Below are 72089 nucleotides of genomic sequence, written 5' to 3' on the forward strand. Positions count from 1 at the left end.
AATTAACTGTTTACATAAGTTACACAAGGGAGACTATCTTTAAGTGTCAGGGGTAATCTTTTATTTCACCCATCATAAGCACATTTATCTGTTAAGTAATCAAATAGTTTTCACGTATAAAGACATTCTCTTCAACTCAATACTCAAAATCAGAAGACTTGGGGCCTGAGCGATAGTGCAATGGGTAGGGCATTTACTTTGCACTTGGCCAACCCTGATTCAATCCCCCGCATCCCATATACCTCACTCCTGCCCCAGCACCTTCAGGACTAATTCCTTAATGCACAGCCTAAGTGCAAAAACCAAAAACCAACAAACCAACAACAACAATAACAACTCACTTCTTACTTCCCCAGTCTTTGTCAGTAGAACATGTTCCAATCAAGAATAGAAAGTTTAGGGCCGGAGCGATAGTAGAGTGGGGAGAGTGTTTGCCTTGCATGTAGATAACCCGGGTTCGATCCTCGGCATCCCATATTGTACCCAGACCACCACCAGGAGTGATTCCTGAGTGTAAAGCCAAGAGTAACCCCTGAGCATCCCCGGGTGTGACCCGTAAAACAACCACAAAAAGAATAGCAAGTTTGGCTGGAGCAAAGCAACCAAGGCGGTTTTGAGAAATTCCTGGTTCCGGGAATGGCCAAGAGGGGACGCGCGGACACCACAAAACGGGAGTGAGCCTTTTCCTTCGGCACGGGAATGGCCAGCAGAAGGCGCGCGCACTGCCTTACTCCTCCAGGGCCTCGGATGCAGGAACAGGTGATGCTTTCTAGAGCAGTGGGAGGCAGAAGCCGGGAGAGATGCTTGCGCGGTTGTAACAGGCTCAGCCCAGTGCCTAGGAGGGGCCCTGAGTGGCATCTTGCACTTGGGGCTGTACCTGCGATTTCAGTCTTGACTTTCTCTGACATTATTTCAACGCGACGTTGATTTAATCTTTCCTGGCATAAATGCCTTTTTTACTTTAAAGATTCACGGGCTGTTTGGGTAGGGGAGGGTGCCAGGGGAAAAATATGGATTCAAACCCCTAAGAATTGGGCCACAAATACAATAAACACTGAAGACAAAGACCTTTAAGAAAAGAGTCAGATACTTGCTTGCCCCATCGCATTGGAGCCCAAGGCCAAGGTAAGGGCAAACGTTCTTCGGTTGCTCCTTTACTTTTTACTGAAATTTAGTGGCTACATTTTTCATTAGCCTCAAAGGAGTTGGAGACATTGAACACTGGACAGAGGTAATAAAGCTTGTTTAAATTTAAATATTTCTCTTATAACAAAAGCAGACTTTATGTTAAGATATTGCTTTCAGAAGGAAACAAACTAATTAATAGATTTTAATACGTGTTTGTTAGAAAAGCAAGCTCCTAGCTGCAAGAGAACAAATTGCAAGTTCCCATCAGGAAAGAGAGTGGGAGGTGAAGGAAAGGTCGAACAAGGACCATTTTTTTTATGCTGGTGGAGGGAAACTACATTTTTGGTTGGCATCTTGAAGTATGTAGAGATGTCTAATTACAATTACATACACTTGAAATGTATAAATTGTTACAAGCCAACGTTAATTAAATAAAAATTAAACTACATATTATGTTTGTGCTCTTGTTAGCTCATGTGCTTTACTCAAGAGATTTGTCATGTTTCATAATTTCTCAGTACAATCTCATACACAGTGTCTCAGTATGATTTTTACTGAAGACATTTCCAAGTCCTAATCTAAATCTGGGGAAGATTTATTAATCAATGTTTGTGAGTCAGTTCTAAAAGTAAAAGCATGGGGGCCGGAGCGATAGCACAGCGGGTAGGGCGTTTGCCTTGCATGCGGGCTGATCCGGGTTTGATCCCCGGCATCCCATATGGTCCCCCAAGCACTGCCAGGAGTAACCCCTGAGCATCACTGGGTATGACCCAAAAAGCAAAAAAAAATAATAATAAAATAAAAGTAAAAGCATGATGATGTTGCATGAATATTCTTTTGGTCAGAGGTGCAGAGACAGGACACACGGGAGGAATGTAGAGAGCACGGAGGGCCAAGGCATCGATCTGGCTCGAGGCAAAGAGCGATTGCCAAAGGCCATCTTTGATTCTATTTTTTATCAGTTACATCTTAATGATTTCATCACAGAGAAAGACTCTAACGACAGTACAAACAGCTATAGCATGAGCATTCATCAAAAGAACGTCAGGGTAGACATTGTCTTGTCAAAGCTATGTTGTCAAAGCTATGTTGTCATGATTAAAAACGTCAGAGGAAGATAAAGATCTGGACACATAAGCTCTGCATACTACTTCCCCCACATTCTTGTGGTTATTTACACATAGAGTAAAGAGAAGGCTCATACGGATACTTGGAGGTCAATCCAGGTTAAGGATGTGTAAGAGAGGGGGAAACTGCTGCCTTGTACTGCCAAGATATGGATGATCAGGTGGGTGTATGAGAGCATGCTGTACTTCTCCAGGTCATCCGAACTCACAAGCTTAGTTTTCCCACTAAATGTAAAAGTGGGGCCTTGGTTCTGCTTCCAAATTGCAGGGCAGCATCCAGAGGCTCATCCAAATGTCTTGGCTTGGAACCAACATCATATGTAATACCGGCAACTTTTTTAATTCGATTTTTTAAATTTGACTGAAACTCAAAGAGCCACTGAATTTCACTGGAACAGTCACAAAATTCAAGAAAAAGATATAAATCTCCCTGAGGGGAAGTCCCTCTGAGAATTTCAGAGTGACACAATATAAGGATCCTGTAACTCATGAATGAGTCCCCATGAATATCATATGACAGGGAAGAGGTTTTGCTTTTACACCGATAAGGAAAAATTTTGGTGCAATTCAAAAAGGTTCAAAGTGATCAACAGTACAGGTAAGTCCATCGACAGTTAACCTGACATACTGGGCTTACATTCCTAAACCCCCTTTACTGAGGGGTGTGTCCTGGCAGGACTAAGTGACACCTATTTATAATAATGGAACCTCTTGACTGCCCATCCCATATAACAATCATGGGACCCTAAAACCTGAGGAAGAAGGAACAATTTTTCCAGAATATGAGACAAGAATTGAGGGAACGCCTATTTGCATTGGAGCAGGGAACCACTGCCTGCAATTGACCAATCAAGTCTGGTTGATGTCATAATACAGAGCCTAGACAACACAGGCTGTTAATGTTCTCTGCTACAGGCTTTAAAGCCATCGGATTGGCTGCAAATGCATCTATCCCAGCCATACCTCTGTGTAAACTGGAGACTGTGAAAGATTTGTACCACTGGGTTTTTTGGAAAAATTATAGGGGATCAGTTGCTAATATTTACACTGATGATTCCATTAGAATTCTGGATTCGAGCCCTAAAAAATAATGCTATTCAGATGGATAAAAGAGGGATAAAAAGAAGCCTGACATGGCGATTCAAAGGTGATCTATATATGGATGCTGTATCATATGACACCATGTATTAGGAAAATGAAGGATTTGCCCTTCCAACACTGTTCCAGCTAGGATCTACAAAACAAATTCATTTTTGAGTACAATCGAAACAACATCTGCACATGTATGTTCATCGCAGCACTGTTTACAATAGCCAGAATCTGGAAAAAACCCGAATGCCCCAAAACGGATGACTGGTTGAGGAAACTTTGGTACATCTATACAATGGAATACTATGCAGCTGTTAGAAAAAAGGAAGTCAAGAATTTTGTAGTTAAGTGGATGGGCATGAAAAGTTTCATGCTGAGTGAAATGAGTCAGAAAGAGAGAGACAGACATAGAAAGACTGCACTCATCTATGGTATATAGAATATCAGAGTGGGAGACTAATACCCAAGAACCGTAGAAATAAGTACCAGGAGGTTGACCCCATGGCTTCGAGGCTGGCCTCACGTTCCGGGGAAAGGGCAACTTAGAGAAGCGATCACCAACTACATTGTAGTTGAAGGCCATGTGGGGGAAGGGAGTTGCGGGCTGAATGAGGGCTAGAGACTGAGCACAGCGGCCACTCAACACCTTTATTGCAAACCACAACAGCTAATTAGAGAGAGAAAACAGAAGGGAATGCCCTGCCACAGTGGCAGGGTGGGGTGGGGGGGAGATGGGATTGGGGAGGGTGGGAGGGACGCCGGGTTTACGGGTGGTGGAGAATGGGCACTGGTGAAGGGATGGGTTCCCGAACTCTGTATGAGGGAAGTATAAGCACAAAAGTGTATAAATCTGTAACTGTACCCTCACGGTGATTCTCTAATTAAAAATAAATAAATTATAAAAAAAATTCATTTTTGGAAAATTGGCTCCGCTCTATAAGAGCTTGCATCTTAGCAGGGTGGCCAAAGTAAGAATGGCACTATTGATGTGATGTATTTCAATAAAAATCTAACCCACCCTGTCTTAGCTTGTCTGTCTTTTCCTGATGTGATCTTGAAAGGAAAAATTAATTGGGATGTGAAGGAGTTATTTCCTGCAGACAGTGTTCCATGCATACTTGTATTAACCCTTCTATGAGACCCCTAGAAGGAGAGAGTTTATATTTCCTCAGAGCCCGAGTAGGTGTCTGGATGCCAGTGACTCTTCTCTGACCAGGGGAAGAGAATCCAACAGGAGCACTTCGCCAGCTACTTGTCCATCTTTCTCAATGAGCCAAGAGATTCCTGAGTCTGCTCATCACTGCCATTATGGGGATTATTTCAGTGACAAGCCTCACGCATGAAGGTACCAGGAGAGGAACCCAGGTGTGTGGGACCCGGGTCTGAGACCTCCAAGCCTGCTCGGATCGGGACTGGGCCTCTTCCGACCAGATTTCCCATTTTCCAGTAGCTAGGCAGTCACACCCAAGGACTGCCCAACCTCTTCCCTCTCCCTCCCCCTCCCCCCTGCATGCCCTGTAATCTCATCAATGGCCAACATCCAGAGACTTAAAAGCAAGCTCCCAGAACCCTCTGGGAGAACAGGCTACCAAGAGTTTCCTGTCCACATGGGAGAGCCTTGCAAACTCCCCGTGGCGTATTCATATGCCAAAACTAGTAACAATGCTGGGTCTCGTTCCCCTGACCCTGAAAGAGCCTCCAATGCGGCATCCTTGGGATGGATGATTAATGAGAGGTTTCTAAAATCTCAGGGCTAAGATGAATGGAGATGTTACTGAGACCGCTCTGAGAAATTCGATGATGATGATGATGATGTTGATGATGATGATGATGATGATGATGATGATGATGATGTTGATGATGATGATGATGATGATGATGATCGCAGTGACAGCAATGGCAGCCATGGCAGGTGTGGCCCTGAAGCAAGGAACACAGACCGCAGAATTCATCTAGAAGTGGCACGAGAATTCCAAGAAACTATGGACCGCTCAACGACAAATTGAGTCTGAATACAGGTCAAGTTACCTGATGTTACTCATACTGTTACTTTGTTTGGAGACCAGTTAGCCAGTCTCTGTAGCCAAGCAACTTTGATATGTGATTGGAGTACTACTTCATTCTGTTTAACTCCTGTACCATATAATGAGGCTGAGTTTCCTTGGAATAAGGTTAGGAAACACAACGCAGGGAAAATGAACTAGAGCGATAGCAGATCAGGTAGGGCGTTTGCCTTACATGCGGCCGGGTTTGACTCCTCCATTCCTCTCAAAGAGCCGGCAAGCTACCGAGAGTATCTCGCCAACAAGGCAGAGCCTGGCAAACTACCCGTGGCATATTTGATATGCCAAAAACAGAAAACAGTAGCAACAAGTCTCACAATGGAGACATTACTGGTACCTGCTTGAGCAAATCGATGAACAACGGGATGACAGTGCTACAGTGCTAAGGTTAGAAAATATCTTTTAGTGCATAAAAATATTACAGCTAAAAAAATTACAGCTAAGATTCTAAACTTGCAGAAAAAAATACACGGTACCTTTAAAGACCATCTTCCTAATCAGGGACCTCCAGAAATATGGTAAGGAATTTCTGATGGCCAAAGCTCCCTCAACCCTGTAATTAGCATCACGGGATTGACAGGCAGATCTGTAGGAATGGGTGTTCTGCTATTTGTACTGACCGTTGTGTGTTTGGTATTTTTTTGGAAGTTTAAGTAGTACAAAACTAGAACTCAGCATAAACAGGTGGCCCAATTTGCTATGATGGCTAAATTTGCCCTAAACAAAAAGGGGGAGATGTTAGTGCTAAGCCAGGACATTTGGATGAGCCTCTGGATGCTGCCCTGCAATTTGGAAGCAGAACCAAGGCCCCACTTTTACATTTAGTGTGCAAACTAAGCTTGTGAGTCCGGGTGACCTGGAGAAGTACAGCATGCTCTCATACACCCACCTGATCATCCATATCTTGGCAGTACAAGGCAGCAGTTTCCCCCTCTCTTACACATCCTTAACCTGGATTGACCTCCAAGTATCCGTATGAGCCTTCTCTTTGCTCTATATGTAAATAACCACAAGAATGTGGGGGAAGTAGTATGCAGAGCTTATGTGTCCAGATCTATATCTTCCTCTGACGTTTTTAATCATGACAACATAGCTTTGACAACATAGCTTTGACAAGACAATGTCTACCCTGACGTTCTTTTGACGAATGCTCATGCTATAACTGTTTGTACTGTCGTTAGAGAGTCTTTCTCTGTGATGAAGTCATTAGGATGTAACTGATAAAAAAATAGAATAAAAGATGGCCTCTGGCAGTTGCTCTTCACCTCGAGCCACATCGATGCCTTGGCCCTTCGTGCTCTCTACATTCCTCCTGTGTGTCTTGTCCCTGAGCCTCCAATTGAAATAATATTCATGCAACGTGATGTTCTATTTTTCTTTATTTGCTTTTTGGGTCACACCCAGCGATGCTCAGGGGTTACTCCTGGCTCTGCACTCAGGAATTAATCCTAGCGGTGCTTGGGGAACCATATGGAATGCCGGGGATCGAACCTGGGTTGGCCGCGTGCAAGGCAAATGCCCTACCTGCTGTGCTATCGCTCTGGCCCCTGATGTTCTGTTTTCATGTGTCAGTAGGCCACCTGTACATCTTCTTTGCAGAAGTGGTTATCAGGTCTTCAGTCTATATTTTTAAAATTGGGTTTTCATTGCTGATATTGTTACTCTTGAGTTGTTTGACTTCTTCCTATATATTGGCCATTAATATAGTTCTACCAGTGCTTTTACCAGTGACTGATGTATGAACTACAAATATCTTTTCCTATATATTGGACATTAATATAGTTCTACCAGTGCTTTTATATATATATTCTTAATAGGAAGAATATATATTATATATTATATATTATTAATATATTCTTAATATATAGGAAGAATATACATATTCTTCCAATATATAGGAAGAATATACATATTCTTCCTATATATTGGACATTAATATATTTCTACCAGTGCTTTTACCAGTGACTGATGTATGAACTGCAAATATCTGTTCCTAGTCAGTAAATTGCCTTTCCACATTTGGAGATCTTTTAATGTACAAAAGCTACAAAAGTTTGATGTAGTTCCATTTATTTATTTATTTTTGCTTTTCTCTTTGGCAGGCACTCTACCCCTCCCCTTCACCATAGTCTTCCTTTCCCTCGCTTATCCTTCCCACCCCGCTCCAGTGCCAAGTTCTGACTGAAGGCCAGTTCTCTTGCTCTTTGTTTTGATTGCTATTGGGCACTTGATATTCCCTTACAATTTTTCTTGATAACCATACATATGAGATAGATAGTTCTGAAACTGTTCCTCTCCTACTGACTAATTTCACTCAACTATACTCTCCGGGTCCATCCATATCACAGTCAATTGCATGACTTGATTTTTTCTTAAGACTGAGTTAAGACTATGGTATACACTATGTACGTGGGCCATAGTTTCTTTACCCAGTCATCAGTTTGTGGGCATGTGGGTTGTTTCCATATTTTGGCTATTGTACATAGGACTACAATGAACATAAGAGTACAGATGTATTTTTTGTGTTGTGTTTTGGGGCCGCTGGGGTATATTCCCAGGATTTCTGGGTCTATAGAAGCTTACTTCCTAGTTTTTTGAGAAATGTCCATATTGTCTTCAAAAAGGCTGGGCCAGTTGACATTCCCACCAGCCATGAATGAGGGCCCCTTTCTTGTCACATTCCCACCAACACTGGTTATTGTTCTCTGCCAGTTTCTGGTGGAGATGATATCTCACTGTTGTTTTTATTTGCATCATCCTGCTGATTAGCTATATAGTGCAATTTTCCATGTGCTTTTTTTCCCATCTTGTATTTCTTTGAAGAAGTTCCTGTTCATCTCTTCTCCCCATTTTTTGATAGGTTTGGGAGTTTTATTCTTATATATTTCTACCAGTTTTTTATATATCTTGAGTATTAGCCCTTTGTAATATGAGTGGTAGGTAAATCATTTCTCCCAATCTGCAGTCTATCTTTGTATTCTGGTCCTTGTTTCCAATGAGGTGCAGACGCATCTTAGTTTAATGTAATCCCATTTGTTTAACTTGCTTCTATTTGCTTGATAAGCGGTGCTCATTCTTAAAGAAGCCTCTGGCTTCAATGTCATAGAGAATTCTGCCTATATTTTTCTCTCTGTAACTTATGGATTCAGATATAATATCTGGGTCTTGAATCCATTCTTATTTGACTTTTGCGAATGGCCTTAGAAAGAGGTCTGGGTTCATTTTCTTGCATGTGACTGACCAGTTTTCTGAGCAACACTTGTTAAAGTGAATTTCCTTGTTCCACTTTCTATTTTTTGCTCTTGTCCAAAGATTAAGTAACCATATACCTGAGAGTCTGTCTCTGGATTTTCTATTCTATTCCATTGGTCTGAGGGTTTGTCTAATTTCAGACTGTTTAATCACTACTGCATGTGTAGTATGAATTGTGTTGGAAATGATCCCTCAACCTATTTTTTTCTCTAGGATTTCTTTCACTGGTCAGAGGTGGGGTTGGTGTATTGTTCCATATAAATTTCAGGATATTCTTTTATTTTTTGCAATTTTTCATTGGGTTTTTCACAGGAAATGCAGCAGTATTTATATCTATATTTTTATTCATCAGAAATAAGTTTAAAAATATATATAAGTACATTGTACTTATATGTGCAAATATATGTACTAATATGTGCAAATAGCTTTTTCATGGGACCTGAAGCATAGTAACTGCTTAATATTCATTTATCATCTATATAAATCTAAGTATCATGGGAGCAGAAACCTGTGTGTTTAGTGCTTTACTATTTCCTGTACACCCGAGTGAACTCCAACATGTGTTAAATAAATTTTCATCTAAGTGTGGGGAGTCCTGAGAGAGAGCAAAGGGTTCCTTGAGGCCAAAAATGGGAAGCAGAATGGTTTCATTGCTACTGCAGCATGTCACAATGCCCTTGCATTTTCTCAGAAATCTAAACTCTCCATCTTAGTAGGATGTTCTTTCAAAGTTGTTGATGCTCTTATTGTCAATCACATAACGCATCATGGTCTTAGAACTGGTATCTCATGTTCTTTTGCCTCCAGGAGTTTCTAGGACTGGAATATCAACATTTGTGCAACCAAAATTGTCCCAGACTCTCACCATTTCATTAAATTAAGTGGAGAGGGTTGGAAATCAAAGGTGCTGTGTAGAGATACACTGACACTGCCAGTTTGTCAAAGATGGAAAATTCTAACTTTTTAGTTTAAAATGAAAGGCTTTAATCTGTTACTTTCTCTATCAAATAGGCGCAATCCCAGACCAATGACACTGGTTGGGGGTGTTAAATAAATAGTAATGGTTTCTTCAATTAAGTGAGATGCAATATGTAGTTACTTAAGTGAATTAATTTATCTTCATGAACTAGACTTTGGACCAAACATGATGGCTGCTTGTTACTTGTATTACAAACCATAACACCAAAAAGGACAGAGAGAAAGAGAGAGAGAGAGAGAGAGAGAGAGAGAGAGAGAGAGAGGAGAGAAAGAGTAAGAGGGATTGTGCCTGCCACAGAGGCAGGAGGTGAGAAGGGGTGGGGGTGGGGGGAGAGGTACTGGGAACATTGGGGGTGGGGAATGGGTACTGGTGGAGGGGTGGGTACTTGAACATTGTTTGACTGAAACGCAATCATGAAAGTCTGTAAGTCTGAAAAAAAAATAAAGGAATTAATGTGCTACTAAAAAAAAGAAAAAAGATGTTGGGTCTGTGGTTAGATTTACTATGCTTCAATTTTTCTATCTATAAAATATATATAATGCCATAAATTGTAATGCAAAGTACCATGTACTTGGAATGTAACTGAACAAAATAAAACATGGCCAAGGGAAACTTTTGTGAAATTAGGAATTAAATTATAGTAAAATTACATCCAAGGTCGCATAATTAGAAATTGCCAAGGCATAATTTTGTCTGAATCCTGAAAATCTAACCACAGACCCAACATCTTTTCTCTTTTTTCTTTTTACCTCTCCCCCCACCCCCACCCTTTCTCACCTCCTGCCTCTGTGGCAGGCACAATTCCTCTTACAAAATGGTGCCTCTTTAATTTTTTTTTTTTTTGCTTTTTGAGTCACATCCGGTGGTGCACAGAGGTTACTCCTGGTTCATGCACTCAGGAATTACTCCTGGCAGTGCTTGGGGGACCATATGGGTGGGAATCGAACCCAGGTCAGCTGCATGCAAGGCAAATGCCCTACCTGCTATACTATGACTCCAACTCCCCTTTAGTATTTTTTGATGATTTTTAAATACATTGTCTATATCTCTTTTCAAATAGCCTTTTTAGATTTTTTTGTTTTCTTTAAGCTTTTTTTAAATTTTAGCTTAAAACTCTATAGACATCACTCCCCTCCTGTAATGATCATTGTGATGTCTCTTTTACCTATCTGAAGGTTACAAGACTTCCAGTGAGAGGCAACTCTTGAAATTTTTTCATGTTTCCATTTATAAAAGATAGCCTAGATTTTTAATGGGTAAAAGACCCAGTGATACTTCTTCTAGCTGATGAGCAATATCCTTCCTTTCTGCGGTGCAAAGTTTTAAGATAAAATCTTATCTAAATCTGACTGGCATATTCTAACACACACCTGGCACCATAGTCTTTCACCTGTTTCTCTTGGCATCGCTTTTAAAAGCAGGATACACCCATTGCTTCATCTTAACTAATTGTATAAAACACCTCCTCCTAAAAGTGAAGAAGGTTTTTTTTTTCAAGTTTTAAGAACCAATGAAAGGAAGCAAGAACTAAGTTTGCCTCAGAATAATAAATATACCTCCTTCCCAGAGGCAGGAGCTACTTAGTAAAGAGTGAGCATGTTTTAGAGGAAACAGAAGACAACTTCTCCACCATACTTCTAACATCCCAAGTCCTGTAGGGACTCTTCTTCAAGTTGGTAAGTTTTTTTTGTTCTCTTGCTTCACCTTCAGTGATTTGACTGTTGCTTGTACTCAAATGGGGGGGGGGAGGTAATGACCCTAATGAATTCGTTCTATCACTGCTACTCTGAATCACCTACTATCCCTGTCTTTTCTCCACCTTGTCCAGGAAATTTCCTGTCCGTACCAAATGAGAGGCCAGTTTCAACTTTTGTCTTGGATTTGGACTTCCAGAGTGGGATATGGAGCCTATTTCAAACAAAACAGAAAATTTGCTACTTGGACTTTCAAGTCTTCTGACCACAGGACCCTAGGCTATACAAGTCCCCAGCACTTCAATTTTGTGAAGGATGTGCTAGACAAGTGGTCCCAACTAGAAAAGGTAAAACTTGTCTGATAATATTGAAATGTTGAGAAAATCAGACTGGTAAAGTGTCTGTTTTATAACCAAAGAGTTTAAATCCCTGTCTATGTTTAGCATTAGAAAGTGAAAATTCATAACAAATTGACTAAGAAAACAAGTTTCACAGCCAGATTGATCTGTGTTCAAATCCTATCTCTGTCACTAAAATCATTTGAGCTTGAACAAATTACTCACCCTATAGACCCTTGATACTCTTTCTTATTTGCAAAAGAAAATGTTAAAGGCACCTGTCTCACAATATTGTTGAGAAGATTGGTTAAGATATATGTAAAGAACATAGCATAGGATTTGACATCTTGCTAGTACTCAAAAAATTTAGTTTTTTGTATGGGGGAAACATGAGCACAAAAATGTATAAATCTGTAACTGTACCCTCACAGTGATTCACTGATAAAAAAAATTTAGTTTTTATCATCACATGTATTATTATAATGTAACTTGTTTCTATTTAACAAAAATTTTCTGAGCACTCCTAACTCATGCAAAATTTTAGAGGCCAAACACAAAAGGTACTTGTTCAGTGCTTTTTTTTTTTTTCAAAATATAGTAAGAGTGCTAAGGAGTTGGAGGCAGGAGACAGAGAACAGAGATCTGCATCCAGATAACGAAATTAGAATGATTCAGTAAATAAGGTCATATTACTGGATACTAAACAATGGGAAGGATTTAAGCAATGAGATATGAAGAAACAAGTTCTAGATTTGAGAATGAGGACATGGCAGCAAGAAATTACAGAAGATACACAGGGATGATTGAGTAAAGGGCTATATAAATAGTAGTCATTTACTAGGAAAAAAGGAGAGGCAGCTGTCAAATTTTGAAAGGCCCAGCAAGTGGAGATACGATTTCAAAATTAATTGAATGCATCACGGGAGGTTTTTAAGTGACATGAACAGAGTTGTTGCATGAATCATGCAAAGTTGGTGGGGAATGAGACTCGGGAATAAAATGATACCTCTGATGATATGTCCTAGGATGACGTTAACGTCCTATGGTAGCTTGCAGAAAAAAATGATGTTACTAGCTGCAAAGCTCTTACCTGGCTCTAGAACCCAACAAAAACGTTGTTGACAAGCAAAGAGAAACTTGATGAAGTGCGGGTCGGGAAGTGTTATGACTTTTGCGTTGTTGCCATTGTTACTTCATGTGAAGTATGTTCTCTTCATTGTTCTCTTCATGTGAAGAGAAGCAGAATGAGAATATTTCAATGTGCTCTTCCTGTTATTATTGCTGTAATAAGGACGTTTAAAATTCTGGGTTCAATTCCTGGCTCTTCCAATAGTGCTCAGAACACAAGGAGTTATCCCTGAGCACAGGGGCAGGAATAAGCCCTGGGCACTGCTGGGTGTGGCCACCCGCCTACTCTTCTCCTCCCAAGCAAGAAAAGAATGGCTCAGGTTTAAAGGGAGAAATAAATGAAGTTAGAAAAGAGGAATGAAGGGAAAGATGGTAGAAAAGAAAGCAAGAGACAGAAGGAGAAAGAGGAAGAGAGGAAAGAGAGCATATAGGAGGACGGAAGGGATAGGAAAAAGGAGAAATTAATCCTCCTTCCCTCTTTCATGAAGAGAAGGATGAAGGAAAACTGCCCCTTCACATAGAGAGGAAAATTCATCCAGAATGGAGATGCTTTAGAAGCCCCAGCATCTTCCTCCCGTCACTAAACTATATTGGAAAAGACATAGATTCTTTCTCTAAAATTGCTCCAGTGAGGGGCTGGAGCAATAGTATAGCGGTTAGGGTGTTTGCCTTGCACGCGGCCAACCAGGTTCGATTCCCAGCATCCCATATGGTCCCCTGAGCACCTCCAGGGGTAATTCCTGAGTGCAGAGCCAGGAGTGACCCTGTGCATTGCCGGGTGCGACCCAAAAAGCAATAAATAAATAAATAAATAAAATTGCTCCAGTGAAAATTAAATTGCAAGGTATGTTTGGATGTAGGAATGGCAATTAAGTGGGGTAAAAGGGAGCACTCTCTCTTTACAATTAGGACAGTACCCTGAGAAGTTCTTTTGTTTTCACCAGGGTCTATGTAACCTTTCAAATGTTTTCTTTTTCGAGAGAGAGATTGTCTGTAGCATGAGGCTTCACATTACCTGAAACCCATTGTTACTGTCGGGCCAGTTTTTTAAACATTAAAATATTTGCAGCTAATTGAGGATGTTCTGTTACGGTGCCCCAAGCCTACTGGTCTTTCTTCATAGTCCAGCCATTCAAGGGTGACAGACCCTCACTCTAACAGATGGGAACCTCCAGTAACCAGTGTTCATGCTGACTAATAATGCATATTTTGAATGTCACCCTGCCTAGGATGGACTCAGAGAGCCTTCCCCTGCACTCTGGAAATTCGATATCAGAGAAGAAGAGGATAAATGGAGTTTTGAGAGAATGACTCGTTTCTCCCAGAAGACAGCTAGCATCCTCTCGGATATCTGTGCCCTCAGCTCTGGGGACAGATTGATGCTAATCCTTCCCCCCACACCAGAAACCTACTGGATTGGACTCGCCTGTATGCGGTTGGGTGAGGCTTGGGAGAAGGGCACCTGGGGTGGAGGCTGCTGCGGGATTCCAGTCCCACTTGCTCCCGGAGTGTTAAAGAAGCGTCCACCCGGGGCCTTCACTCATCACAAAGGCTCTAAATAGGCCTTTGTTTAATTCCCAGCTCCTCCACTTACTACTGTGGACACATAAAGCCTCTCTGAGCCTCAGTTTCCTTGTCTATAAAACATACACAGGAGTGCTCGTTTTATGTAGACTGATTTTTCAAAGATTGAATGAACTGCATACGGTGCTAATCTTTTGGGCTACGTAAAATCTTCACTGTCATTGTCAGCCCGTTGCTCATCAATTTGTTCGAGCGGGCACCAATAACATCTCCATTGTGAGACTTGTTAATTTTTTTTTTTTTGGCATATCGAATATGCCACGGGGAGCTTGCTAGGTCCTTTTTTTTTCTTTTTGGGTCACACTCAGTGATGCACAGGGGTTATTCCTGACTCATACACTCAGGAATTACTGCTGGCGGTGCTCGGGGGACCATATGGGATGCTGGGAATCGAACCCGGGTCGGCTGCATGCAAGGCAAACGCCCTACTCGCTGTGCTATTGCTCCAGCCCCGAGCTTGCTAGGCTCTTAAAGATGCAAAATTCCATGAGCTACTCGCCTTCTTCGGATTTCAGCTTCTCTATTTGAGAACTCCAAAGGGTCTTCTACATCCAGTCTTGGGGTCCTTGAATGAGCCCAAATCTGCTCCTGGATAAGGTTGGGATAGAGCTATTCCTGATGGCATCCAGCCAGGCCCTGAGACTCACTCCACCGACACAGAACCCACAAGAGTGAAATGTCTCTATCCTGAGCCCCTTCACATGGGGAGACATGGAAGGGAACAGTAAGGAGCCCAAGCCTTGTCAGTCCTCCGCAGGACAGTTTATTCAGTACCTGAATGTCTTCCCTCAGAACACAGGCATGCCTGTTGTTTGCCATTTGGAAGGCTCCTGTGAAAATTAAAGCATCACTCGCATAGGTCAAACTTCAAACTTACATCATTATGATTAGGTACTAAGGTCTAGTGTATAACCTTTGCCTGCTAACACTGCTGTTCATTAAGAGAACCCTCCAACGTGATTCAAAAAGCAGGTGTCCTTGATAATTCCAGGTGCAAGGGGCACAAAGAGGAGAGGAAGGGAATGAGCTCTCCCTCAGGTCTACCCAAGCTCCCAGAGTTTTCATGATTCCCAATAGACTATTAACCTGAGACAAATGATCCATGCCTGAGAGAGAACACTCAAGCCTGGCCACTAGATACCCAATACGAATGCACTGGGTGATTTCCACAGTTATGCCCATGTCCAGCATAGAGCTCACAGGTCACTGTCACTGTCATCCCGTTGCTCATCGATTTGCTCGAGCGGGCACCAGTAATGTCTCTCATTGTGAGACTTACTGTTACTGTTTTTGGCATATCCAATACGCCACGGGTAGCTTGCCAGGCTCTGCCGTGCGGGCGCGATACTCTCAGTAGCTTGCCAGGCTCTCCGAGAGGGGCAGAGGAATCGAACAGGGGTCGGCCGTGTGAAAAGCGAACGCCTTACCACTGTGCTATCACTCCAACCCAGAACTCACAGGTACCAGTTAAAAGTATGTGTATGTGGAGGGATGGGGGCAAAAATAAGGTGTTTGCATTTATGATAATTAAGGTAATTTATTGATGGGGCATGGATACACAAGAGCAAGCTAAGTGTCCAGAGAGATCCAATTATGTATTTTGATTCTGGAATATCATTTCACACTCAGAATGAGAGTGTGGGTTACTTTGTACATTATCAGAATATAATTGTTTGGAAACCTTAACATACATAGTTCTGTCCCAAATAGCAAATAAAGGAAATTTCAAACGGGCCATTAACACTTAGAAATATTTTCCAAAGACACAAAACTATTGAAAGGTAATACAAATAGATATGTAATCTTAGAGAAGGATTTTACATTTATGACCAATACCCAGACAATGAGGAAAATGAATGTTTTTACATTTCATAAACTTGATGCAATTCTGTTCGTCGAAGTGATCACCGAGTTGTATAAGGAGAATCTTATCTTACGGCTGATGTGGGGAAAAGTGACAGATCAGGATTTATACCACTGTCTCCATTTCTGTGAGGTTTTATTATGTGATTACTCCTGATGAGCCATTTTGGCAGCACTCAGAAAGCACAGAATCATTGTTCTAATAAATCATGAATGTTCTGCCAACTATTATGAAACACTTGATGACAAAACTCAATTGGTTTTGAAATTCATTTTGTCTCACAAGAAATTTCAACATTATATATGAACAAAAGAAAATGAAGAGCTTTTGTTCTTTATGTATAGCTTCAACTACTGTGGATTTTTGTATTTTTCTTAAAACACCACAAGTTATAGTAGAGGACCAATGCCCAAATAGGGAAACACATGTAGTCCATATGATTAGTGACTGATTCCCTCAAAAGCAAAGAAAATTAATTAACACAATTTGACATGGCCCTCAAATGCTCTATGGAGAGGAAGGCATTTGAACCATTTTATAGCAAACTGCAATGTTGTTATATGATCTGGGTTACAGTTTCCTAAAAATGTCCAACGCTAAGGGTTTCCTTGATCTCATGAGATAATTATCAGGCATCCTTAATAAGTAACTTCTACTTTGTCCCTCCACTTTCATATATGATTCAATGAACTCCTGTTGCTGTTCCAGATCTAGTTCCCTGTAACTTTTTAATTTTGAAACTGAATTTTCATATCATATAATCCACCACTTAGAGTGTGCAATTCAATGGCTTTCAATATAGCCACAAAGTTGTGCAATTCTCACCTCCATCTAATACTGAAAGATTTTTATCCTCCTGAGAGGAATCCCTATGATTGTTAGCTGCGTACTCCCCACTCCAGCTCCTGGCATCAACTAATTCACTTATTTAAAAACAATTTATTGAATCACTCTGAGATAGACCCTTACAAAACTGTTCATGATTAGGTTTTAGGCATACGGTGTTCTAACAGCCATCCCTCTGCCACCGTACATTTCCGAGTACTGGTGTCCCCAGTTTCCCTCCCATCACCTGAATTCCGCCCCCTTCCCTGCCCCATTCTCTCTCTCTCTCTCTCTCTCTCTCTCTCTCTCTCTCTCTCTCTCTCTCTCTCTCTCTCTCTCTCTCTCTCTCCCCCCTCACCTCTTTTGGGCATTGTATTGTGCTTTGCAATATAGATACTGAAAGGTAATCATGTTTGTTCCTTTACCTACTTTTAGCACTTAGTTCTTTCCACTGTGATCATTTCCAACTCATTTCCAACTATTATTATCATACTGTTCTCTTCTCCATCTTAACTACCCTCTGCCCCAGACACACTTGTGGTAAATTCCAACCATTCACCAGTCCGTTAGCCCCTGTGTGCCCTGGCTTTGGATATTCGTCTTCTACTATATATTTTTATATATCACAGATGAATGTAGTCATTCAATATCTGCTCCTTTTCTTCTGACTCATTTCTTTTTTTTAAATTTATTTATTTTTAATTAGAGAATCACCGTGAGGGTACAGTTACAGATTTATACACTTTTGTGCTTATACTTCCCTCATACAAAGTTCGAGAACCCATCCCTTCACCAGTGCCCATTCTCCACCACCCGTAAACCCAGCGTCCCTCCCACCCTCCCCAATCCCATCTCCCCCCCACCCCACCCTGCCACTGTGGCAGGGCATTCCCTTCTGTTCTCTCTATTTAGCTTCTACGGCCCGCAATAAAGGTGTTGAGTGGCCACTGTGCTAAGTCTCTAGCCCTCATTCAGCCCGCAACACCCTTCCCCCGCATGGCCTTCGACTACATTATAGTTGGTGATCGCTTCTCTGAGTTGCCCTTTCCCCAGAACGTGAGGCAAGCCTCGAAGCCATGGAGTCAACCTCCTGGTACTTATTTCTACAGTTCTTGGGTGTTAGTCTCCCACTCTGTTATTCTATATACCATAGATGAGTGCAATCTTTCTATATCTGTCTCTCTCTTTCTGACTCATTTCACTCAGCATGAAACTTTTCATGCCCATCCACTTAACTACAAAATTCTTGACCTCCTTTTTTCTAACAGCTGCATAGTATTCCATTGTATAGATGTACCAAAGTTTCCTCAACCAGTCATCCGTTCTGGGGCATTCGGGTTTTTTTCCAGATTCTGGCTATTGTAAACAGTGCTGCGATGAACATACATGTGCAGATGTCGTTTCGATTATACTTTTTTGCCTCTCTGGAATATATTCCCAGCAGTGGTATTGCTGGGTCAAATGGGAGTTCAATATCTAATTTTTTGAGAATCGTCCAAATTGTTTTCCAGAAGGGCTGAACCAGTCGGCATTCCCACCAGCAGTGAAGAAGGGTCCCTTTCTCCCCACATCCTCTCCAACAGCGGTTGCTTTTGTTCTTTTGGATGTGTGCTAGTCTCTGTGGTGTGAGGTGGTATCTCATGGTTGTTTTGATCTGCATCTCTCTGATGATTAGTGATGTAGAGCACTTTTTCATGTGCCTTTTGGCCATTCGTATTTCTTCCTTGGTAAAGTTTCTGTTCATTTCTTCGCCCCATTTTTTGATGGGGTTGGATGTTTTCTTCTTGTAAAGTTCAACCAGTGCTTTATATACCATTGATATCAACCCCTTATCTGATGGGTATTGTGTAAATATCCTTTCCCATTCTGTGAATAGTCTTTGGATTCTGGTCACTGTATCTCTTGCGGTGCAGAAGCTTTTTAGTTTAATGTAGTCCCATTTGTTTATCTCTGTTTTTACTAGATTGCTTAGTTCCGTGTCACCTTTGAAGATACCTTTATCTTCAATATCGTGGAGGGTTTTGCGGACCTTGTCTTCAATGTACCTTATGGTTTGTGGTCTAATGTTGAGGTCTTTAATCCATTTTGATCTGACTTTTGTGCATGGTGTCAGGTCAAGGTCTAAACCCATTTTTTTGCATGTGGTTGTCCAGTTGTGCCAGCACCATTTGTTAAAGAGGCTTTCCTTGCTCCATTTCACATCTCTTGCTCCCTTATCAAAGATTAGATGATCATACATTTGGGGTTGTGTGTAGGGATATTCCACCCTGTTCCATTGGTCTATAGCTCTGCCTTTGTTCTAGTACCATGCTGTTTTAATTGTTACTGCTTTGTAGTAAAGTTTGAGGTTGGGGAGGGTGATGCCTCCCATTGTCTTTTTCCCAAGAATTGTTTTAGCTATCCTTGGATGTTTGTTATTCCATATGAATTTTAGGATTGCTTGATCCATTTCTTTGAAGAATGTCATGGGTATCCTTATAGGGATCGCGTTGAATCTGTATAATGCTTTAGGGAGTATTGCCATTTTGACAACATTGATTCTCCCTATCCATGAGCATCCTTTCATGATGAAACCCTTGCCAAAATGGGGTTTGGAGGAACTTTCCTCAAGATAGTCAAAGCCATCTATCACAAGCCTACGGCAAGCATTATCCTCAACGGGGAAAAACTAAGGGCCTTTCTTCTGACTCATTTCACTTAGCATTTTACTTTCCATGTCCATCCATTTATAGGCAACAATGTACTATTTATTGAAGTAAATTGTTTCTTCAATTGTTTCTTCGATGAAAGATTGTTTGCTTTTTATTGAAGCAGTATTGCTTTATGACTTAAATTAAAGCACATATCATTAAAATAACATAAAACAATGATGTAAATTATGTATACTATATTAGAATACTATATAGTATATTATTTTTATACTATATACATAATTGACATCTACACTAAGTACTATTTATACTATATAAATATTCCTACATACCCTATTGAGTTAACAACTAAAAGTCTAATTTTATCCTTTATCAGACTATTGACCCTTTTTACCTGATTTACGCTTATGCTCACCTTTTCTTCTGGTATCTGCTAATTGTTGTTACAGTATTAAATTTTTAAAAATTTAGTTTAGCCCTTTTTTGGTTTCTTATCTATATACAACATATGATTGATTTTATCTTTTTCCACCTGAATTTTATCACTAAGCATAAAACCTGGTAAGATTTTATGCTTAGTGATAAGCATAAAATCTGGTAAGATTCACACATATCACAAACGACAATATTTCTTTTTTTCATAGCTGAGGATTATTTCATTGTGTATACATATATCTTTTTTGTATACATTTTTATATGATTATCTGTCAATGGGCATTTGAAATATTTTCAATGGGTACTCAAGTTGTTATCGCCAATTACAAATAATACTGTAATGTTTTGTGCATGTGCATATGTGTGTGTGTGTGTGTGTGTGTGTGGTGTTTTCTGTACTTTTATATTTGGAGAGTAAATACTTAAAAATGGGTTGTTTTATTGTATAAAATTATTTACATTTGTTACTTTAAATTATTCTAAATGTGGTTTTACATAGTTGTTGTACTAACTTTTATTTGTAGAATAGTGCATTAGAGTTCCCTTTTCTCCACATCCTCTTCAATACTCATAATTTTCTTATCTTTGGGGTAATAATTATTCTCACTAGTGTGAGGTGAAATCTCATTGTGGTTTTGATTTCCCTAATAATAAATGGCAATGATAATGCACTCTAGCAATTTTTATGTGTCCTTCAGAGAAATGTCTATTCACATTCTCTGCCTCTTTTATAATCAAGTTTTGTTGTTGTTGATTTTTGTGAATTACTTATATTATGGGATATTAGTCCCTTGGGTGATGTGCAAAAATCTTTCCCCATTTAGCTTGATGTATATTTACCTTGATGAAATTGTCTTTCGTTGTACAGATTTTCAGTCTGATATAATTCCATTTGTTTATTTTTCTTTTATTTCCCTTACTGTTAGGCTCAAATACTAAAGAAATCTCTATGGAAAAATCTATAATACTACTACATCAAGTAGTATTTTGTTTATGTTTCTTCTATGTAATTTATACTTTCAGGTCTTAAAACCAAGTATTTAACCCATTTTAGTTTTTTGATATATGGTACTAGTAGTCTGGTTTCTTTTCCTCTTTTTCCTTTTTTGTCCTGTTCTTTCTCTTTTCTTTTTTTTTCCCTTTTGCATATGCTACCTAATATACTTTATTGAAGAGACTTTCCCTGTTTCCTTTTATGCATTTGGCTCCTTTGTTGTAAAATGAGCTTACCACTCCCTATGGATTCACTTCTGGGCTCTGATTATATTCCATCAGTCTGTATGTCTTTCTTTGTTTAACTACCATCTTGTTTTAATTATTATCAATTTATAGTACAGTTTAAAACTAGAAGTGCATAATACTTCAACTTTGTTCATTCTAGATTGTTTGTACTAAAAGGGGTCTGTGTATTTCCAAATGAATTTTATGATTTGGCTTGTTTAGTTAGTTTAACCACTTAGCTGAGAATTCATGAGCACAATATTTTTGAGATTCACCTATATGAATGCTCCATTCTTCCTATGGATAAGCAAGATCCCAATGAAGATAGATAAAATGTATTTAAACCTATATAAGGATATATAAGTACATGTACCATTTTGTGTATTCATCAGTTCATGGGTTTTATAGATCAGTTCCACTTTGATAGGTATTATACCCAGTGAACGATGGTTATTTTGTGCTGCTTATGCTATTTCAATATGACAAGCAGAAGACAAAGGCAGAAAGAGAAGGGTATTCACTGGTAAACCAGATACTTTTCTAAAATTAATAGGTCTATTAGAGAGTATGTAAGTATTATTGCAAGACATGCAATGTTAAGGTCAGTTGTTCTGAAATGTTCTAATTCTGCAGGCTTAGAGTCAAGGTAAGCGTCTGCTTTAAAAAAAATAATAAAGTCAAAGAACAGCCTGGAGCAAATAAGCACAACCAGTAGGTGCCACTTTCACAAAATCTCAGTAATTGTTAAAGATGTTATCAAAGAGTTTCAATATTGAGCTATGTTTCAAAAGGTTCACAGTCAGACACTTAAAACATGTAAGTGAAGGACTGTGGAAGGGGAAAAAGAGTAACAGCAAAGCTCGATCTTCTGCCCTCTCTGTTCTTTCCAAAGACCACTGGTTAATGACCCAGGCGGAGGGATGACAACCCAGAGAGAATTTTTTTAGCAAATTTATCAGTACCAAAAAAAAAATTATCAGTACCCACAGGGTAGTTGAGGAACTATTCTCTGTCTAAGAGAGATCAGGGCCAGGGATGTGACTCATGGTACAGAGCATGACTGCATCCAGAAATGAGATCCTGGATCCCTGGCATCACGTGGTCCCTAAGCTCCCTGGAAGAGAGAGCACTGAGTTGGGAGTAACCCTTGAGCAGTGCTGGGTATGGTCGAAAAACAAATATATGTATATAAATAAAAGCTTCTTTTATGACTTTTTCAGGAATCACCTTCATACCCTGTAGTCTCCAGCTGACAGCAGAGGACCTTCGCTCTCGATTGCTCATGTCTAAGGCCCAGTGCATTGTGGTTAACGAGGCCGTGGCTCCACTTGTGGATTCTGTCATGTCTGGCTGCCCTTCGTTAAAGACCAAGATCCTTGTATCGGATAAGAGCTATTACGGGTGGCTGGATTTCAAGGAGTTGATTCGGTGAGTGGGGATTTGAAACAACATTTTTTTTTATTTTCAAGTTTGATATGGAAGGCTGGGATAATATATTTAAAATATTGGTGCAAATTGGTTGTGTGAGAACAGAGAGAAAAACTTGACAGCACTATCTCATCCCAACACAAGAGAACACCCAACACAAGAATTTCTTGTGTGCCCAATGGGTCTCATGGTCCATCAAGGAAAATAGGTGAGACTGAAAAAAATAATGGCATTCATTTAGGGATCTTAGGTTTTTAAATGAGACAACACATGGGGCTGGAGCGATAGCACAATGGGTAGGGCGTTTGCCTTGCATGCGGCCAACCCGGGTCCAATTCCCAGCATCCCATATGGTCCCCTAGCACCGCCAGGGGTAATTCCTGAGTGCAGAGCCAGGATGACCCCTGTGCATCGCTGGGTGTGACCTAAAAAGCAAAAGAAAAAAGAGAAAAAAAAAGGAACAACACAGGTATTAGTGTAAATTATGCATTTGTTTAAGGTTTTTTTTTTTTAAGGTCCTAAGGAGGCTAGATTGCAAACGCTGTTAACTAGAAATTATGATTGGTTATTAATTATATTCCTTGGAGTTCAATGGCTTTTAGTGAAAATGGCCAAGGCCACTATGACAGAAGAGGCACAGAACATAGCCACAAGAGAGTGCTACTTCAGTCCAGATAAAGTGAGTAGTAGAGGACATCAGGACTGGTCCTGTGAGAGCCTGTCCAGCAATGACAGGACTTTAAAGACACCAAAGTTATGCCGACCTTAATGAGGTCATGTGTGAGTAGGGGGCACCTGAGACCTTCTTGATCTCTGCAGAGTGGAAGCTGGTCCCAAACATCCAATCTCTTTAAGAACTGTAGGACTTTTTGTTTGTTCGTTTTGTTTTGTTTGGGGGCCACATTGGCAGTGCTCAGAGGTCACTCCTGACTCTGCACTCAGCAATCGCTCCTGGCTGTGCTCGAGGAGGTGGTGGTGATGGTGGGCTGGAGGGGGGACTTCTGGGTCCCAAGAATCGAACCAGGTTGGTCACGTGCAAGGCAAGTGCCCTATCCTCTGTACCAAACCGGAGCAAGGCGATGCTCATCACGGGAAAAGGAAGTCAGTTCCCATTTCTGTACAGGTCTTTGGTTCCCTGTCTATATTCCAAGAAAATTTTTCAAGAGGAAACAAGAAAGAAGGGGGAAAAATCCAAGAGATAACTCCTTGGATTTTAATTCCTCCAGAGAGGAGACATAGCCTAAAATTGTTTTTTGAGAAAGATTTGTAGATGGGTTTGGAGTGGATTAATTCGGCCTTCTCAGACCTTTGTTCCTGCAGAATTGCCTCCTGTAGGGTCCAGATTTCAGGTTTGCCTTTTCAGTTGTGTCTTGGTTTTATAAAGTTATGCCCAAGCCCCAAAGATACCCCTGCATGCTGTTGACCTCAGTGACTATGGAGAAAATATAAAGAAAAGAACTCTTTACTAAATTACAAGAATTATTTTGCAGCAGTTAATAGTTTTGCTGCTTTAAAAAATATAGTTAAGGGCTGGAGCGATAGTACAACAGGTAGTACAGTGGCATTTGCCTTGCACACCGGCGACGCGGGTTCATTCCCCAGCATCCCAGATGGTCCCCCAAACACCACCAGGAATAATTCCTGAGTGCAGAGCCAGGAGTAACCCCTGAGCACCACTAGTTATTACCAAAAAGCAAAACAAAATAAAATAGTTAAAAATTCAACAAAATGCAATCTTAGGCATAAAATGGAGGCCATTCTGTTTGACTGAGCAGCCCTTTTCATTATGGTTTAAAGGATTTCAGGAAATATCTTTCTAAACATGTAACCTTGGAGTCCCAATTCCCATTGCTGCTTGAGGGGGAAAAGGCAAGGTGGGGAGTTTGGGGGTTTTGGTTTTTGGTTCGTTATTTTAGTGTTGGGGACACACCCAGCTGTGCTCAAGGCTTACTCCTAGTTCCGTGTTCAGGGGTCACGTCTGGCGGGGCCCAGGGGACCGTATGGTGCTGGAGATGGAACACTGGTCATCCATGTGCACGGGAAGCTCCCTATCCACTGTACTATCTTCACAGCCCCTCAGATGCAAATTTTATAGAAAAAGAGAACAAAGAAACACATCCTTAGGAAGGGTGGGTTGCAGACTTGTACGTGCCAGAGTGCTAAAAAAAATAGTAATAATAATCACTGTATCACTGTCATCCTGTTGCCCATCAATTTGCTTGAGCGGGCACCAGTAACGTCCCCATTGTGAGACCCGTTGTTACTGTTTTTGGCATATCAAATACTCCACGGGGAGCATGCCAGGCTCTGCCATTGATCTGAAAAACCAGGATATGAAAAAGTGATGCAAGCAAGCAAAAAAAAAAACCAACAAAACTGAATGAAACATTATAATATTAACAGCCATTTGTCAGCATGTCACAATACGTTTCTTCCCCATTTTCTGCCACAAAACAGACTGTGCAGTCTGAAGAAGAAAACAGCTTTGAAAGCCAGCCAGGGCCAGAGAGATAGTACAGTGGGCAGCGAGCTGGCCTCGTGCACATCTGACCCACGTTTGACTCCTGCACCACCTAAGGCCCCCATGTCTCATTAAGAGTGATCCCTGAGCACAGAAGTGGGAGTAAGCCCTGAGCACCACGAGGTATGGTCCCAAGACCAAAAACCTCAAAAAAAAACTTTCAGAGGTACATTTGAATATACCAGTCTATTCAGAAGTACACTCTAAAGATTGCAGTTAGGGCAGGGTTGACAAGATAGTACCCTAGGTAAGGCCTTTACCCTGTACGGAGAACCCAGGTTGATTCCCAGCTCTGCATATGGTCCTCCAAGCCCAACCAGAAGTGATCACTGAGCACCACCAGGTGTGGTCCCCAAACTAAGCATCACCAGGTGTGGCCCCCAAACTAAGCCCCACCCCCAAACAATCACAACATTTATTCTCAGGCTTATTCTTTGGCATTAATAATGCCAGTTTGGAGAGGACTGCACACGTTTCTCCCTGGAAATACTCCCTACGGGGGCCCAGAGACAGACAGCTCAGTGGTGGAGAGGCTGCCCTGCAAGTGTGAGGCCGTGAGTTGAAGCTCCCCACAGCAAAAAGTGTGACCCGGACACAACAGGGGATCCTCAGAGCCACAGCCCAGCATGCACGTTCCAGGGCATGACAGCCTCTTTTGCAGCCCCTGGTAAGTTCTGCAGCCAAAGGGAGCAGGCGCCCAGCTAAAGGCTGCAGCCGAGACGATGGACATGCACACCGCCGAGAGTACGCAGTCCCTTTCTGCAACCATCCATCACTCAGAGGAAAACTGCAGGAAGGGAATGACGTGAACATAAACAGATCTGGGAGATAGCTCAGGGGGCAGGAACACATAAAATCTCATTAGATAAATCAAAGGTTTCTGAATAAGTGTTAGACCTGCAATTATCTTAGGCTTTTGAGGAAAGAGTAAAGTAGAAAGAACTGTCACCGCCCAGAAGATCTTGTTGGTTTAAAACACTTATGTCGGCACCGTGACTTACAAAGTTGTTCATAATACAATGTTCCAACTTCAACCCCACCATCAGTGTCAATGTCCCTCCATCACTTCCCAGTTCCCTCCCTCCCCCAGCCCGCCTCCACATTGTTAAGTTTGATTATTGTCATTTGGGGTCACATGTTTTCAGGACTGGAGTGATAGCACAGCAGGTAGGGCGTTTGCTTGCACGAGGCCGGCCTGGGTTCGATTCCTTCGTCCCTCTCGGAGAGCCTGGCAAGCTACCGAGAGTATCCTGCCTGCAAGGCAGAGCCTGGCAAGCTACCCATGGAGTAATCGTTATGCCAGAAACAGTAACAACTAGTCTCACAATGGAGACATTACTGGTGCCCGCTTGAGCAAATCAATGAACAATGGGACGACAGTGCTACAGTTTTCAGTGTTGTTGCCTCTGTAGTTTAGACACAAACATATAGCAAAACTCAACCCGCTGATGTGCACCAATGTGCAATTTTGAATTTAGTTCTAATTGCTCTTGGATCAATTTCAAATATATATATATATATATTAAAAAATACATTCCTTGCCAAAGAAGGCAACTCAAAGTTAACGAGATGAAACCATATTGACACTCATGGTAGCAAGATCTTTGATAATTACGAGTGATATATGAAAAATATATTGCATAAGATATTTCACAAACAAAATATGGTAATAACAATAGGACGACCTGCTATGAACCCTCTAGCATTGAGGAAAGAACATTAAGCTGAAGTTTAAGTGCCAAGGAGTGCCTTTGGAAGGTCTGGAAGGATTGTGTTCCTGACAAAGGGAGCAGAAAATCTGAACCTATTTGAGGAGCTGAAAGGCTGTCAGTGAACCATAAAAGTGTTGAGTAAGAAGTGGGGGTGGAGAGGAAGGTTAAGTACAAAGTAGGGGGACTGGAGCGATAGCACAGCTTGCCTTGTACGTGGCCAACCTGGGTTCGATTCCCAGCATCCTGTATCATCCCCCAAGCACCGCCAGGAGTAATTCCTGAGTGCAGAGACAGCAGTAACCCCTGAGCATCGCTGGATATGACCCAGAAAGGAAAAAAAAATAAAGTAGAGGTGAGAGTTCTGAGGGCCATGTAGGTCACCTGGGAAACAGTGAAGGAAAGGACTGGATGTGGCTTATCTTTTAGAAATACTCTTTGGGTGCTGGAGAGATAGTATAGCCGGTAGGGCATTTGCCCTGCAAGCGGCCGACCTGGGTTCGATTCCCAGCATCCCACAAATTCCTCAAGCACCGCCAGGAGTAGTTCCTGAATGCAGAGCCAGGAGTAACCCCTGCGCATACTCTTTGATTTCCCAACAAGCAATAGGACACTAGTGAGGTCTGAAAACAGTAGCACTAAACTTAATGGGTACCAAAATATTTAGTGGCAGACAAATAATATTTAATTTGATAAATGATTTTTTCATTGGCATCAGTGCTGATTCAAGGCTCCCACAAGTTACCCACTACAAGAAAAACTAAAGCAGGTCAAGAGATGTGGTTTATCACCATGAATTTTCTATCAACTTTGACTTAGGATGTCAGCATATTCCACTTGCTCCGCTAATGTGCATAAGAACTGCACCCCAAAGGGTCAACCTTCCGCAATCTGGAAAGTGTTGAAAGCAGTAATTCCTAATAATGTTTGTTTTGGTTAAATTTTGTACAAAGCAAAACCAATATATATATGTATATATATAATACATGCAAATTATGAGATGATTTTAAATAACTTTAAGTTTTAAGATATAAATATGTATATCTATCTTTAAATATTCATCTGCACATACTGTACCATATACCAAAACTTTAAGCAATGATAAGAGTCTAAATTTTATAAATAGACTTGGGACCAGAGAGATTGTTCAATGGGCTTTGTAGGATGGAGGCCCAAGTTTGATCTCCTAAACCACATGGTATTTCTGAGCACTGTCAAGGGCGAAACCCTCACACCACCAGATGTGGTCCCCAAACAAAAAGAATGAACAAATAAATATTTTGTTGTTGATGATGCTTTCGACTAATTCTCCTGGGGTACTATTGGCTCTGTTCTCAGAGACTTGCAGTGCCGGGAATCAAATTCAGGCCTCCTGCATGAAAATCTCAAGCTCAACCCACTGAGCTAACTTTCTAGCCTCTGTCACTGTCACTGTCATCCCTTTGCTCATCAGTTTGCTCAAGCGGGCACCAATAATGTCTCCATTGTGAGACTTCTTGTTACTGCTTTTGGCTTATCGAATATGCCACAGGTAGCTTACCAGGCTCCACTGTGCGGGCAGGATACTCTTGGTATCTTGCCAGGCTCTGCCGTGAAGGCAGAATACTTTCGGTAGCTTGCCGGGCTCTCCGAGAGGGATGGAGGAATCGAACCCCGGTCAGCCGCATGCAATTGAACCCAGGTCAGCTTACCCACTGTGCTATCGCTCCAGCCCTTATAGCCTCTATTCCAGCAATATTTTAATCAAATAATTCATATATTTTAAATATTAAAATGAATCAAGTTGGACATCTACAACCCTCAAACTCATTGCCTTTTGTTTTTCTTTGTTTGTTTATTTGTTTTGCTCTTTGGGTGACACACAATGATGCTCAGGGGCTACTCCTGGCTCATGCACTCAGGAATTACTCCTGGTGTTGCTCAGGGGACCATATGGGACACTGGGAATCGAACCTGGGTCAGCCGCATGCAAAGCAAACGCCCTACTCACTGTGCTCTCACTCCAGCCCCTCATTGCCTATTTTTAACAAACATTTTATTGGCGCAAAGACGGGATTAGGATGACCAAGGCAGGCTAGTGCTGTCTGTGCTATGTTGTGTGCTTACATTTATTTCAAATCTTGGCATTTTATTTATAATGAATTCTTGCATAGATTTTTACTTTTTTGAGGGGGGGTGGGAGGGGGAATGTCATATCCAGCAGTCCTCAAGGTTCCTCCCAGTTCTGCCCTCAGAGGCTGCTCTTGTTGCTCTTGGCAATTGCCAGGGAACCATGTAGGGCCGGACACTACAGACCTCCATCATGGAAAAACCTGTACTCAACCTGCTAACCTATCTCTCCAGTCTCAATTAATTTTTTAAAAATGACATCAGGGCCGGGGGGTAGTTTAAAGGACCGGAGAATAGGCTTTTGCAGGTGGTAGGTTGGAGTGATAGCACAGCGGTATGGCGTTTGCCTTTCACTCGGCCGACCCGAGTTCAATTCCTCCGCCCCTCTCGGAGAGTCTGGCAAGCTACCGAGAGTATTGCGCCTGCATAGAGGAACCTGGCAAGCTACCCATGGTGTATTCGATATGCCAAAAACAGTAACAGTAAGTCTCACAATGAGAGACGTTACTGGCGCCCGCTCAAACAAATCGATGAGCAACGGGATGACAGTGACAGTGACAGCATTCCCACCTCACCCCCAGTGCACACACAAGAACCACTGAGCTCAAATAGCATTTCATCCAGTTTTGAACCATCTGGCCTCATTGTCCACATGTCATTGGGACCCCAGAGCATTACTTAGGAGGAACAATTTTGTTTAATTAAAAAAATTTTTTTTTGCTTTTTGGGTCACACCAGCGATTGCACAGGGGTTATTCCTGGTTCATGCACTCAGGAATTACTTCTGGCAGTGCTCAGGGGATCATATGGGATGCTGGGAATCAAACCCCGGTTGACCGTGTGCAAGGTAAATGCCTACCCTCTGTGCTATTACTCCAGCACCAACCCTTAATTAAATTTTTTAAATAGACTTTTACTACTAGCTTTTTGGTAGCTCATTCAATATCAGCCTCATGCAGACCCTTAAGTAGTGAAGAGTGATAGACAAATGAAAAGTTTTGTATATGTCATTAGAGTCATCAGATGTGGCAAAGGAAGAACGCTACTGGGGTTCAATCCTCAGCATCCCAAATGGTCCCCCAAGAACTTCCAGGAGTAATTCCTGAGTGCAGAGCCAGGAGTAACCCCTGAGCATCGCCAGATGTGCCCCCTGCCCTGCCCCAGATACAAATACAAATTTTTTCAACAGAATAATGGACAACTGCTTCTCTATGAAATCATGTCTCAGGATACCATGACATAAATAGTCTTTTACAAAAGCCCAGACTACCAAACCAGGGCCCTAGACTCTGTGTTAGAGAATTCACTGTTAAATCTTTTCTGACTTACAGAGATGCACCTCTGAAGAAGACCTGTGTGGGGACCAAGAGCCAAGATCCAATGGCCATCTTCTTCACCAAAAGGACAAAAGGAGCTCCCCAGATGGTTACACATTCCCAGTATGGTTTAGGAATGAGATTTAGTCAGGCGTCGAGGTACAGTGTTCATCTCTCTATACGTGTCTACAAGTTCTATTCTTAGACGGTGAGAACAGAACCTCATGGGACTGAAGCTAAGACAGAGGTTTCTTACTCAAACAGAAGGAGGAACTGTCCACAGTTGGCCAGACAATACAACAACAGTACAATAGCTCTTGACTCACAAAGCAGCCCCAAGTACATCCCTCGCATTGTTAGGAGAGGCCCTGAGCAGAAACAGGCTGAGCCCCTAAACACTGCTGGGTAGGGCCCCAAAACCTGAAGAAAGGGAAGGAAGGAGGAGAGGAGGGGAGGGGAGGAGAGGGGAGGGGAAGGAAGGGGAGAGAAGGAAAGGGGAAGAAAGGAAAAAAAATAGAAGAAAAGAAAAGGAAAGAGAAAAGTTAATATTGAGTAAAAATAATTGGGACTAAAAGCAGAATGGGAGAGAATACTGGAAAGGATCAAAAGCAAAACACTCTAAGTAAAAAATCTGAGAGTCGGAGGGGAAGGAAAGAGGAATGGATTCCGAGAGCTGCGCTCAGAACCGTTACCCAAAGGCATAGCCCCTCCTCTATGTTCCCTCCATGTTGCCTCCTCTACTACACATGCTGCCTCCTCTCTGTGCTGCCAGCACCATAATGAATATTTTGGCCACATTGTGTAATGTTAAACAAAGAGGCAGAGTCACAATTTATGGGGGTCCAGGTCAGCATCTAAGATGAAGATACATGTAATAATATTTTTTAAAGCTCTAAAAGAATACTATACCAACTCTTGGCAAATCCAATAGACTATCTTCCCTCCATTGTTGAAGTTCTTTCGTTGAATATCCACTGAAGTAATTGGTTTGCATTTGCTTTTACTTGCTTTATTTGGGGTTCAGTGCTCTGAATCTTAAATCTTTTTTTTGTTGTTGTTGTTGCTTTTTGGGTCACACCCGGCATTGCACAGGAGTTACTCCTGGCTCATGCACTCAGGAATTACTCCTGGTGGTGCTCAGGGGACCACCCTATGGGATGCTTGGAATAGAACCCGTGTCAGATGCGTGCAAGGCAAATGCCCTATCTGCTATGCTATCACTCCAGCCCCTTAAATTAATTTTAAGACAAATGTTTTTTTTTTTAACTCTACACTCCGATTCCCTTAGCAAACTTGCCTCAGGATCCTTAAAGAAATAGATATATATGTGTTGCTCACCTTCAATATTAAGTTTCTGACATTTATGAACTAACTATAATGGCCAGTGGCTATCAGATAGAGAGTTAGAATTGGGAAGTTAAAATATTCACTTATTCAATCTATTAATTATTAAATGTTTCTAGTGGATAACTTCCAAAAACTCGTTTAAAGCCTTGGTAGTTGAATAGCAACATAATTCCAACTGAAGCATATAATTGCATTAAAGAAATCCTAGGGGGCTGGAGCGATAGCACAGCGGGTAGGGCGTTTGCCTTGCACATGGCCGACCCGGGTTCTAATCCCAGCATCCCATATGGTCTCCTGAGCACCGCCAGGGGTAATTCCTGAGTGAAGAGCCAGGAGTAACCCCTGTGCATCGCCGGGTGTGACCCAAAAACCAAAAAAAAAAAAAAAAGAAATCCTATTTATCTCATGGCCATTCCCCAAGAGTTCCCAAGGGGCTGGAGAGGTAGCACAGTGGGTAGGGCCTTGCTGTACATGCAGCTGACTCATGTTCAATCCCTAGAATCCCATTTTATCCCCCAAGCATCGCCAGGACTAACTCCTAATTCCTAAGTGTAGAGCCAGGAGTATGCCCTGAGCATTGGCAAGTGTGTGATCCAAAAACAATCCCCAAAAAGTCACCCAGATCTATAAAGAAAGGAGGTTTTGCAATTATTTGGTAATATCTATTATTATAATACACGCCCAAAACCTAGCCTTCGACTCCACCTCTTTTCATTGCAACCACCAAATGGGCATGATGAAAATACTGAGATGAAAGGGAACTTGAGACATCGGAAGATGGAAATTGGGTCAGAACTTGAGACACCTGGAAGACAGAAATTTGGTCATAAGCCTTCAGGCAGATATTTAACAGATCTGCATTCTGATTCAAATATACAAAAAGATATTAGGAATAAGGAAAACTAAACAAATAGGAACATGCAAAACTTATCTTGCCTTAGACAGGTCAGAGCGTGAAAATTTGAGAAAAAAAGTTTCTATCATTGCATTTCCACTTCTGTGTTTATTAGAGATTTCTAGACATCCAGTAACTACTTTGATAGCTGCCAAGACAGGACAGGTTCAAAGAGAGGTCAAGTATAAGCATTCTAAAAGTTCATAGGCTAGACAAGTTCATAGAGAACTGTAATCTTTGGCAGAAGAGCTAGTGTTTCTATAGGGGAGAAAAATGTTCAGAAAGACAAAAAGGAAAAGCAATTATTTACAGAAGGAAGGGGACATGTGAAGGATTAGAGATGGATTTTTGTATATAAAATTTGATCTTTGTGGAGATAGAAATTGAAAGAGCACTCAAAGCAAATGAAACAGGGCAAACCAGGGCAAACCATGGAAAACACATAGCAAGAGGAAAGAAGCTGTGTAGCGATCCATTTGATTGATACATGTAGCACTGTAGTCCTGTCCTCCCGTTGTTCATCGCTGGAGCGGGCACCAGGAACGTCTCCATTGTGAGACTTGTTACTGTTTTTGGCATATCTAATACACCACAGGTAACTTGCCAGGCTCTGCCGTGCGGGTGGGATACTCTCTGTAGCTTGCAGGGCTCTTCGAGAGGGATGGAGGAATCGAACCCAGGTCGGCCGCGTGTGAGGCAAACGCTCTACCCACTGCGCTATTGCTCCAGTCCTGATTGATGTATATGATATGAAAAGAGGAGAAATAAGCAATAGGAGTGAAGTCAAATGGCTTTGAATACCAAGATGTAATAAGGCCTTTCTCTTGACAACAATAGGCAGTCACTTAAGAATTATTTTTATCTTCTTGCTTTTGGGGCCACACCCGGTGGTGCTCAGGACTTACTCCTGGCTCTGAGCTCAGGGATCACTTCTGGTGGCTTGGAGGACCGTTTAGGCCATACCAGGGATCAAACCCAGGTCAGTTGTGTGCAAGGCAATACTATCACTCTGGCACTGAAGGATTTTTTTAAAGCAAGACTGTATGATCATCAAAGCAATGTTGGAAAGTCTGATTAGATCAGGAAAGTGTAGCAGTCTAACCTGTAGCATCCAGAGTACTGCACACTCCTTAGTTTTCCTGCTCTACCATCTCAATCTACCCATGGTGTATTCGATATGCCCAAAACAGTAACAATAGGTCTCATTCCCCTGACCCTGAAAGAGCCTCCAATCATTGGGAAAGACATTAAGAAGAGGCTGCTAAAATCTCAGGGCTGAGTGTAATAGAGACGTTACTGGTGCCTGCTCGAGTAAATCCACGAACAACGGGATGACAGTGATACAGTGATACCATCTCAATCTGAATAATACTCTGGCATCACCAGTTTACTCTGAGCAAGCTCTGACTCCAAAAATAATTTGTTTCTAACAGAGTAGCTAAGAAAGGTGTTAATATTGAGTGGTAACTCTGGCATTAAGCATATAAACATTCAAACCCCAAGCTTGTCAATGACTAGATATGACTTTTAGGCAAGTCATTTTGCTTCATGATACTTTAGTATCCTCATATGAAAATGGGATAATGCTTGCTTTGTGGACCTTAAGATGCAAATATTTTTACACTTCATTCTCAAATCAAAAATTCCCTACTTATGACCATCAAAATGGCCAAGTTTCATTGATAGAGCTTTGCAATTTCTTGATGTCAGAATGAAAATGTGACTAATAATTGATGTACCTTAAATTAAATATAACAATATCTGCCTGGTGGATTGTAAGACTTAATTGAGCTATTGTATACTGCATGCTTAGTTAAGTATCTAAGGTGTGTTTGGAGATTAATTACAGTAACTGTCCTTAATTACTGAGTAGCTGAAAAGGAAATAACATGACAGACCCCAGGCTTTATCTGGAACTGTCTAGATCTGAATTCATACTCAAAGTCTGAACTCACTGTCTTGGACCAAAGTATTCAGGTCTTAGCAAAATGTCCAACCTGTAAGATTTTTGTAAGAATTAAATTGGAGGGGCTGGAGCAATAGCACAGTGGGTAGGGCATTTGCCTTGCACATGGCCGACCTGGGTTCGATTCCCAGCATCCCATATGGTTCCCTGAGCACCACCAGGAGTGGTTCCTGAGTGCAGAGCCAGGAGTAATCCCTGAGCATCACGGGTATGACCCAAAAAGCAAAAAAAAAAAAAGAAGAAGAAGAAGAAGAAGAAGAAGAAGAAGAAGAAGAAGAAGAAGAAGAAGAAGAAGAAGAAGAAGAAGAAGAAGAAGAAGAAGAAGAAGAAGAAGAAGAAGAAGAAGAAGAAGAAGAAGAAGAAGAAGAAGAAGAAGAAGAAGAAGAAGAAGAAGAAGAAGAAGAAGAAGAAGAAGAAGAAGAAGAAGAAGAAGAAGAAGAAGAAGAAGAAGAAGAAGAAGAAGAAGAAGAAGAAGAAGAAGAAGAAGAAGAAGAAGAAGAAGAAGAAGAAGAAGAAGAAGAAGAAGAAGAAGAAGAAGAAGAAGAAGAAGAAGAAGAAGAAGAAGAAGAAGAAGAAGAAGAAGAAGAAGAAGAAGAAGAAGAAGAAGAAGAAGAAGAAGAAGAAGAAGAAGAAGAAGAAGAAGAAGAATTATTAAATTGGAGGGGGTTGTGAAAAGATAATACAGCAAGTAGGACATTTCCCTGTAATTGGCCGATTCAGAATTTGATCCCCAGCACCTACATTAGTCTCCTGAGTACCACCAGAAGTGATCCCTGAGCACAGAGCCAGAAGTAAGCCCTGGGCACCACATGTGGTCTCACTTGTATGTGGTCGCAAACCCCGCCAGGAGTGATCCTTAAACACAGAATCAGACTAAGTGCTCAACGCTGCAGGTATGCACCTCCCCCAAAAAAGAATCAAATTAGGTACAGCTTGAGTCCAATTTTAGCTGTATCTCTCAAGATTACAGATGCACATGCCCTTTTGCCCAGAAGTTCATTTCTATGGATTTGTATAACAGGCACACTGACAATTTGTCCTAAATTTCATCACTGCAAGTAGTTGCAACATAGTTTACAACAGCAAAAGGGTTGTGATTTGGGGCCAAGAGCATCATTCAGTGGGAGTTCATATGCCTCGTGTGTATGAGGCTCTAGTTTTGGTGCCTGACACTTTCCCCATATTCCACCAAAAGTGTTTGGGGCTAATAAGTAATGCTATGTCTCTCTTAGGAAATATTATGCTACTATTTGTAAGTCATAGCACTTCTAGTTGTTTAACGTGGAAAGACCTTCTGTATTTCATAGGGAAAACTGTGAGAGAGTGTACATAGCTTTCTTCATGTTAATAGAAGACAGCAGTTCAAATGCTAATCTGCCTAAAGCACTTATCTCAGCAATATGGGAACCTGAATATAAAAAATTGGCAGTGACCTTACTCCATATGAAACTGTATGCCAATCCACCATATTCAACCACCTGTCCAGGAAAGAAAAACTTTACCCAAAGTAACCCACTCAGAAAGTCAGATATTATCTCCTTTGTACTTGTAGGAAGTCAGAGTACTCTCTCTAGCAACCAACCTAAGAAACCAAATCATCTTGCAAATGGCCAGGACTTAAAAATGAAGAACTTCTCTATTCTTGTTTCAGAACAATAAAGTTATATGCACTTCCAGACCAATGAAATAAAGCAAACAACTGACCTCTAGTTATGCTGCCTCCAGTTTGGCTTCCCTATGACAAAAGCCCCCAATCTGGGCACACCAGAAATAGCCCACCTTCTTCCACTCTAAGTAAAACTTTTTTCATTTCTCTTCCTCACTTTGTTTTCCTAGTTTTCTGTCCAATTTGAGTCTCTGCTAGAATGAAAATAAAGGTGGTTTAAAATCACCTTTGGTTGTTCTCTCTTCTCTCTCTCTCTCTCTCTCTCTCTCTCTCTCTCTCTCTCTCTCTCTCTCTTTTCTTTTTGGGTCACACCTGGCAATGCTCAGGGGTTACTCCTGGCTCATGCACTCAGGAATTACTCCTGGTGGTGTTCAGGGGACCATATGGAATGCTGAGAATCGAACCCGGGTCACCTGTGTGCAAGGCAAATGCCCTACCTGTTGTGCTATCGCTCCAGCCCCAGGTTGTTCTCAATTTGAGTAGTTTTTATTTCCGTGTTAGTTCTTGCTAATGAGAGATCATTACTGTTGCCACTAGTCCCATCACAAGAGAATTCAGAGGCTTTCCCTCTTTTCAGACAGTGGATGGACCTCCAGTCGACAGATGTCTTGTGGTGTCTGAGTGATGCCTTTGATGGAACTTTGTCGCTGAGTAATACCTTGGGAGCTTGGCTCCAAGGAGCGTGTGTGTTTCTGTGTCACATGCCAACCTTCAGTCCTGAGACTGTTCTAAAGGTAAGAATAGTTCCTGGTGTAGGCTGGAATTGAGGACAGAAATGAAGCTTTACAGTGTCCCAGTGACTCGTCTCTAAAATGGAGTGAATCAAGAATTAAATTTGGAGTGTAATTTTGATTTGAAGAATGCCTCATTGTCCCAACAGCAATATCATCTCACATCTCAAAGCCCTTGACTCTCTCAGTTAAATTATTGAAAACTAAAGTTTGAAAGGCAAAAAGGCCACAAAGAAAATGATAAGAGTAGCATCAATTATGACCTATTTATCACAACTGACTCTCCATATGCATCGTCTTATTTTAGGCTTCAACAACAGGTTTTGTTCTGAGCTAGAAGTTGTGGAAACTGAGGCTCAGGGGAGGTTAATTAACTAAAAATCATAGATACAAAATCAGGAATAAAACCCTAATCTATTATATTCACCACATAAGTTTCAAATTACTGTGTTAATCTCATAACTGCCTCCACAATCCACAACTTTAGTGCCAACATCTCAGATTGTTGTTCAAAGTGATAAGGATCTAAATAAAGTAGCTTCTCTGACCCAGAAAGAAATACCCAGCTGTGTTTCCTTTTAATTATCAGGTGATTAACATTTGTGTTTCTAGATCCAAATAGGTAAAGCAATTTTTTTTCTAAGTCTCATCAAGATAAAGCAACATCCCCCGCACCACCCCCAGCTAAATCTTGAAGTTAGTGATTCTTGCCCTTTCTACTGTTCTGCCAAAATTCACTTTTTCCATTTTCACACGCTGATTTGGTATTTTTCCCCTTGGGGTCCCAGGTCTTGCAAAGGTTTCCCATCACCACTCTATCTGGAAATCCAGGAATGTACCAGGACTTGCTTCAGCACAAAAGTTTTTCAAGGTACGTGAGGATCTTTCCAAAGAGTTTGTTTCCACTCAAGGTACCATAGGTAAGCCCATAAATCCTTAATTTATTGAAGTATATCTCGTTCTATCCTTCATTAGAACTCATCCACCTTGTTACACAATTTATGGCAATAATGCTATTAGAGATCAGGATTTTTTTATTGCCTTGTGATTTATAAAATTCCTATCTTATGGGAGGTTGGAGAGAATAGTACAACTGGTAAGACACTTGATGGGGCTGGAGCAATAGCACAGCGGGTAAGGCGTTTGCCTTGCATGCGACTGACCTGGGTTTAATTCCCAGCATCCCATATGGTCCCCCAAGCACCGCCAGGAGTAATTCCTGAGTGCATGAGCCAGGTGTAACCACTGTGCATCACCGGATGTGACCCCAAAAGAAAAACAAACAAACAAACAAACAAAACCACTTGCTTTGCAGTGTCTGAGCTAGATTCAACACCCAGCACGCTATAAGGCTCCGAGCACACCCAGGAGTGATTCCTGGGTGCAGAGCCAGGAGTAAACTCTCAGCCCTGCTGTGTCTCAAGTTCTTCCTACCCCTAATTTTTAAAACTTGAAATCTCTATTTTCTGTCCCCAAATCAACCTAGGTTATGAAACTCAATTGTAGGGGCTGGAGACGTAATACAAAGATTAAGGTGCTTTCCTTGCATTTGGATGACCCGAGTGCAGAGCCAGGAATAAGCCCCACACAACAAGTAGGACTCAGCCCCCCCAACTAACACTTAATTCGCAACAAAAGTGTTGAATGTAGTTATTAATCTGTAGTTATATCTACCTTTTAAAAGATTAACTTTGGGGCTGAATCGATAGTACAGCGGGGAGGGCGTTTGCCTTGCACGCAGCCGACCCAGGTTCGATTCCCAGCATCCCATATGGTCCCCCGAGCACCGCCAGGAGTAATTCCTGAGTGCAGAGCCAGAAGTCAGCCCTGAGCATCGCCGGGTGTGACCCAAAAAGAAAAAAAAATTAACTTTAACAACAAATATATTACATGCTTTAAAAAAGGAAAACATGAAAGATAAAAGTTATCTTCTCTGTTTATGCTTTTAAAAACATTGGGGAGCAATTGCATAGATGTTGCCATACTCTAACATGGTGAAGATTGCTGTATCAGCTTCAACATACTTAGAATTTTATTAATGACAGTGTGTGATCATGTGTATTGTTTTCTTAGTCACTGCATGAATTAAAAAATAAAGGACTGCAGTGATAGCACAGTGGGTAGGGCATTTGCCTTGCACGCAGCCGACCCAGGTTCAATTCCCGGCATCCCATAGGGTCCCCCCGAGCAACCCCAGTAGTAATTCCTGAGTGCAGAGCCTGGAGTAACCCCTGTGCATCGCTGGGTGTGATCCAAAAAGCAAATAATAATAATAATATAATAATAACAACAATAATAATAATACACATGATTCTAATGAGCCTACTACCAATTAAAGATTATTTTAATTTTTCCCTCTGACAATTAAAATAAGCATGCTTCCATATACCTGAGAATTGTCTAGAATATTCACTGCAAAGTGGAATTGTTAATTATCATTTATAAATAATTGGTGAGAAATTTCAAGTTCAAAGCATTGTACAAAGCTTCAAAGTTTGCTAAATAGTATTAAAGTCTAATTTTTAAATTTTATAGGCTAGAGAGATAGTACAGTGATTAAGTTGATTGCCTTGCACATGGATGGCCTAAGATTTGATCCCCAGCATGCCATATTGTCCTCTGAGCACTGCAAGGAGTGATTCCTGAGCACAGAACTAGGAATAAGCACTAACACTTTTGGGTGTGACCCCAATACAACAACAACAAACAAAAATGTCTGATCTAAATTTTATTTTATCTCTATGCACAAGATTATACATCTACAGAAGGAAGCATATGCAGTAGGAAGGGCATGCTACCAGCACAGTATACTAGGATGGCATGAGGAAAGTATTATAAAAGCATCTTTCTTAGTTTCATGAAGTGGTTGAATTGTCAGCTATTGTCTAATATAAGTGAGCTACTCAGATTGTTACTCATATTATGGAGACAGAGCAATAGTACAGCAGGTGGCACATTTGCATTGTATGTGGCAGATCCAGGTTTGATACCCAGCACTGCAGGACCACTGTGTGTGGCCAAACATTTTTTTTAATTGATACTAATATTTAAAATATGAGTGAATTAAAAATAAATTATAAATTTATCTGTTGCACTGCCGCACTGTCATCCTGTTGTTCATCAGTTTGCTCAAGCGGGCACCATAAATTCTAAAAATAAGTATCCTAACTGTACCTATGACCCTGAGAAAATTTTCATAATACTTAGATTTGAAGTCTAATTTGTAAATAAAGTAGCTCTCTTTCTATCTCCAGAGATCAGAAATTAATTTCTGCTTTATCTTATCAATTCCAGTGTGTGCCCTTCATGCAATTCTGTCTTTGCAGAAATCCTTTTCAGGAGCTTGGCATCTTTCTATTACATAGTACAGTCTTTTGATTGACTCAGTATTTAACACTAATGCCCCTTCCATAGACAAGCAAATGCAAATCTTCATGAAATCTAATCCAAATAGAATGTCTGAATATATTCTAACAATACAGTAAGAAGAACATTAACTCCCACTGTATACATATAGCTATATCTGCGTTGTTTTCCCAAGATTTTTTTTAACAGATCCATTATTGTTTGACATATTTACCAAGTCTAAGAATAATTTTTGTGGTTCTCCAGCTACAGATTCAAGAGTCTGAAGCATTGTGTAACTACAGGCCCCATCAACCCGGGGGTGATAAAAGACTGGAAACACATCACCAACTTGGACATCCACGAAGGCTATGGGAAGACTGAAACTGTAGGTTGATTTGGGTTTACCATTCAGTCTGATGCACATACTTGTGCATTCACATTGTACAGACATTGTCAAACTACTAGGTACACATCTGAAATATAGATTAGCTGGGTTATGAACTAGGGAAAGAAATTGGTTTAAGTTGGAGGGACTGTTCTTCTGTAATGAGTTAAAGAATAGGTATAGACAAATGTATGTTTATAGACTTTACAGAGATAAAGAGGACTAGTTTACACCTGATTATTTTAATTTTCTCTGTGACATATGAGGTAGTGTCATGTGATGAAAATAGGATATGTGTGATGTTAAGAGAATAATTGCTGTTGGTGACCATCCATCGTCAAAGTCATTAGCTACTTGACTTTTCTTCTCTCCAATATCACTCTAAAATACAGATTTAAATCAAAACAGGCTTGATCCCCAGCACTCCATATGGTCCCCAAAGCCTTCGAGGAGTAATCCATGAGTTAAGAGCCAGGTGTAAGCCCTGAGCACTGCCACTTGTGGCCCAAAAATTAAAGAAAAAAAACAGAATCAAAGCTCAATTAGGAAAGAATGTGAATTCAAGACTAATGGTGAGTAGATAAATTAATGAAAATGTTAGTAGTGATGAAAGTATTAGAGACAATTTCTGTGGCCTACTGAGTTGTCGTAACAATGTACATAGATATTTAAACACCAGATACCTATTTGTTATCATCTGAGAGACTCTAAGTCAAAAATCAGGGTGAGATGCAGTTGTATTCTAGTGAGAATTCTCTTCCTGGCTTCTCTCCATCACATGAAGGAGACACCAATATCTCGGATGTCTCTTCTCGGACTAGCATTGAAATCATAATGAATATCACATATTAAAACATCGTCTACACCTAATAGCCTCACAAAGGCCCTGATTCCGCTTATCATCATATTGGGTAAAAGTTTAACATAGATATTTGGTGAGGGCCAAAGTGATAGTACAGCAGGTAAGGCATTTGCCTTGTTGCAGTCAACCTAAGTTGTATCCCCAGAATCACATGTGGTTCCCTACGCACCACCAGGAGTAAATCCTGAGTGCAGAGTTAGGAGTAATACCCCTGAGCATCACTGGGTATAACCCAAAAAGGGGGGAAAAACCTTGGGGAAGATACTCTTCTACAGAGCAGTACTAATTTTAAAATGAAACTTCAGGGGCTGGAGCAATAGCACAGCAGGTAGGGCGTTTGCCTTGCACGTGGCTGACCCGGGTTCGATTCCCAGCATCCCATATCATCCCCTGAGCACCGCCACGGGTGATTCCTGAGTTTAGAGCCAGGAGTAACCCCTGTGCATAGCCAGGTATAACCCAAAAACCAATAATAAAATAAAATGAAACTTCAGAAGTAAAGCATCTGAAGGTGTTGCCAAAGTCAAAGGTACAGGTGACTCATGGTAGGTTAAGTCTCATGAAACTCCCTGGAGATAAGAATCAGTAAAGTATGAAAACTAATGTGTGATTTGTCACCTAGACAGATGTAGGAATCGGGATAATGATAGACATATTGGCAAAGGAAAGATGATAAATCTCATGCTAAAGATTTTAGTAGCAATAAATGACTTGGAGGTTGATAAATTATGACAGCCGGGAGTGGCAGAGGGTGGTAAGGCAAATAGTGTGAGTCTCAAAGAGACAGAGGTTATCCACAGGGTCAGAGGGGTAATTGGCAGTGTTATTGGGAGCATGGAGAATACTAACCCTGTGGAATATGGAAGCTTGAATAGCCTATGCTTTCAGTAAGGGAAACTAACCTTTTAACATGAATAACTAGATCTCTTGAAAGGCAAATGATAAATAAAATACTCAGTTAATAGAATGTAGAAGATATCAGTGTCAAAGAATTTGTTAATGACTCAAGTGATAATCTGTTTGTTTTTGTTTATGTTTTGTGTCACACCCAGTGGTACTTAGGGACTATGCAGGGCTCTGTGCTTGGAGATTGCTCACAGTGGTGACGAGGGGTGAGAGAGGGGGAAGAACGATGAATGCTGGGGATTGAACTTGGACCTCCTACATGCAAAGTATGTGCACAGCTATTGAGGAATCTCTCAGGAATGCAACTGATATTCTATACAGAGGATAAGATGAGAAGAATTTGGAAAGATGATATAAAGATTCGTAAACACAAGGTTCCTTTTCACACAACATGAGAAAGAAGAGAAGAAGATATCTAAGCAGTTCATATAAAAGATATACAACATGTTACAGATAGCAGAACTGTATGAGGAGGCACATCATAAGAATTAATCTTGCTGCTTTTCTGGTCCATAGGTGTAGCAAAAGCAAAGAGATATCTGGATTAATTGCCCTTGATGTTACACAACTGGGTACCTGTGAAACAGACACACACAGATACTTTAAAAATAATGTACTGAGGGGCTGGAGCAATAGCACAGCGGGTAGGGCGCTTGCCTTGCATGCGGCCGACCCGGGTTCGATTCCCAGCATCCCATATGGTCCCCTGAGCACTGCCAGGGGTAATTTCTGAGTGCAGAGCCAGGAGTGACCCCTGTGCATCGCCAGGTGTGACCCCCCAAAAAATAATGTAATGATCTGGGGCCAGAGAGATAGTACAGAGGGTAGACCATCTGGCATGTATGCAGCCAACCTGGATTCGACTCCTGATGCCTTATATGGTCCTGAACCCTGCCAGGAGTGATCCCTAAGCAGAATCAGGAATATGCCCTAAGCACAGCCATGGGTGGTCCCAAAACAAACAAAAGAAATGAATGTAATGTTCAAAAATTTTACGGACTTTAACTTTGTTGCTTTGTATTTATAAATTATTCTATGAAGGAATGCCATAATTTTTACACCACCTAAGCCCTTTATAAAATAAGATTAATGCTGTTTTTGTATGTCCTTCCAACAGTAATTAGGGGTGAATGAAAAATATCAGTCTTCTAAAATGAGACAAAGTCCAACTAAACTAGCCTAGCTCTGGAGAGAATCATGTTATTCCATATGACTCAAGAAACACTCTAATTTGGAAAGTTAAAAACACTCATGAGTTCCTAAATGGGGCTGGAATGCTGAACAACAGGCAGAGACTGAGCATGGGACTAACTGGAACAAGTTAACTGGCGGTAGCACAGGCCAGTGAATGTGTTTCTCCCTCTACCCAGGAATCTGCGGGGTTCAGAGCTCATATCCTATCAGGAAGACCATGATCAAGGATGTTTATATTCTTTTTTATTTATTATTGAATGACCAAGATCAAGGATGTTTATATTATTTTTTAATCACTGTGAGATATAGTTACAAAGCTTTCATGTTTGAGTTTCAGTCACTCAATGATCAAACACCCATCCCTCCACCAGTGCACATTCTCCACCACCAATGTTTCCAGTACACCCCCACTTTCCAGCCCTCCCCCTGCCTCCATAGCAGACAATTTCACCATTACTCTCTCTATCTTCTTTGGGGCAGTATGGTTTGCAATATAGATACTGAAAGGCTATCACGTTTGGTCCTTTATCTTTCAGCACACATCTCCCATGCCAAACGATTCCTCCAACCATCATTGTCTTAGTGATCCCATCTCTATTCCAGATGCCTTCTCCCCCAATTCATGAGACAGGCTTCCAACTATGGGGCAATATATCTGGCCCTTGTGTCTACTGTCCTTGGGTGTTAGTTTCATATTATGTTATTTTATATTCCACAAATGAGTGCAGTCCTTCTATGTCTGTCCCTCTCTTTCTGACTAATTTTACTTAGCATGATACTCTCCATGTCCATACACTTATAAGCAAGTTTCATGACTTAATCTCTCCTAACAGGTACATAGTATTCCACTGTGTAGATGGACCAATGTTTCTTTAGCTAGTCCTTCCCTTTCCCCACCGAGTCCATATAAACAAAAGAAAAATCTAACACTAAAGCTATAGCACCACTTAATGGGAAAACAAAAGAAGGCAACCCAGATGCAAAAACACAAAATCAGCAGGAAACCATTTTATAAATAAGAGGAAATTCTTTTTTAAGGTTTTTTTTTTAATTTTGTTACCTTGATTTGGGCTGAAGCCATAGTACAGCGGTAGGGCATTCACCTTGCATGTGGCCAGTCCATGTTCGATTTCTCTGCCCCTCTCGGAGAGCCCAGAAAGCTACCGAGAGTATCCCGCCTGCACAGCAGAGCCTGGCAAGCTCCCCATGGTGTATTCGATATGCCGAAAACACTAACAACAAGTCTCACAATGAGATGTTACTGGTGCCCACTCAAGCAACTCGATGAGCAACAGGATGACAGTGACAGTGACAGTGACCTTGATTTACAAAGTTAATCATAGTTGAGTTTCATGCTCACAATGTTCCTGCAAAATCCTATCATCAGTGACAGCTTTGCTCCACCAGTGCCCCTACCTCCAGTTTCCCTCCCCCCGCCCCCCGTCTACTTCCTTGAGAGACACATTTTTAAGTTTGATTGTTGTATCTTGGATCTCATGCTTTCTATGACTCAGGTATATAGATATACCACAGCTCTATACTACCAGTGAATCTGAGACTTGTGCTTCCTTCTAGCTTTCCCCCAGCCCCCTCAATTCTTTCTTTCTTTATTCTATTTTAGGTATACAGCAAAGGGCCTAGGGTAATCTATGTACCCCCTCTTGTACGCCTTGCATTCCCTGTCCTGTTACAAGTGAAATCATCCAGTATTTGTCTTTCTTATTCTGATTTGCTTGGCTTAACATGATATCCTACAATCCCATCCTAGCGGCAGCAAACTGCATAATTCTTTTCAGCTGCATAGTATTCCATTATTTATATGTATAACAATTTCTTGTTATGATGAATACAAATCTGGGGACTGGGAGGTAACTCAGAGAGGTGATGGGGACATTGGTGGAGGGAATTGACACTGCATTGATGGTGGACTGATGCTATAACATGACTGAAACTCTACTGCGAATAATTTTGTAAATCGTGGAGACCCTAGGTTCAACCCCTGACGTCATATGGCCCCCTGAGCCTCACTGGGTGTGACCCTCTTTAAGCACTTCTGGACCCAAGTATTGCTGGGCCCCAACACCAGATCCAGCATTCACAGGAATGGTCCAAGCCCCTAAGTTAGCCAGGGGAAGCCTCTATCAAAAAATTATCTACCCCCTTATACCTATGACTGCCTCACAAAAGATCGAGTTATCATGTCCTCCTAGAAAATATCTGTACTCTCTCTTTGGAGAGTTTTATATGCTGTGTTGATGTATCTTTCAACATTCTAAAATAATCATATATTTTGTTGTCTATGCAGTTACCCTGGCAATCTACCAAGAATTGTCTTTCCAATTGTGAGAGTTCTGTGAGACTCAGGAAGCCTGGCAAGGCGATAAAGGGGCATCCCCTACCAGGCTTGTGCATGCCTTTCATGAAGTTCTAGAAAAGCAAAGAGAAAGTGCTGTGTCTAGCACACCCACCTAGGTGCTGGAGCAAGTGAATGTCAAAGAGCCCTTTCTAGAGAGTATCTCTGTTCCCTATAACCCTTTGCTACCTTGGTAAAAGCCCCATTGTTTTTTTTAGCCAGCCATTTAGAGGGTTTATCTCTCTGCTACAGGTACCAAAGGCTGGAGTACCTGGTGTGAGACGCAGAACCCTATTCCTCTGGAAGTGTCTATGGGCTTGTGAGCTTCCCTTTATGGGTCATTGTGGCAGAGCAGTGCTATGTCTCCCTCTCCTGCCCATTTCAATGTGGCACATTCCACCCTGGTCGTGGGGAAGTTAGTCTTCAGCTCTTTGCCAGAGCCATTGTTGCTATGTACTTGCAGATTTCATGTGTCATTGGTAGAGGTTGAGTTCAGGGTCTTCCTATGCTGCCATGTCTTTTCCTCTACCCTTTCATCCATCAAACAAGTATCAAATGTTCTCGTCATTTCATTATAATGTGTCAATATATTGAGATAGAGTTGATGAGCATTTTATGTATTTTTAGTCTATGGGCTTCCTATTTTGTTTCCTTACAGTTTGTTACTTAAAACAAGGTTTGGGTCTAGAGTGATAGGACAGCAGGTAGAGCATTTTTCCTGTATGCATCTGACTGGGATTTGATCCCCAGCACCTATTATAGTCCCCTGAGACCACCAGTAGTGATCCCTGTGTACTGAGCCAGGAAGAAGCCAGGAGTACTGCCAGGCACGACACACACACAAAAAAACAAACAAAAATAAAACAAAGGTTTAAATATTTTACAGTACAGATTTTGCCAGTTGCATCTTATGTAGTTGTTAAGGATCCATATTTTATCTTCTTTGTATTTGCTGAAAAATGCCTAAATCCATTTCCTGTTTTATTTTATTGCCAAGACTATTAGGTCATATGATGTTTTTCCATACAAGGTATGTAACATTTAGTGCCACTTTTTGGTTGTTTATCATGATAGCTGTCATTGGTGAAAAATAATGGAGTCATCAATTTAATGTTTTTTTAAAGGCAAAAAAACTATCTACATTTTTTCTTAAATATAGGGACTTCTCTGTGCCACTTCTAAGAGAATGAAATTGAAGCCCAGTTCTTTGGGAAAACCATTGCCACCATATATTGTCCAGGTAAGACACCATAACTCTGATAATTACTATTAATTGAACTCTTACTAAGTGTCAGGAATTGCCTATATTAGCATGGTATCATTTGCTGATGCCAACAACCCTATCATGACAGTATCATTGTTTATAAATTTGAAAATAGAGGTTCAGGAAGGCAAGATAACTTTTCCAAAATTGCACAGCTAGTAAGTGACAAGATCCTCTTTTCAAACCAAGAAATCTTATAACAAAATCTATAAAACTCATGCACTCCAGTCCACTGAGCTATCCTTCCAGTCCCCGAGTCCATCTTCCTTTTGTAATTGGTATTTATTATTATAATTTAGGCAGCATGTTGATCTTTGTATTGACATTTGTGATCTTAATGGACACAATGATTGTGTCTCACCACCACCAAAGTGTCCAAGACTCCCCCAGCAGCTAGAAATCAACATCATTTCTAGTTCATACTAGCATTCTCTCCTGTGCTTCTCTTAGCCACAATGGCAATATTTATAAAGCCATTATTTGATCCATTATAAATTATACTAATTTAAAAAATTTATTATGAAGCAGTTCCAAAAGTCTTGAGAATTAAAACCACTAAATTAGGAACTAGCATTACAAAGATGAATGAGACAAAGTTTTTTTAATTTTTAAAATTTTATTGAATCACCGTGAGATAGTTACAAGCTTTCATGTTTGGGTTACAATCTCACAATGATCAAACACCCATCTCTCCACCAGTGCACATTCCCCACCACCAATATTCCCGGTATACGCCCCTTTCCCACCCTCCCCTGCCTCTAAGGCAGACAATATTCCCCATACTCTCTCTCTACTTTTGGGCATTATAGCTTGCAACACAGACACTGAGAGGTCATCATGTTTGGTCCATTATCTACTTTCGGCACGCATCTCCCATGCCAACTGGTTCCTCCAGCCATTTTCTTAGTGATCCCTTCTCTATTCCATCTGCCTTCTCCCCTCCACTCATGAAGCAGTCATCCAGCTATGGGGCAATCCCCCTGTCCCTCGAATCTACTGTCCTTGGGTGTCAGCCTGAATGAGACAAAGGTCTTAGAAATCCTATATACTTAAATGATTCCAAATTATTCCAGAATTAAAAGGAGTTCTAAAAATAAACTCTTTTTATTTGGAAGACCTAGAAAGAATTTTGCTAAAGAGATGTCAAATATGGGGCTGGAGCGATAGCACAGCCCCATATTTGGTAGGGCGTTTGCCTTGCATGCGGTCAACCTGGGTTCAATTCCTAGCATCCCATATGGTCCCCCAAGCACTGTCAGGAGTAATTCCTGAGTGCAAGAGCCAGGAGTGACCCCTGTGCATTGCCGGGTGTGACCCAAAAAGCAAAAAAAAAAAAAAAAAAAGAACCAAAAAATTTTTTTAAAAAACCAAAGTAATATTAATTTTTTTAAACAGAGAAAAAAAACCAACTAATAAAAAAGTGACCCTGGGGTGAGCATTACCAGAAGAGATGCTAGGTCCCATCAAGCAGTGTTGGGCTACTAAAAAGAGCAAAGAAGAAAATTCCATTTATAATAAAATTTAATTTTTTTCAATTTTTGAGGGGACAGAGGGGTGTGTGGCCACACCCAGTGATATTCCGGGGTTACTCTTGGCAGTGCTCTGGGGACTCGGGGATGTTAGCGATTAAACTCAGGTCAGCCCCGTGCAACACAGGCGCCCTATCCACTATACTATTTCTCCAGCCCCTAAAATTCATTTTTAATGTCTCATTTAAAAATGTATTCTCCAGATAATCTAATTCACTAGATTTGATTCAGAATGATGTTTTTCAGTCTTTTCTTTTAAGACATAAGTTTGTCTTCAGAGGTGAAGATTTGAGATTGCTACTCTCAAAGGCATCTGGCCTTTGGGCTGGTAGCTCTTATGGAAAAATCCTGAAGCAAATTAGCAATAAGGCACTTGCTTTTGCATGTGGGCAACTATGGGTTCAATCTTCAGCGCCGATACATACATACATATGCACCTAAACAATAAGAAACAAAAGGAAAGGGGAAAAAGTCTTCCAAAGAATCTATCTCAGATAATAAATTCAGAATGAGGGTTAGAGAGATAAATCAAGTGGCTGAGAGCCTGGCATGATTTGCAGGGAAGAGAACTCAGGTTTGATACTGGGCACTGCATGGTCCTCTAAGCACCATCTGAAGTGACACCTGGGTACAGAGTCAGAAGTAATCCCTGAGCACAGTTAGGTGTGGCCCCATCCAAAAAATTTCAGAATGACTATGAAATTCTAAGGTGGCAACTGGGAAGTTTGTCAAAGTTGGGTGTGTGTATTATTGTTCTTATCTTTACTGGGGAACTGTGTTTTATAATAGTGTTAATCATGTGTAGATCATTTCAACATGGGTGTGTATATTATTATCATCCTTTATTTTGAGATGATATCAAAAGTCCAAAAATTTGTCAACTCAACAAAAATCACTAAGCTAGTCATTCAACATGCTTCTACTTCTTGAACTTTTGACACATTACTTAATGTTCATTCATTGTATTCTGGGTCAATAAGGAAATCAGTCTACTAAAACAACTCTGTGTTTACTTAATTTTTTTTGAAGTAAAAGATTTTATTTGGAGGCTTGAGAAAAGGAAAGGAGGGAGAGGGAGAGAGGGAGGGAGGGAGGAAGGAAGAAAGGAAGGAAGGAAGGAAGGAAGGAAGGAAGGAAGGAAGGAAGGAAGGAAGGAAGGAAGGAAGGAAGGAAGGAAGGAAGGAAGGAAGGAAGGAAGGAAGGAAGGAAGGAAGGAAGGAAGGAAGGAGGGAAGAGGGAAGGAGAGAGGGAGGGAGGAAGGGAGGGAGGGAAGGAAGAAAGAAGGAAGGAAGGAAGGATGGATAAGTACACTGGCTTGGACAACGTGTTTAGATGCTGTTTTTGCCTCCTTAACAGCCTTCCAACCCTTATCAGGAAGACACAGCCATACTATCTCCCAGAATGTTACAAACGTGCCACACTGGCTTTAATTTTTTCTATTTCTTTTAATGGCTAAATTTTGTGATTTAAAACTTTCTATTTTTCTATTTCTCTGGTGACAGATAGTTCAGTTTTGTGATACATATGGATCACTAAGCTCTGTGCTTTTAAAGCTCGTTCCCTCCTCGTCCTGCTTTTTGTACAGGTTGTACAAAAACAAAACGTTGTGTTGCCCCCTCAAAACAAAACTGCACAGTAGGACTAATTTTACAATGCCCATATTCTAGATAAAACATTGAGATACAGAGGAGAAAAAGGGACTGTCCTCCAGGTCAGAAAGTGGAGAGTGGAACTACAAACTCCGGTCTTTTCAGCTCAGTATCGTCCAGCCTCTAGGTACAAAACCATGTCCCATCTCCTGAAATCTGACATGAGGGAGAGAAGAGAGTCAGAAGCCTTGAGTTTAGATCTTGTGTTTTAGGAGCAACATAAATTGCCTACAAGAAAAATGTCTCTGTTGGTTATCTGATTCAAGATTGTGGATGAAAACTCAAATATCCTGCCTCCAGGAGAAGAAGGAAATATTGCGATTCTCATAAAACCGAACCAGCCTAACCATCTATACTGTCCACATATGGTAAGGGAAAGTTTTCTTAAGTACTTTTTGTTAGTACTAATCATGGGACTCCAATGATATTGTACATTGTGATCTAGAAAATAATTTTATCTGAACTTTTGATGTTTGTCAATTGTCAAATCTATGAGACTGTTGAAACAGTATATTGAACACTTGTATAGCTCTCATCTCTAATACCTATTCTTAATAATCTTCTCACAACTATATTTGTATATTTTAATGAGTCATTTGGGAATAAGTATAGACGTAATAATACTTAGTCCTTAAATATTTAAACACATCTTTCTCAATAGTAAGGACTCATTCTTAATCATCAATGTCATTATAATTAAGGCAATTTTATATGTCTTGAATTTTATCTAACATCTAGCCTATATATTTATATTTCACTTATTGTATTTAGAACGTGCTGGTATTTTTGTTAATATAGGACAGCCTGATTGCATTTTAATGTGTCAATTATTTGCATTAAAACAAATCCTGCTTTTTTATGACTATTTTTTCTACATTCAATGTTTTCTTATAAGCTTACGATATTCCAGATTTATCTAGAGTTGGGATAATTATTTTCAACAAGAGTATTACATAAATGATACATGTATATTATTTTCTAAGATTGTATTATCAGGATCTTTTAATTTTTTGATCCTTAGTTTAAGGAAGTCACTGTCATTACTCCCTATTGTAAGGTTCATCTTAAAAAATTATTTTAAGTATATTATTATTTAGCTTTTTTGATAGCAAAAGTGATTTATCTAATGCAGAAATTTTTGAAAAAGATAGTAAAATACCATGGAAGAAAATTATTTTAACCAATTATTCCATCATTATGACCCATTGTCAACATTTGTGCATAGATCTATTATTTTTTATAATACATGCTGTTTCATAAAATTGTGATTTTATTCTACCTTATATAGCGAAGCGAAGCTTCTTTTGCTTACTTTTCATAATTCTCACAGATAAGTAAATTTTATATATATGGTTAAAAATTAATTTCACAATATCCTACCATATGAAAGTATCATGACTTAGCTAACATATCCAGTTTTGTTGGAAATTTTGGTTATTTTTTATGTATTATGTTATAAATACTCTTCAATGAGCATCTTTACTACTTCTTCAAGTGACTAATGCTTTATTTTCCAGAGAAATAAATATCAAAATAATTTTTTTCTCTTTTTTGGGGGTCACACCTGGCAATGCACAGGGGTTACTTCTGGTTTTGCACTCAGGAATAACTCCTGGCGGTGCTCGGGGGACCATATGGGATGCTGGGAATCGAACCCGGGTCGGCCATTTGCAAGGCAAATGCCCTACCTGCTGTGCTATCTCTCCAGCCCCACAAAATAAAATTTTGAGTTCATTACTAAGTAAAAAATTTTCGTATTACAAAACTTCTATAAGAGTTTCAAACTTTGATAAGGTAGGTTAAATATGCTATTTTCAAACTTTGACAAGGTAGGTTAAATATACTATATTTAAAAATCTTGAGAGAGAGAGAAAAAGAGAGAGAGAGAGAGAGAGAGAGAGAGAGAGAGAGAGAGAAGAAAAGTGCCTGCCAAAGAGGCAGGGTGGGGAGGAGGGGGAGTTAGGGGGTGGTGGGAGGGAAACTGGGACATTGGTGCTGGAAAATGTACACTGGTAGAGGGATGGGGGTTGGAACACTGTATGACTGAGACCCAATTATGAACAGCTTTGTAATAGGCTGTCTCATGGTGATTCAATAAAAAAAATTTTTTTAAATCTTTCTCTAGCTGGAGATGTACTCAGCCGTAAAGCTCATGCACTAAATGTATGAGACATGGGTTCATTCCCCAGAACTTTTGTAGATAAGTAATTTATCTCTTCTCTCTCTCTCTCTCTCTCTCTTTATTTTTTTTTTATTTTTTTGCTTTTTGAGTCATACCCGGCGATGCACAGGGATTACTCCTGGGTCTACACTCAGGAACTATTCCTGGCGGTGCTCAGGGGACCATATGGAATGCTGGGAATTGAACCTGGGTCGGCCACGTGCAAGGCAAACGCCCTACCCGCTGTGCTATCGCTCCAGCCCCAATTTATCTCTTCTTTCAATGAAATTGTGCCATTTGATATAACATAAAGAAGTGAGAGTGTTTTAAACTAAGTGAAATAATCAAGCAAACAAACAACAACAAAAAAAACAAGTATGTCTACCTTTATTCATATGTGGTATAAAAAGAAAAATAAGATGAGCTAAATAAACCAATAATAAATTTTTGGTCTATAAGACCAATGAATGGTTTCCAGAAGTAAGCGTATAGGAGATGTGTGTTGGGAGGGGTTAAATCAAAACAAAGTAGACATGCTTACTAATTTTCAAGGATGCACACCTAAAACATATATGTTACAATGCTAGCTTATGTCAATGAAAATCATTAAATGAAAACTTAGAAATTGGACCTCAGTGGCTGAGGAGGATAATTAAATATCTTGCAAAATGCTCAGTCTCCTTAGATTCCTGCCACCACGTACCCGTACCCAGCACCACTAGGTGTTCCCAGGATCTCATGTTGCCAAAGCAACATTCCATCCTCAGTTATAGTATTGAGCCACTGAACCTGTTTTACCAGACATCACTGGGGGTGATCCCTAGGACCCTTGAGCACCACTTGGGATCACAAATATAAAATCAATAAAATGATCGAACTTGCCCCCAGAAAACCTTTTTCTTTCCCATAACCAAGGGGTTCCAAAGGAGAGATTCCTAACCCACATGTCTACTGGGATTGTTGTACTTACTGAGAATAAGTAGTTTACACAGCCTTTTTGCTGACGGTTATTAGTACTTAAATAGATTATTTATTACATAAGAATGTGTACAAAGTGATTATGTGGTTCCAATAACATATGAAATCAAACATTGTTAGAAAAGATGGATGGGGAGCCAGAGGGATAGTATGGCTGGTAAAGCGCTTGCTTTGCCAACCTGGATTCACTCTACGGCATCCAGAGGATTCCGCCCTCCCCCAGTCTCACCAGAAGTGATCCTAGAGCACAGAGCCAGGACTGAGCCCTGAGCATAGCTGAGTGTGGTCCCCAAATAAAATGAAGGAAGGAAGGAGGAAGGAGGGAGGGAGGGAGGGAGGGAAGGAAGGAAGGAAGGAAGGAAGGAAGGAAGGAAGGAAGGAAGGAAGGAAGGAAGGAAGGAAGGAAGGAAGGAAGGAAGGAAGGAAGGAAGGAGGGAAGGAGGGAAGGAGGGAGGGAAGGAGGGAGGGAGGGAAGGAAGGAAGGAAGGAAGGAAGGAAGGAAGGAAGGAAGGAAGGAAGGAAGGAAGGAAGGAAGGAAGGAGGGAGGGAGGGAGGGAGGGAGGGAGGGAGGAGGGAGTTGTTGTGTTTGATGAATGAAAAGTGCATGAAATGAGAAACCAAGACCCTTTCCTCACATTGTAGCAGGTCCCGTGCTGAGTGACATGCCTCTGTGCTTCATTACAGCACTAGGGGAAAACACCTCATACCATACCTTATCCCTCTGGGGAAAAGAGGGGGGCTTCTAAAGAAAGGTCACCGTAGATTCCTCTCTGTGTGCATTTGAATTTTCTTTGAAAGCCCTTAAGGAGTGGCATGAGAGAGAGAGAGAGAGAGAGAGAGAGAGAGAGAGGAAAGTGCCTGCCATAGAGGCAGGTTGGAGGGGGTGATGGGAGAGAAACTGGGGACACTGGTGCTGGGAAATATCCACTGGTGGAGAGATGGGTGCTGGAAACTCTATGACTGATATCCAGTCATGAACAGCTTTGTAAAGGATTATGTCACGGTCATTCAATAAAAAAAAATTTTTTTTTAAAGGGTGGGATTCTGTATTAATTCCCTTTATTTTTCTTTCTGGGGCTAACCACACTGCTCAGTTTAAAACATTATATTATAGAAATGAAGTAAGTCTACATTTCCTGATTTGTTATTCTATCAGGTAAGCGTGGAGGAATACACTTCAGCAAGAGGACACAAGTTTTACCTCACCGGGGACAGAGGAGTCATGGATGAAGAGGGCTACTTCTGGTGGACTGGGAGCGCCAATGAGAACATGTAAACATCAGGGTCAGAAGTGGTGAACGTTTGAGATTATTCTTCTCAAGTTCGAGACCTGTGGGAAACTGGGGTGGGGCAGAAAGCTCCGTTTCTCAGAAACAGGTATTAGAGAAAGTTTGGAAAACTAATGCAAACAAATAAAAATCATCCACAATCTTGCATTTGGGAGTATATTCTTTCTGTCTCTTTTCTCCTTTAAATATAAACTTGTTTAATGGAATTAAATTTAGTGAGAAACATTCTAGCAGAACTTTCCCTTTTCACTCAGTATTTGAAAGAAATTTTTTTCTATTCAATATAATATGTTCATACAGAATTAATTACAATTTTAACACTGCCAGGGGTAATTCCTGAGTGCAGAGCGAGGAGGAACCCCTGAGCATCGCTGGGTGTGACCCAAAAAGCAAAAGAAAACTTTTTAAAATTTAGTTGCATATATAACATGTGGTAAGTACACCAATCTTAACAAAAATAGCTCAAATAAAGTTTTTTTTTTCTTTTGGGTCACACCCAGCAATGCTCAGGGTTCACTCCTGGCTCTGCACTCAGGAACTACCCCTGGCAGTGCTGGGGGACCATATGGGATGTACGGGGATCGAACCTGGGTGAGCCAAGTGTGAGGCAAATTCCCTACCTGCTGTGCTATCGCTCCAGCCCCAAAGTTTATATGTTTATAGACTCCCATACTCACCATCCAGTTATAGATGCCGGGTTTCTTCAAGCTACAAGACACTTAGGAATAAATATAACAAAAGACAGAAAAAACTACAAAATATTTCTGAGAGAAATTAAAAAATATATATATATATATTTTAAAACTTATAAAACTTATATATATATATATATATATAAGTAAATGGAGATGTAGTCTCTGATTACAGACTAGAAGACTCGGCTCTGTCTGGCTTCAGTTCCTAGCAATGTTACCTTACTCACTACCAAAAGATAGTGTTTGAAGATCTGCACTTCCTAATCTTATCGACGTATTCCCTGCTTCCCTTCCCTTTGTTGGTGTTCACACAAAGAGGTCAGGCTTCAGACACCGCAGCTGTGGGGTTTGCCCACGTGCCTGCTGAGTCTCACTCATCAAGCTATGATATCGCACACATCCTGGTTGTGCTGCTGAGGGTCACTATGATGTCCATACGAGTGATCACCAGGGGTTCGCCCACACGACTGCAGAACTCACACATCTTTCACTGCAGTGCTCACACCCGACTTCAGTGCTCACACACATATGGCTGTCCACTGGTAACCTCACACTCTTTGGTAGCATGGAAGGTCCTGACAAGTAGGGAAGCTAGGACAACACTTGGCCGGCACATGTGGTTGGTTCCAGGGATTGAACTCAGGACCTCACACTTAAAAGGCAGGAGCTTTTACCACTGAACCATCCCCCAGACCCTAGACTATTTTATGCAAAGTGATAAATTCTAGATGTGATTCTGTCATTAGCCCTACAGCAGTAAAAAGGCGTGAAGGTTCAACTCTCTATGGACACAGGAAACTGAGGCTGATAAGACTCTTGACTGGTGCCAGCACTGGATTCCTGCAGAATAGGAGAAAATTCAACAAACAAAAGGCTATGGTAAGAATACTTTTTTATTTTATTTATTCATTTTTTTTTTGCTTTTTGGGTCACACCCGGCAATGCACAGGGGTCATTCCTGGCTCATACACTCAGGAATTACCCCTGGCGGTGCTCAGGGGACCATATGGGATGCTGGGGATCGAACCCGGGTCGGCCGCGTGCAAGACAAACGCCCTACCCACTGTGCTATCACTCCAGCCCAAGAATACTTTTTTAAAAACCAAAATCTCAAAGCTCTTCTTCTATTTAAAAAAAGAAAAGAAAAGAAAAAATGTGGTTAACTCTTGTCTACAGAAAACACCAGCCCAAGGCAATTTCAAGAATATCCTGATAAAACCCCATCTCGGAAGCCATTCAACGCCCTCTCCTCTCTGGAGAAGCCTGTGTCCTCCTTCCTTCTTAACAATCTCTGAAAAGAACTCTTTTCAGTTTTTGCATCCTTCTAAAATTATTTTATGTCAGGGAAAGTGACAAACCTGTGAAGAAGTAGGACTGATCTTCCTTTTTCCTGCAAAAAGAAATTCCTTACTTCAGCCTGACTTCACAGCTCCTGGGGAACCTAGGTGGCTGGGATTAATTTCCACACTATTTTGATAAAGTAGGATTCAAGCAAAATCTGATGGTTGTTAAATAGATATTTAACTTTCAAGTGAGAGAAGGAATTCGGAGTTCCGACCTCCATCAACGATCAAGAATCAGGGACGCGGGGAGGGATTTTTTTCCCTCTCCACCCCATTTTTCTGAGCGAAAATGGCGGCAGCGGTAGCAGCCACGCGGTAAGAGCCACCCTCTAAGACCCCTCCACCAGGAGGTAGGACTTTCTTTAGTGACGTAGCCTGTAGGTGGTCCTGGGAGGGGGGGCATTCCCGGTGCGCCTTCCGCCCAGAGATGAACCGAGAGCCGCGGCACGAGAAACGGACCCTCCGCGCCTATTGATTGTGATCCTGAGGTCTCTTAACCCATTTTGGCACCAGAGCAGATGCTTGCAGCCATGCATTTTGACTGTGAACTGAGCTAAAATATTAGAAACCCAAAACCACGCGGCCGCTATCGCGGCCGCGCGGACTTAAAGTCTTCACTCTTAGCAATGAAGAGAAATTATTAGATGATGCCTATTCAGCAGGCCTGATTTTGGGGGAAAATTTCCAATCAATAATAGTGAGTTCTGTATGGAAATGTGGAATGTACTCAATATATATAGAGAATAATGGGAATATCATTAGCTACTTAGATGGGGGGTGGGGTGGGAGGGGGGTGTATTGGGGTTCTTGGTGGTTGAACGGGTGCACTGGTGAAGGGATGGTGGATTAATCAGTATTTGACTGTGACTTAAACCTGAAAGCTTTGTGTTTTTTTTCTTTTTTTCACGGTGGTTCAATAAAATATTTCTTTAAAAAAAAATTAAAGAATCAGGGACGCTGTCTCGTTTGCCAAGACGTATAAAATTAGATGGGCAAGACACATAATGCGATTTAGAGATGACCACTGGACTAGAGCTGTTACCGACTGGATTCCATGGGACATCAAAAGACCTCGTGGCTGCCCACCTACAAGATGGTCAGACTTTTCCGTCAAAACCCTGAATGAACAGTTTGAAGCTCTTCGTGTTCCTGGAGCGAGCAGATACCATTGGACTACACAAGCACGCGACAGGGAGGAATGGAGACAATACTGGCGCCCGCTCGAGCAAATTGAAGATCAATGGGATGACAAGTGATACTAGTGATACAAGTTAAGTAGAACTGGTGGGATTCAAGAGGCCATGCAGTGTAGGTGCTGGTGGCTGACTTTCCCAGTCCTGACCCACCCAGGAAATTCCTGGGATGCACAATGTAGGTCGGGAAGAAAGCAGACTCCTCTTTCTAGGCTAATATGTCTCTTCTCCCCATTTCACTTAAGTCACCTGCTGCAATAAGAAGAAAGCATATGAAACTCAAATTCAAATATTTGAATTTGAATTCTGGCCCAGAAATTTACCAGGGAAAACCAGCAAACCTCACTGAACCTTAATATCCTCAGTGATGGATATTAAGGAGGGTACCAAGAGTGTCTGTCTTTTAAAATGTTGTGAAAATAGAATTTAAAAAACCCTGCAGGCAGAAATAACCTTATATTTTGTGGGAATTCCACAAATATGTTTTAAAAGAATCTGTAGCACTGTAGCACTGTCATCCTGTTATCCCGTTGTTCATCAATTTGCTCGAGCGGGCACCAGTAACGTCTCCATTGTGAGACTTCTTGTTACTGTATTTGTCATATTGAATACACCATGGTAGCTTGCCAGGCTCCTCTGTGTGGGTGAGATACTCTCAGTAGCTTGCCGGGCTGTCCAAGAGGGACGGAGGAATCGAACCCGGGTCCGCCGCATGCAAGGCAAGCGCCCTATTGGCTGTGCTATTGCTCCATTCCTACCATTCAAAATTTTATCTATTATATTATATATTATCTTAGGTATATTATCTTACATATATTATATTACATATGTATATTTTATATATTATATTACATATAAATGTCTGTGATTCACTTTCTGAACCTCGTTCCAATTAGAAGAAATGGGAAGGTTTTTTTCTCAGCTTCCTGTCCCTTCCCTTCTTTCTCTTTTCAGGGACACAAATATTCTCCAGCCCAGCGCATACAATGACTATCGTATTGATTGTATTCTGGCCCTGCACTGAACTGATGGTTTCTTTCCTCACCTTTACTAAACTGTCCTTCGAATTCCCTTAAAGTGTCTCACTGCTTTCTCTTATTTCATAACACATAACTGCTGCTAGGTTTAGAAATGATAGGTTTGCATTTGTTTGGCCAACAGAACACCTCAGCAACTGGAATTCTCATGAACAAACATCATCACTTTTATTTATGAGGGTGGGTGGGGCTTCCGAGTATTGCTTCTGGAGCCCGGGGGCCACTTTTGGTGATTCTTTGCCAACTGTTGGAGCAATTTCATGTGAGGGCCCTGAGGGTATCTATTACCCAGGCCACTTGGCGTGTTTGTGTCAGGGTGGTGGTGAGCCTCTGGAACTGCACTTGGTGATGCTCCAGGGACCGTGTGAAACTTAGAATGGAGCCGAGCATGCACCTAAACCCTGTGTGTCACAGAGTTTATACCAGCAGTCCTGAGGCTCTCTTCTTGGTCAACTGTGCCTTCTGTTTCATCTCACTTAGACTCAGATTTCTCATCTCAAAATTGGGGCTGGCCTACGCCTAGCAGGGTTTTGCAGAGAGTGAGAAAATGCATAAGAACCATTGTGAGTCTATAGTCTGCTTTCAACCCGCCTCTCCCATCCCGAGTGGGTCCTCCACCACACTTTAGTTGGTGTTCCCTTCTCTAGCTGAGCTGCCTTTGCCCCCAGCACGTGAGGCCGGCTTCCAAGCCATGGAGCAAATCTCCTGGAACTTATTGCGATTATTCTTGGGTGTTAATCTCCCATTCTGTTGTTCTATATTCCGCCAATGAATGCAATTTTTCTATGTCTGTCTCTTTCTGTCTGACTCATTTCACTTAGCCACCCAGTACCTCCATTGCAAATCACAACATCCAAAAGGAGAGAGAAAACAAAAAGGAATTCCCTGTCACAGGGGTGGGGTGGGGTAGGGGGGATAGGATGGGGAGGTGGGAGGTGGGGCCATCAGTGGAGGAGAATGGGCACTGGTGGAAGGATGGGTACTCAAGTACTGTATGACAGTACCACAAGCATGAAACTCTGTAACTGTACCCTCACAGTGACTCATTAATAAAAAAAATTTTTTTTAATTAAAAAACCGTTGTAAGGACAGCAGTCAGAGTCCCAGAATCTCATAGTCAACTCCTCTCATTCTTTGTTTCTGTCCCAGTACCTTGGTTGCCCTCAGTACCTGCAGATACAAAAGAGAACATTTATCCACCTTCTGTCTTTTACTTCTGAGGCAGAAAATGGCCCTAACCAGCAAGAGAGAAGAAGGAGATAAAAAAGATAACTAGATAAAGCAGAAGTCAGAGAATATAATGATGTTAATAACATGTATGGTAATGCTGCCTCTTTTCCCCTATAGCAGATAGTTAAATAACACAAGCCATGTAAAAGCATGAAAAATAGAAGCTGCAAGACTTGTTTCTGTTTGATACATCTACACAATGGAATACTATGCAGCTGTTAGGAGAGATGAAGTCATGAAATTTGCTTATAAATGGACAAACATGGAGAGTATCATGCTAAGTGAAATGAATCAGAAAGAGAGGGACAGACATAGAGGCACTGCACTCATTTGTGGAGTATAGAATAATATCACATGAGGCTGACACCCAAGGACAGTAGATACAAGGGCCAGGGGGATTGCCCCATAGCTGGAAGACTGCTTCATGAGCGGAGGAGAGAAGGCAGATGGAATAGAGAAGGGACCACTAAGAAAACGATGGCTGGAGGAACCAGTTGGGATGGGAGATGCGTGCCGAAAGTAGATAACAGACCAAACATGATGACCTCTCAGTGTCTGTGTTGCAAGCCATGATGCCCAAAAGTAGAGAGAGAGTATGGGGAATATTGTCTGCCAAGGAGGCAGGGGGAGGGTGGGAAAGGGGGGGTATACCTGGGATATTGGTGGTGGGGAATGTGCACTGGTGGAGGGATGGGTGTTTGATCATTGTGTGATTGTAACCCAAACATGAAAGCTTGTAACTATCTCACAGTGATTCAATAAAATTTTAAAAAATTTGAAAAGAAAAAGAAAAAGTACAAAACTGAAAAAAAAGACTTCTTTCTAAGGAAATTATTGTTTTTTAAAAAATGATTTTATGAATATACTAGAAAATGTATAGATTATTAGCTTATGACTATATCATATTAAAATTATTTTATAAAATTATTATTTCAATAACATATAAGAATTACTAAGTATATATTCATAAGTTCTTAAGCTGTATAATACTATATAAAAATAATTTATTCACTGTTTATGAAGTACCTCTTCTGTGCCAGATACTGCTCTAAGCTGGTATATATGTGAGTGAATAAACAAGACAAGAAGCTATATTTTCACAGAGCTCCTATCATAATAGCAGTAAGCAAGAAAAATAATTAACCAATAGGTCACACAGCCACAGGAGTTAGAAAGGAAATAAAAAGGATAAGGGGTTGCCACTTTAGAATGAAGTGGTCATGTAACAGTCCAAGAAGTGACATTTAACTAGAGATCTGTTGAAAAGGAATCAATTGATTCAGAACAACACAGACATGGTAATGGAAAAAAGAGAACTTAGAGTACAATGAAGTGAAGGAGAGAAAAGAGTGGCAGAAGATCAGGCTGGAGAGATGGGAAAGATCCAGGAAATGTAAAGCAGTGGTTCTTGCTTCTCGTTACTCATTCAAATCACACCACAGCAGTGATCTGCCAGGTGACGCCCCAAAACTAAAAAGTTTAAAATATTAAAAATAAACCAATCAGGGCCAGAGCAATAGCACAGCGGGGAGGGCGTTTGCCTTGCACACGGCCGACCTGGGTTCAATCCCCGGCATCCCATATGGTCCCCTGAGCACTGCCAGGAGTAATTCCTGAGTGCAGAGCCAGAAGTAACCCCTGAGCATTGCCAGGTGTGATCCAAAAAGCAAAAAAATAAAAAATAAAATAAAAATAAATAAATAAAAATAAACCAATCAGAGGAGCTCATATATATACATATATGTATGTATATATATACATTCACATATATATGAATGTGTGTATATAATACATATACATGTATATGTATATATATCATGCATACATATGGATATATTTGATTTGGGGGCACATCTGATGGTACTCAGGAATTACTCCTAGCTCCATGCCCAGGAATCACTCCTGGCAAACTTGGGAGATCAACTGGGGTGCCAGGGATCAACCCAGGTTAGCCACATGGGTAGGCAAGTCCCCTACCTCCTGTACTATTGCTCTGGCCAAAAACAAACAAACAAAAAAAGGGTTTTAAGACCTTAAAAAAAAATCTCTGGACTAAATGCCCTCTCCTAGAGAACTAATTTAATTAGTCCAAGGTGTTTTAAACACAATTGTTTCCGAAAATTCTCTTGGACTTCTGAGTATCTAAGGTTCACATTCTAATATTGAGACTTCCAGAAAGTCTGGAGTAAAGAGGATGTGTATAAAAGGAGAATATGTTGCAAACTACAACACAAAAAAGGGAGAGAGAAAAAAAGAGAATGCCCTGCCAGAGAGGCAGGGTGAGTGAGGTGGTGGGGGTGGGGGCTGGGGTGGGGGTGGTGGGAGGGATACTGGGAACATTGGTGGAGGAGAATGGGCACTGGTGGAGGGATGTAAATGATCACTGTATGACTGAAATGCAAACATGAAAGTTCATACGTTTGTAACTGTACCTCGTGGTGATTCACTAATAAAAAAATTTTTAAAAATAAAAGGAAAATATGTGAATGCACCAAATTCATGAAAGCCAAAACTAGCAAGCTGACGGGTCATGTTAAAAGTAGTACACCTTGGGACTGAAGCAATAGCACAGCGGGGAGGGCGTTTGCCTTGCACGTGGCCAACCGGGGTTCAATTCCCAGCATCCCATATGGTCCCCTGAGCACCACCGGGAGTAATTCCTGACTGCAGAGCCAGGAGTAACCCCTGAGCACCACCGGGTGTAACCCAAAAAGCAAAAAAAAAAAAAAAAGAAGTACATTTTCAAGAACATTCCCCAAATGTAGGGAGTAGTGGGGCAGATGACATAAGGTTACTGTAAGTTAAACTATAATACTGCACTGTAGCACTATTGTTCCTTTATTTATCAATTTGCTTGAGCAGGCACCATTGTGAGACTTGTTACTGTTTTTGGCATATCAAATATGCTACGGGTATCTTGCCAGGCTCTGCTGTGCGGGCGGGATACTCTCGGTAGCTTGCTGGGCTCTCCGAGAGGGACAGAGGAATGGAATCCGGGTTGGCCGCATGCAAAGCAAACACCCTACCCGCTGTGCTATGGCTCCAGTCCATAATAATACAATGCAATAAAATTAAAAGAACATTTGCCCATTGAGACATTTGAGAAGCCTTAATTGCCAGACCTGATGAGAACATAAAAACATTGCCTTGCCAAGAAAACTGAGCCCAGGAGGCACCAACTAATGAAATGGCAAGCAAGGGCTTTCTAGCTCCCACAAACTGAATCAGTCAAGTGTGCCGAAGTGCATGACCAGTACGAGTCCACAGCATCTCACTTTCTCTTCCAGACCACTCTTTTCTGTGAAGTAGAACGGAACCATCTAAAATGGTTTAGATAGGATTATTCTGATCATGAAGGGAGCTAGTGTCTTACATAAAGCCATACAGCTATTAAGCGACAGAGTTGAAATTTGAACTCAGGTCTCTAGGCTCCAAATTTTATGATTGTATCCACTGTACTTTAAGACCTAGTTTGCTGAGGTTACAAAATGGTCAATCTTATCTTTTTTTTTACATTTCATTGAGTTCTGTTATAAAAGACTGCCAAATAGAAGTAAAATATTTTAGTAAAACAACAATTTGTAGAAGTTATAACCCAACTCTCCTCCACCCCGAATAATGTTAGGGTATGTATGCACTTCAGCTAAGTGAAAAACTCTGATCAATGACTGGGAATGCTAGTTCCTGTTCTCAGTGATAATTATAATGCCCATAATTTTTAAGCTAAAGCATCTAATTTCTCCCTCTTCCATACCTATCTGTAACCCTTCCAAAAAAAGATGGTTATTCTATCAGCCAGGTTTCAGAAACCTCTCCAGGGCAAATGATAATAATGAAAAAATAAACAAATTTTATTCCAATTTAAAGTACTTATACAGAATACTTTATCATATATCCTGACAAAACTGGATCCTCCTCTCTGTGTTCTACAAGGGCTGAAAAATTACCAGCTCTGGGGCTGGAGCGATAGCACAGCGGGGAGGGTGTTTGCCTTGCACGCGGCCGACCCGGGTTCGATCCCCAGCATCCCATATGGTCCCCTGAGCACCGCCAGGAGTAACTCCTGAGTGCAAAGCCAGGAGTAACCCCTGTGCATCGCCGGGTGAGACCCAAAAAGCAAAAAAAAAAAAAAAAAATTACCAGCTCTATTTTTGCAAAACATATGCCTTTTGTGTATGTCTTTGTGTGTTTTATTTTGTGACTAATAAATATATTTTAAAATTTGCAGCTGAGGCACACCCTCTACCCAGGTAGTCAACTTTTTCCTTCATTTTCTGGTCTTTGCTCCATTTTGGAGGTCATTTCCATTCCAACTTGGAGTATGTAATCCCTTTCTGTTACACTGAAGGGTTTTTTTTTCTCCCCAATCGTAATTCTAAGTAAAATTATTTTGTTTCACTTTCCAAAGAGATTTAATTGAAACATAAAGTCTATATATCCATGAAGAACATTCCATATATGTAAACACATATATACATATATATGCATATATATTTCAACATAACAAGGCAGATAATGGTGAAAAAACTAAATAACAGTAGCATTTATATCACAACTACTTGTTAGAAGGAAAATGCATATGTGAGGCAAACAAGAAACAAAATGAAGAGATTGCATACATCAATGTTGGAAATGAAGAACCACATTAATTCATTCAATACCTACTGAGAAAGCTGGTGTATTCCACACATTGTTCAAAGCTCTAAAAACAGAATAGTGATCAGAACAGGCAAAATCTCTCTTTTCATAAAATGTCTACTCCAGAAGAAGCAGATATAATAATGACATGGTTCAAAAGCATTTCATTATTTCAGTACAAATTGCATTTCTCACTTTTGAGGCATCCACTGAGTAAATGAGAGATGTGGAAAGCCAGCAACCTGTATTCTTGTTAAGGCAAGAATATGTCCACATTTAGGGTCAAGTCTGAAGCAATATGTATGGTAATTTAACCTATACCATCTGGGGCCCTGAAATACAGGTCGTTAATTTGGATTAAGCTCTTAAATACTGGTTTTTTATTTCCCTTCATCAGAAACAACAGTCCTTTCTTCTTTTGGCTGCACCTGGGGTCCTGCCCACTAGAGAAAGAAGTGGAATTGATGTTTTGATCACTACATCTGGCATCAAAGGTTCCCTTCAATCCTTGAGAACCCTTGAAGATATGAGTAATATTTAAGAATACACTTTCTCTAGGATTATTATAGTCAGGCCAGAAATTTCGAGAGAGAAAGCTTGAAGGTATGACCGTCTTTGACTCTGAGTCTATAATTGCTAAGAATATGCTAAAATTCATTATCAGCTATTGACTAATATTCACTCAGAACCAAGAGGTGTAAAGATAGTGACAGCCCCTCCATCTCTTTTATTCTAATAACTATGAGTTTTGTGTGAGTGTGTGTATGTGTGTGTGTGTGTGTGTGTCTTGTGTATCTCTTGGACCTTGCACAGAGCCTGGCATGAACTGTTACACGTAGCAAATATTTGGAGAATAAATATGTAAATATGCCCTAAATGATCATAGTTTTCAACTAAAGGCAGATATGCCCAGACACAGAAAGCTGACTGACAAAAGCAGGGGGTCTTCTTGATGTGCTATAGAGCACTGCTGCCCAAATACCACAGGCACTGTTCTTAACTATGTAAAGCGAAACAGCAAATGAAGGTTGAGGAACTGGTCACCAAGTCCTATTTGTCATTAAAAGGAACCAGTACACTTTGGAGGAATGACTGACTTGAAGACCTAGATTAGATGAACCAGTGACATCTCACTGTGCCAGAAAGCAAGCAAGGAACATAAGCAAAAATTACAGTAAGACTTAAGGGACCTTGGGGCTGGAGCGATAGCACAGCGGGTAGGGCGTTTGCCTTGCACGCGGCTGACCCGAGTTCGAATCCCAGCATCCCATATGGTCCCCTGAGCACCGCCAGGGGTGATTCCTGAGTGCATGAGTCAGGAGTGACCCCTGTGCATTGCCGGGTGTGACCCAAAAAGCAAAAAAAAAAAAAAAGACTTAAGGGACCTGGTAGAGTGACTCAGTGGCAGAGCACTTAACCTTGCAGATCAAGAGTTCAGCCCCCACCCCGCCTCCCACATGGTCCTTATGGCACTACCCATTCACAACACCCGGCACACAACAAAGTGAGTGATCTCCAGAGCACTGCAACCAAGTGTGTGTGAGCACCACAGACCACTGTGTGGCAAGCTCTGGAACCAAGTGTGTGAACACCCCAACCAAGTATGCTCATGTAGTGAGTACCGCAACCAGAGAGAACTTGAGCACCATGATTAAAAGGGTCTCACCCCTGGTGAGCACCACAACCAGGTGTGTGTGTGTGTGTGTGTGTGTGTGTGTGTGATCCCCTAGTGATTGCAACAACAACAAAAGAATTACAAAGTTACAAAATTATTTCTGATTGAATTTCAGGTGTACAGTGTTCTAACAACCACCAATCCCTTCCCCGGTGTTCATTGTCCTCTGCCAGTGACCCCCTTTGCCCAAACAAGCCCCAAGCCCCACAAGCCTGCCTCTATGTCCGGCATTTTCCCCCTCCAACATTATCATAGAGTTCCCTTCCTTGACCCAATTTTCCCCTCCCCACCCCCCATCCCATTCCAGCAGCAAGCTTCTGGCTGGAGACCAGTTCTCCTGCTCTTCTTTTTTTTTTTTTTTGCTTTTTATTTTGAGGGGAGGGGGGTCACACCCTGCGATGCACAAGGGTCACTCCTGGCTCTGCACTCAGGAATTACTCCTGGCGGAGCTCATGGGAACCATATGGGATGCTGGGAATCAAACCCGGGTCGGCTGCGTGCAAGGCAAACGCCCTACCCGCTGTGCTATCACTCCAGTCATTTTATATATATATATATATATAAATATATATATATTTATATATATATACATACATACACACATATATATACATTTCAGGATTTTTATACTCCTGGTTTCAGGGCTTTGCCAAAAAGGGCCTCAGGAGTGATTCAACATTCTTGGTTGCTGATCGAAACAGCTGACCTGAAAAGTTAAGTGCAGATTTCCCATTCTGGTATGATTCACCATCTCTCCCCTTAAAACCTGTGCTGGTTTGTAATTACTGAGTTCCTCTCTCATCAGGGATGGAGTCTGCTCCCCAAAGGCCCAACTAATGGTCCAAGCTGTGTGTCCATATACTCCCTGAGGCCTCCTGCATAACAAAGCTCCCGATGTTTATCATCACTAGAAGAAATTGAACTGTCCAAAAGAGCGATTATAGAAGGCCAGTAGCAAGTGAACCGTGTTGCCTTGTTTTCATGTAGGGAGGCTCCCTAGGACAACTGTATAAACAATGAAAAATGCATTAAATAGCTACTTCCTCCCACTAGGAGGAAGAATTTAGCTCTTCCCATACAAATGAGTTGGACCCCAGGAGATAGTACAGCAGGTAGGTCGCTGGCTTTGCATGCCGCAGACCAGGTTTGATCCCTGGCATCCCATGTGGTCCAGGAGTGCAGAGCCAGGAATAACCCCTGAGTGTCGTCGGGTGTGGCTCAAAAACAAAGACAAACAGAATACAAGTGTGGGTGGGATACTCTCAGTAGCTTGCCGGGCTCTCCATGAGGGGCGGAGGAATCGAACCCGGGTCGGCCACGTGCAAGGCAAACGCCCTACCACTCACTGTGCTATCGCTCCAGGACAAAGCAAGATATAAAATATAATTATGCACATAGTAGCATGTTAATAGTTGATTTCTTTTAATAAGAAGGAAGGTTCTTAGAAAGATGTTCTGGAGTGGACTCTTACCTGCTCACAAATGCCAAATGTACATGTTCCTTTCCAGTTTTATATTCAGGTATGCCACCGTAGTTGAAAAAAAATAAGTTATGAAATCAAACGTGACAGGAGTATTTTATACCACAGGAAGTGTTAAATAGTACACACCACACTTTTTGATTTGTTGGGATTCTGTGGGTTTTTTATTTCAGATTGCGTTTGGTTGGTTTACCAGAAGGCCAGGCGTTAAAAACACCCCCCTGAATATACACATGTCCTTCTTACTCACATCACATCTCCAACTTTCGAGCAATGCAACTCTGCATGTCCTTGATCTCTGTATGTTCTTGCATTGCTCTTTCTTGGTTCTTTAGCAAAACAAAGGGAAGGTAGCTTTAACCTTATCTGAGCTGTCATTGTCATTTACTTTCACACCTGTATCAGTTTCAGTACAGTTCAAAAGTGCATATAATTTTTGTTTGTTTGTTTTGGGGGCAAACCCAGCAATGCTCAGGAATCACTCTTGGCTCGGTGCTCAGGGATCACTTCTGGCTGTGCTCAGGACTTCCTTTAGCCTTTGTGCTCAGGGAATCACTCCCAGCAGAGCTTGAGAGTTTCTATGAGTTTCTGGCAACAACGCTGGGTCAACTGTGTGTGTGTGTGTGTGTGTGTGTGTGTGTGTTACTGTACAGCCTTACTGCTGTACTATCTCTCCCTTAAATTTCCAGTTTCTCCCTATTATTTAAAAATTCACTTCCTGTTGTATTTTTCACTGTATTCCTTTTCTTGTTGCATTGTTTTATTTTTTCAGGTAGACTACAAATGAGCTCATAACTCTTTGCCGTTGCTGCTACATCTCATAAACACAAAACTAACAGTGTCTATTAACCACAGAACTAACTCACACTTCTTTGCTGCTGAGGGTAGTGACAAATGAGAAGCTGTAAGTAATGAGAAATCTGAAACTGCAATGCAAACTAAGAACAGGGAGGACCTCCATGCCTATCTCTCAACTCTATCATCCACCGTTTCCGAACACAGAGCTTTGCTCCAGGGACTTGTCTATTTACCATCCCTTAGCTGAGTCTGCTCATTAGTTCCTCCTGCTCCTTCCCCATGTTTGATCTCTTCCTGAGCTGTCTAGCTTCTCCATTCTTTTATTGGTAACCTTCTCCTAGTGCCACTATTGGAACCAAAGTTCCACTTTCTTCCAGAGACCCTCCCAAGCAGCTCAGCCTACAACTGTTTTCTCTGAGCTCCTGTGGGGAATGGACCGTGCAAAGGAGAATAAGGCATAACTGTCATTACTTGCACTACTTGCCGGGTGCTGCTTTTCTTTCATACGACTCCTCCTAATGACACCCCATCCACTGATAATCTAGAGCCAATCCCCTGTGTTATACGTTCCCCAGAGCACCGCTAGGAGTGATCCGTCAAGCAAAGCGAGGAGCAGTCTTTGAGCTCCCTCAGACATGGGCCCCAAACGAAAAAACACACAACAAACTGGTAATCTAGAGCATTCTCCCAAGGTCAAGAACCTTAACTTAATCACATCTGCAAAAATGCCTTTCCCCATGTGCAGCAACATTCATAGGTCCCTGGTGGGGTGGATGTGAGCAAGTTCCGGTGGCCTTGACTCATTCTTCCACTCTTAATTGAACCATGAACCTCATTTATTAAAGGACTAATGAGTTCTCTTCATGTCTTCTGAATATCAGATGAAGGATAAAGATGAATTCTGAGGGTGATTTCTGTGCACTATGTCCATCACAGTTCCCCCAAAAGGCAACGCTTAAACAGGCTTCATGAGATGCAGTAACATTTACAAAGGCACGGGGGGTGGTGGGGATGGGGGGATCTATATCAGAACCAGCATCAACCAGCAGCAATTTTTTCAAGATTTCCAGGTAATGTAGACTGGAACTAACACAGGCTCACTGACCAGTGGCTGGCACAGTGCTCATGGAAAGCCAAGTGTAGCCAATTCCTCTTCATCTCTTCCAACCCATGAGTTAAGAGTTCAGATGTGATGCCACTGGCAAGTTTGCCAGCTCAGATCCTATCATCTAGACCACAATAATTGAACCTGCCAATGACCTAGGCTACTCAATAAGCTTGTCAGAGGTTCTGCCAGGTGAGCAGTACAGATCCTGATATCATGAACTCCATGGGAGAGAATAATCCACTAATGTGCTGAGGCTTAGCCTTTGTTTGGCACGGAACCACGAGGGGAGGTTACTCCTCCATTTCCTCCTTCCCTCCCAGCTGTATACTATAAGTTGCGGTCCCTTTAACCACAGGTTGTCCAGAGAAACGACAACTCTCCTCCCAGGGGATTAGGTTCTTTCAACTGCGCACCAGAGACTCCAGTCTATGATGGCATAGACGCCACCCAAAGAAGTGAGGGTAGGAATTCCTTTTTTTTTTTTTTTGCAGACACAGAGCTGAAACTTCATGAAGGCACTGAAGGTCATCCTGGATCAATAATATCATTTGCTGGTAAGGGGGAAAAAATGCATGCATTAATACAGAGGCGACTAATAAGTGAAAAGTTATGACGTGCACTTAAATCTATAGAACAGCCGAAAGGGAAAATGCGCTTTTTCTCTTTACAAGATAACTGCAACTCTAACCTCAACTGGCTGTTCTCTTTGACAGGAAAACGAACTATTCTTCAGCTTTACAAAGGTTGGTAGGAATCTATCTATGTTTGCATTTCCTTGCTCTGGTTTTGGAGACAACAAAGGTAGGCTGGAACGTGTGCTGCCTGAGATGTGAAACAAATTTGGTAAAATATTCCCTCTCAACGTCTCATTCACCTTAAATGAACAGTGACATACCCACATTGCCAGGAGCAACTCCAGAGCACAGAATTGGGGGTAGCTGCCCAGCCCTGTGAGTCTGCCCAAAAAACAAAAATGAAACAAAAGAAAAATTAAAGTCCCTGCCAGGGCTACTGAGAGAATTGAACCAGATATTGCAAGGAAATGTTATCATAGTGTTGATACCCTCATTGCTCAATATATTTTTCTCAATCTGAGTTTCCCTTTTAAAAAAAAAATCTCTGAAAATCACTAGAACTTTTTAAATCACTCAGTTCAACTCTTAAAATTTTTAAATATCTTGGCACCTTGTTAAAAGTAATATAAATGCCTACAAATTTCTACAAAGAGAATATCTTTACCTAAACTGGTCAGTACACCTAAGATTTGGCTTTGGGATCATATTAACTGCCGCAGAATTCCAGGTCAGGATATAACTCTGTTAAGTGCAAAGTGTTGCAAAAAAACACTTCTGAGTTTTGTGGTCTCCAAATTTATCCAGAAAAATTATAATCAGACCACAGGCACAAAGTGCTTTTATTCAGTGATATCTTGGTTACATTTGTTACTGATTATGTTAGTATACACAGACCTATTTTATTCTGTTTATGCACATAGCACAGATAATGCTGAAATGTATATTCACATCAGAGATGTTTATTTCATTTTAGGCTTATGGATGGGCATATTAATTTGATAATTTTTTGAGATATTGAACAAAGTTATTTATGGAAAATTAGAAAAATTAATTAAAATTAATCATTTTAATTTGAAGAAGAAAATCAAAACAATCAAAAGACCTGTTAACAGTCTACTATATTTGGGAGTCAGGGAGATAGTACAATGGGTAAGACCCTTGCCTTGCATGCAGCTGACTAGGGTCCAATCCTCAGAACCCCATATGATTCCTTGAACCCAGCCAGGAGTAGTTCCTGAGCACAGAGTAACCCCTGAACATTGCTGGCTGTAGCCCCAACACAAAAACAACAGCAATTTACTATATTCTCTTCACAATTCTCCCTAGAAAGCAA

General features: G+C 41.1%; 1 protein-coding gene across 1 annotated transcript; it reads left to right on the top strand.

Annotated features, from left to right (window-relative positions):
- The first annotated feature begins 11246 nt into the window (after positions 1 to 11246).
- ACSM6 (acyl-CoA synthetase medium chain family member 6) lies at positions 11247 to 54971 on the top strand. The gene is made up of 11 exons (XM_012931729.2): positions 11247 to 11314; positions 11467 to 11679; positions 14028 to 14238; positions 22599 to 22806; positions 30477 to 30620; positions 36913 to 37069; positions 37855 to 37937; positions 40679 to 40799; positions 47274 to 47354; positions 50823 to 50924; positions 54852 to 54971. Exons 2-11 carry the CDS (start codon positions 11488 to 11490, stop codon positions 54969 to 54971), a joined length of 1419 nt encoding a protein of 472 aa, XP_012787183.2. The 5' UTR covers positions 11247 to 11314; positions 11467 to 11487.
- The last annotated feature ends 17118 nt before the right edge of the window (positions 54972 to 72089 follow it).

Source organism: Sorex araneus, chromosome 4, assembly GCF_027595985.1.
Source record: "Sorex araneus isolate mSorAra2 chromosome 4, mSorAra2.pri, whole genome shotgun sequence".
Taxonomy (NCBI): domain Eukaryota; kingdom Metazoa; phylum Chordata; class Mammalia; order Eulipotyphla; family Soricidae; genus Sorex; species Sorex araneus.

Excerpts from the sequence above, each read along its gene's own strand:
- ACSM6 (XM_012931729.2), top strand. The coding sequence starts at position 11,488 with ATGAGAGGCCAGTTTCAACTTTTGTCTTGGATTTGGACTTCCAGAGTG. Across the intron at positions 11,680-14,027 it reads AGTGGTCCCAACTAGAAAAG|GATGGACTCAGAGAGCCTTC; the intron begins GTAAAACTTGTC and ends CACCCTGCCTAG. Across the intron at positions 22,807-30,476 it reads GATTTCAAGGAGTTGATTCG|AGATGCACCTCTGAAGAAGA; the intron begins GTGAGTGGGGAT and ends TCTGACTTACAG.